Consider the following 51,973-nt stretch of genomic DNA (forward strand, 5'->3'; position numbering starts at 1 on the left):
CAATGAAGCAAAGTATCCTGTTTTTGATTGCTTTTTTTCAGCTTTTATAATTTGTATAATCCAATTTCCCTTTCGTTGACTTGGAAGTTTTGCCAACTGATATTTTTATACTTAAGTTGAATTTCACAGTCAATAATCTGTATATGCTATCAATAGGTCCATTCTTATACATTACCTGTTGCAAAATTTGTTTTTCTTCTGCAAATTCACTACTAGCGTGGAATATCTGCAAATCCTGCCATTCTTAAATCCTTATACTCTATACAAGATTCTCATCATTTGTTATTTTCTGCCAATCCAAGAAATACAATGTACATTCAATTTTTTTTTACCTCCACCCAAACTATTTTCTACTCAACTCTAAGGTTGATTTTAATTTTCAAATTGTCACATCGGAAACAAAGCCGCTGCAGAGCTATTTAAATGAGACTAGACCAAGTGAACCCAAACCTCTCCTGCATTGGTGCAGCACCCTCTCCTTCCCCCCCCCCTCCCTCCCCTCTCCCCTCCCCTCTCCCCCCTCCCCTCCCTCCCCCCCCTCCCCCCCCCTCCCCTCCCCTCTCCCCCCCCTCCCCTCCCCTCTCCCCCCCTCCCCCTCCCCCCCTCCCCTCCCCCCCCCTCCCCTCCCCTCTCCCCCCCCTCCCTCCCCTCTCCCCCCCTCCCCTCCCCTCTCCCCCCCTCCCTCCCCTCCCCCCTCCCCTCCCTCCTCCCCCTCCCCCTCCCCTCCCCCTCCCCTCCCCCCTCCCCCCCCTCCCCCCCCCTCCCTCCCCTCCCTCCCCTCCCCTCCCCTCCCCAACCCTCCCCTCCCCATCCCTCCCTCCCCTCCCCTCCCCATCCCACCCTCCCCTCCCCATCCTCTCCCCCCACCCTCACCCTCCCCTCCCCACCCTCACCCTCCCCTCCCCACCCCATCCCACCCTCCCCTCCCCATCCCCCCCCTCCCCCTCCCCCTTCCCCTCCCCCACTCCATCCCCCTCAACCCCCCTTTATCCCTCCTCCCTCCACCCCTCCCTCCACCCTTTCCTTCCCTCCCTCCCTAGGAGACAGATTTAAACGTTAAAATATGAATAACTTTAAAAATATAACACCGATTTCAATGAAACTTCTTCCATTAGCACCAAAGGAACGATGGTGAGTAGGGTGGGCCTAAAATTGTCACACTATCGTGTACCGCTTTGGCTGTAGTTCAGGAACAAACAAACAAACAAACGAGAGTTTTAGTATATAGATAACAACCAGGTAATTTGTTTTCATTCAATGATGTTTATGCAATAGTAAGTTTTGTCCAGGATATCAAGGCAACTTCCCTACTCTTCTTATCATATTATCTGGTGATCTTTTAAAAACACCAAAGAGAGTGGATGCTTGTGGGAGCACTATCAACAGCGTAGCATCCCCTGGGTACTGCACTAAAGTGTTGTCCTGGATTATGTGCTCAAGTCTCTGGAGAAGAACTGGAGTCCACAATTCTCCAATTTCAAGTCATATCCTGAAGATAGACACAGAAAGCTGGGGTAACTCAATGGGTCAGACAGCATCTCTGGAGAAAAGGAATAGGTGATGTTTTGGGTTGAGACCCTTCTTCAGTCTTTTGTGGCTATCTTCGGTTTAAACCAGTACCTACAGTTCCTTCCTACACATCAAGTTTATATCCTCCTACCCTCCTCTGTTTTCTTGCCCCCACCCACCCCCACCCCCACCCCCATCCCCACCGCACAACTATTTCTCTGACTATCTCTCATATAATCTCATATAAAGAAGGTGACAATGAAGGATGTTCTCACTGAGCCAGAACATGATTGTTTACTTTCTAAGTTCTTCCTTTATTCTTAAAATTAGATTCTATTGATTTCCCACTACAGGTGTTAAACTGACTAAACAGTAATTAACTGACTCATCACTTCTTCACTTTTAGACTTTCTCTCTTCCAGCCCTCCATTAATGTCCTCAGATCCAGTGAGTTTTTATAGATTATAATTAATCTTTCACTGGTTTTCTGACTTATTTCTTTTAATACCCTCACATTTAAAACCGTCTGAAACCTTGCAATCAGTCACTATAGTTTATTCACTGCAACTTTCCTAATTATACTAATCCCTGAAAATGCCACTACCTCACTAATCTTCAGTCTTCCCTCAACCTTTAATGTCTTACTGTGAAGATGAAAGGAAAGTGTTTACGCAGCAGCTCTGTCATAGTCTCCTCTGCCATTATCATATCAAAATAAGTTTATAATAGATTTGCCTTTCTCATTTTCTTTCCAAGATCACAGCCCACTCCTGAAAACACAATTTTGTGTAGGTTGATTCCTGTGGAGATCTCATGGTTGAGTTTCAAAGCCTGTGAATGAGCCCTTTGACGATACCCTTCAGTAATTCGCTGGAGCACCACAGCAAAATCACAAATTATCATCATTTAGAAGTTTAAAAAATAATAATATGGAACTTGAACGATAAAGAAAATATTGTTTATCAAATAAATAAAAGAAAGAAGAAAATGTGTATTTTTATGGAGATTTTTCACAACCTCAAGAGATCCCAGATGGCTTTACAGCCAAGAACTACTTTTGAAGATGAGTTACTGTTGTAATATTAGAAATGAAATGGCCAATTAGTGCAGAGTAACCTTATAGAACAATAGGCTAATGACCTGATAATCTGTTTTAGGTCATAAGGTCAAAAGGGATAGGAACAGAATTAGGCCATTTGGCCCATCAAGTCTACTCCACCATTCAATCATTGCCGATCTATCTCCCTCCTAACCCCATTCTCCCGCCTTCTCCCCATAAACCCTGACACCCGTACGAATCAATAATCAATCTATCTCTGCCTTTAAAATATCCACTGACTTGCCTCCACAGCCTTCTATGGCAAATAATTCCACGACGAGACCCACTACAGGAAGGAGGTGGACCAGCTGGCCGCGTGGTGCACAGACAACAATCTCTTCCTGAATGTGGAGAAAACAAAGGAGATTGTTGTCGACTTCAGGAGAACGCACACCCAACACCCCCACCCACTGACCATCAATGGTGCTGCTGTGGAGCAGGTGAGCAGCACCAAATTTCTGGGGGTGAACATCACCGAGGATCTCTCCTGGAGCAACAACATCATGTCCATCGCCAAGAAAGCCCAGCAGCGCCTCTACTTCCTCCGCAAACTGAAGAGAGCGGGAGCCCCCACACCCATCATGTACACTTTTTACCGAGGTGCCATCGAGAGCATCCTCAGCAGCTGCATCACTGTGTGGTTCGGAAGCTGCACAGCCTCCAGCCGTAAGACCCTGCAGCGCATAGTGAACACTGCTGAGAGGATCACTGGCGCCTCACTCCCAACACTCCTGGTCCTTTACACCACCCGCCTCACCCGCAAAGCATTGAGCATTGTGGGTGACCCCTCCCACCCCTCCAACAGCCTCTTCACCCTCCTGCCTTCAGGGAGAAGGTTTCGCAGCCTGAGGTCAAGCACCACCCGACTAAAGAACAGTTTTTTCCACCAGGCTGTCAGGATGCTGAACTCTCTCCCCTCCCTTCCTCCTCTCTCCCCTGCCCCTATGGGACCTGGACTTTAACACCCCACACACACGCACATCCAGCACCAGACACTTTTTTAAAAAAAATTTGAAGTGACTATATTTTATATTTTATGTTTTATGTTGATTGTTGTTTGCTGTGCCTTTTGTTTTATGCACTTTGTTCCTCGGGATTGTGGGAAACGGTATTTCGATTTTCTGTCTGTGTGAACTGGCTGAGGATTGACAATAAAATTGACTTTGATTGATTGATTGATTGATTGAGCTTCATCACCCTCTGAATAAAGAAATTCCTCCTCATCTCCTTCCTAAAGGAACGTCCTTTAATTCTGAGGCTATGACCTCTAGTCCTAGACTCACCCACTAGGGGAAGCATCCTCTGCACATCCACTCTATCCACTATTTCACTATTCGTTACGTTTCAATGAGGCCTCATCTAAATTCCAGCGTATACAGGCCCAGTGTCGTCAAATGCTCATCATATGTTAACCCAGTCATTCTGGGGTAAAATTCTTGTAAAATAATTCATTCATTCTTGTTTTAATAATGTTCATAGGAATAAATATTACCCAGGATATCATGGAGAAATAGTAACATGGAATCTTTAAACAGCGCCTTTGGTTTAAGGATGATACCTCCGATAATGCAGGAACTCCTTACTATTACAATTGCATGCTCAATTCTTAGGAGTAGAGGTTTCTTCTGACAAACTTGTAACTCAAAGGTGAGGGTGTTACTAACTGGACCATAGTAGAAACTGTGAGCTCTCAATGCAGGGAATACCAAGACATAACATGTATCTTCCACCAAAAAGGGACTCCTACCGTCTACCAAAGTTTCTAGCTTACCAGACACTACAGAAAAAAAAGAATCGTGGTAATCACCCATTGAACCTGTGAGGATACCTTCACAAACAGTTCAACTTTGAAGAAACTCTCATGGAAAATAATCAGGATTGATGTTCAGGAAATTGCCAACGAATGTCTGTGCTTTCCTGTTTCAATTTTCTTAAAGATGTCTTGGAGATGCATAAGAAGAGTTCAGTACTGGGTTTTCTCCTCTGCAAGTCATGTTCTGTTGCCTTGTTTGGCTTATTGGTTCAAATGTCAATCAGAAGATTTACACATTCATTATTAGCCATGCTATCTGCTTGCAGACACGCATGTCCAATTTTGCTATATGTGCTCTGCCTATGTCATAGTTTACGTCCAAACACTAAAGACATGAATCTGAAGTGATAGCCAACTTTTTCTTTGTGATTATTGCACAAAGGTAACTCCAGACACCCAGGCCATTACTTGAGATGATATTCCTCTTGTCATGGTATTTATTCACAAAATGCTGGAGTAACTCAGGTCAGGCAGCATCTCAGGAGAGAAGGAATGGGTAACGTTTCGGGTCGAGACCCTTCTTCAGACTGATGTCAGGGGGGCGGGACAAAGGAAGGATATTGGTGGAGACAGGAAGATAGAGGGAGATCTGGGAAGGGGGAAGTCGATGTTCATACCACTGGGCTGCAAGCTGCCCAGGTGAAATATGAGGTGCTGTTCCTCCAATTTCCGGAGGGCCTCACTATGGCACTGGAGGAGGCCCATGACAGAAAGGTCAGACTGGGAGTGGGAGGGGGAGTTGAAGTGCTCGGCCACCGGGAGAACAGATTGGTTAATGCGGACCGAGCGCAGGTGTTGAGCGAAGCGATCGCCAAGCCATTCGTTTGGTTTCGCCGATGTAAGTAAGTTGACATCTGGAGCAGCGGATGCAATAAATGAGGTTGGAGGAGGTGCAGGTGAACCTCTGTCTCACCTGGAAAGACTGTTTGGGTCCTTGGATGGAGTTGAGGGGGGAGGTAAAGGGACAGGTGTTGCATCTCGTGCGGTTGCAGGGGAAAGTGCCCGGGGATGGGGTGGTTTGGGTAGGAAGGGACGAGTGGACCAGGGAGTTACGGAGGGAACGGTCTCTCTTCACTGCGATTCCTCTTGTCATGAGGAGATATGGTGCTTAGTTGAAAACAGATCAAATAACTGCTGAGACATTGATATACCCAGAGTAATGCTCACTTCAATCACCATGAAATGTAAATCTGGTCCTATAACAGGTGAAAAATCTGTCTTAACACCCCAGGCAAAGTTATCGGTCAGATTTTCAAAATGCCTTTGAAATAATGCCACACAAAAGGATGGTTTGGAAGTTTAATTTATTTTTAGTTTAGAGGTACAGGGCAGAACCAAGCCCTTCAGGCCACCGAATCTGCACATTAACACTATTCTACACTAGGAACAATTTTTACATATATACCAAGCCAATTAACCTCCAAATCTGTACGCATTTGGAATGTGGGAGGAAACCATAATTCTCGGAGAAAACCCACGCAGTCACGGGGAGAATGTACAAATTCCGTTCAGACAGCATCCGTAGCCAGGATCGAACCTGGGTCTCTGGCGCTGTAAAGCATCAACTCTACCGCTATGACACCATGCTGAGGAACTCATTATAATTCTGCAGGCAAATAGTAGTTAGTAACATTGGCATCTTCTCTTCTGTTAGAAGTAAAGCAAAGGACCAATGTCACCATCTCCTGTCAGTGAACAAAACAAGAAAAATGCTGTGCAAAATGTAGAAACAAGGAACTGCAGATGCTGGCTTACACAAAGGGACATTAAATGCTGGAGTAACTCAGTGGGTCAGGCAGCATTTCCGGAAATCATGTGTAGGAAGGAACTCTCAACGAGACACCGGCGAAGGGAGGTGCCCACTTGATAATATAGAAACATAGAAAATATGTGCAGGAGGAGGCCATTTGACCCTTTGAGCCAGCACCACCATTCATTTTGATCGTGGTTGATCATCCACAATCAGTAACCCGTGCCTGCCTTCTCCCCATATCCCTCGATTCCACTCGCCCCTAAAGCTCTATCCAACTCTCAAATGATATATTTGCATCTACATGATCGTTTTTTATGTGCTTGTTAACATGTAGGTACCTTATTATTGCATACGGAGTTAGTTATTGTCCTTAGTATTAGTTGGTATAATCCGTTTAGATAGTACTTTGGTTTTGGGCTTGGTATTCTTGGTTGAGTGCTTATCCTGGTGTTACAGCACAAGTACTTTTGTGCTTTAATAATAATTTAGTCATCAATTTTCCCTTTCCAATGTGTTAGTGATTCAGTGCAAATATAACACTTAGATTCTTTTAAATCTATATATTAATCTCTAGGTTGAATGACTGTAATAGTGTTGTTTCATTGTCCTTCATCTATATACTAAAACTCTCGTTTGTTATCTTTGTTTGTGACTGAACTTCAGCCAAAACGGTACACGATAGCGCGACAATTTTAGGCCCACCTTACTCACGATTGTCACTTTAGTGTTAATGCAAGTAGTTTTATTGAAATCGGTGTTATATTTTTTAAGTTATTCACATTTTAAAGTTTAGAAGGAGGGGAGGGGGAGGGGAGGAGGGAGGAGGGGGAGGACAGGGTGCTGTGCCAATGCAGGAGAGGTTTGGGCCCAACAAGTCCACTTTGTCTAGTATATTATAATACTCAGTAAGCCCCCGCACTAACGGACCTCTATATAGCGGAGTTCAGTTACAGTGGACTGAGGCTCGTGTTGCACCACGAGCCAGCTGCCTACCCCTTTTCCGGGGTTACATCCGCGCCCGGGTGGTGTTGGAGAGGGACTGCGCGCTGTCCAAGGGCACTCTGGAGGATTTCTGGGCACTGCGGGGGATTGGATGTATCCTGGATGGGGATTGTAATATAATTGTATAATAGTTTCAATTGGTATATTTGTTTGTATAGTATTCTGGTGGTGGGTTCTGTTTTGGTTTTATTGTATTGTATATATTATTTTAATATTTGAATAAATATTTTTGATTTTTTTAAAAACACCGCGTTTCTTCCCTCCAAGCCTTGGGTTGATCTTTACTTCCCTCACTCAGTTATAGCGGATAACCGGGGTGGGAGTTGCCTTATGTCCTCGTCGTCCACCCTGGGTAATTCTACGGAACTGGCAACATTTGCAGCAAAGCGTCAACGACGGTACTCTGAAGCACCGATTGCCACTTTTGATTGTTGTAGTTGACATACGAAAGAAGAAGAAGCGGATAATCGACTATAACCAGTGTTGCAGTGCTAATGTTTTAGGTGCCAGAGCTGTCACTGGTGCCGGAGTGCTAGTTAAAATTCCCCGCTGTTTATTTTGGATTTTATTTTTACAGAGGTGCCGGAGCGGCACTCCGGTGAGATCCGGCTGCACTGCACTCCTGACTATAACGGACACCACCCTCCCACCACTGTGGTCACTTATTCCAAGGTTTACTGTAATACTCAGTTTTACAGTTGCCAGGATATTATGGTGCGTTATCATAGTCCAGTAATTTGTTAGATTCTGCAGTGTGACATCAACATTAAGTACATGAATTGGCAGAGGCAGTAACTTACCAAAGTACTTACCTTAGTAATGGTGTCTGGCTGTATGTTTTCCAACAGGCCTTTGCAGTAAGTGAGAAGTTAGTTCTTGGGGTTTGATTGCCACATTCACACAGGCTGACCAAGTTACAATCTATCCCAATAACATTGAAGGTTAAGTTTCAATTTACCTCTGGAGTGTAAAACTGGGATTGTGGACCAAGCACTTGCTACGGAAAAATAGACTACAGTTTCCCTTCCTTTGTGTGGTAGTTGCCATAGTGGTTACTTGATTCTCTCCAACATGAACAGTGTATTACTGCCTGAATGATGCGTTGTAATATCTTATCAATTTGTACATCTCATTCACATGAAATAGTTAGCCGAGGGCATGATGGTGTGTTAAACCTCAGTCTGGTCTTGGTGTGACTCACCAATCAGTTTTGAAGCAAAAAAGATTTTCCTCTCGGTGATCTGTGGAAAATATTCGATTATTTCTGTCCTTAAACCAAGCAAATTACCTTTAATTGTAGATAGCGGCAAAAAAGCCAAATACTAACGTTTTACAAAGCCAAAACATCACAAATGTTGCCGCAATGTTATTTGGAGTAAACGTAGAATCTGATAACTTTCTGCGACGCAAGTTGTACTCAGGCTAAAACTGAAGAAGGGTCTCGACCCGACACGTCACCCTCCCTTTTCTCCAGGGATGCCGCCTGTCCCGCTGAGTTACTCCAGCATTTTGTGTCGATCTTCAGAGGTTGAGACTGTTTCCTTTCAAGATGAGAAGGATGATGGAAGATTTGTTGGAGACATAAAGTAAAAAGGTGTCTGAACAGAGTAGATAGTGAGAGACTGTGACAATGAGAAGAGGACAGTGAGAAGAGTGACTTTGGGAAAGAAACATTTAATGTAGCACCTGGATTGAATCTGAAATGAATAAACAGCAGATGTGTTGAAGATAGGTTTCCATGTTGCCTTAAAGAGAGAATTGGATACAATTATGGTTCAGAATAACATCATCATCATCATCATCATATATATACAGCAGGAAACAGGTCTTTTCGGCCCTCCAAGTCCGTGCCGCCCAGCGATCCCCGTACATTAACACTATCCTATACACACTAGGGACAATTTTTTTATATTTACCCAGCCAATTAACCTACATACCTGTACGTCTTTGGAGTGTGGGAGGAAACCGAAGTTCTCGGAGAAAACCCACGCAGGTCACGGGGAGAACGTACAAACTCCTTACAGTGCAGCACCCGTAGTCAGGATCGAACCTGAGTCTCCGGCGCTGCATTCGCTGTAAAGCAGCAACTCTACCGCTGCGCTACCGTGCATGGAGAAAGGGCCAGAATGTGGAAATAGTGAATTGCTCTGGCAGAGAGTTAATGCTGTACCTATTAAGAAGGGTCTCGACTCAAAACGTCACCCATTCCTTCTCTCCAGAGATGCTGCCTGACCCGCTGAATTACTCCAGCATTTTGTGTCTACCCATTCTATGATAAGTAGTTGTTGAAGATGAATGGTTTCTCCTCAATACCAGCTTTAACATGCATCTTTAAAGTCTCTGTCCGATGTTACCCATTAAATAATTAGCAGCGAGCATGCCATTTCCATATCAGAAAGCATAGGCCTGAGCATGTGACAAATTCTCAAATATTCTCAAATCCACATCTTCCCATGGTTTAACTATACCGCATGCAGGATTGTGAAATCAATGTCCTAGAAACTTGATTGTGATATTCTGATTTTTGCAAGCAATGATCATTTCCAGGTTATTTTACGTCATTGTTGATAAGGCGCTTCTCGCAGTAATTTATGCTTCCACTGACATCATTAGGTGTACATTTCTGGAGTTAAATACACAGCTGTCAGTGTCACCAGGTAAAGTTCAGTGATATTCTTCAAAAGCTCTCTCCTGTCATTGGTAATTCTTAAACTGACAAAGTTTATCAATGAAATATTCACTCGGTAGATGCACAATGTAAAGAAAAATGCTCACTAACACTCTGCTCCCCGTTCCTCAACACAATAGCAAATGGCTGCAGGACTCAGCAGGACAGGCAGTATCTCTGGAGAGAAGGAATGGGTGACGTTTCTGGTCAAGACCCTTCTTCAGACTGATGTCAGGGGAGAGGGAGATACATAGATAAGGAAGTGAAAGGCGTGAAACCAGGACAAGGGGGATAGAGATCAAGGGAAATGTAGAATAGATCATTGTTAGCTGGGAGAAGGTAACAACAAAGCAAACAGAGATAAAATGTAGTCGGGGACAGTCACATGCCAAGCTTACATGCATGCCTGGACTGCATTGCCCTTCAGGATCAGAATCACAGCCATACTCAACTTCTGAGCCTCAGGTTCATAATCAGACCCCCATTCCAGAAAATAGACACAAAAAGCTGGAGTAACTCAGCAGGTCAGGCAGCATCTCTGGAGAGAAGGAGTGGGAGACGTTTTGGGTCGAGACCCGAATCCAGAAAGGCTGCAATGCTATAATGATTTTAAAAATCAACATTAGCACTAAACACAGCTCTGTTTGATGCCCTGACTTCAGAGCAGAAGAATTTCTAGCTTGCTTTTGACAAAATCTTCATGGGAACAAAGGTAGTGCATTTCGCTCATTTGAGCTTGTTGCAATAAGATATGGCTGATCAAAACCTCAACCACACTTACATGCCTTTGGTATCAGGTTTCAGTCTATAATATTACCTGTAATTAAGAAAGGATACTTGGCTTTATTAACAAGGGCGTGGAATTTAAGAACAGGGAAGTTATGGTAAAACTTTACAAAACTTTGCTTAGGCCAGACCTCGTGTACTGTGTACGGTTCTGGTCAGGGCCGTTTTTACAGCATTATGGGCCCCCGGGCAAAGCAGTGTACTGGGGCCCCTACCGTTACTCTCCTCCATCCCCCTTTCCCTACCAGCCCCCCCTGTCGTGCCGCGAAAAGCACTTACCGAAAAGCACTTAGCGATGGACTTAGGGTGCTACATTGTTGCGAAAAGCACTTACAGATCGCTGTGAGAAGCACTTAGGGATGGAACATGTGAAAAAAACACTGGGACCGAAAATGTTGCGAAAAAAGCACTTATTAAACCTACATTTTTAAAGTAGTATTTATTTATTGCAAGTCACTTAACATACACAGATCAGCATGGGGCCCCTATGCTCATGGGGCCCCGGGCAAGTGCCCATCAGGCCCATGTGTTAAGACGGCCCTGGTTCTGGTGATCACACCATAGCAAGGGCACTATTGCACTGAAGAGGGTTCAGAGAAGTTTCATTAGGATGTGTCTGAGGGGAGAGATTTGATAGGCTAGGTTTGTATTACTTGAAGCTGGTGAGGCTGAGGGTAGACAAAATTATACTGCCAGGTATTGAAATATAAATAATTATGAAGGGCATAGCTAGGGGAAATAGAAGGAAACTTCTCGCCATAACACATGCTGTTATATTGGCCTTTACACCAGGTTTTGGTTTGTTGAGTACCTTCTATTTGACATCTTGTTAAATGTCTTTTGGAATTCTCGAAACACTACATCCATTAATCTGCCTTGCTAGTAATATTCCCAGAGAAGTCTATTTTAAAATTGATCTCCCTTTCATAAACCCATGGTAATTCTCCTCACTGTATTATGTTTTCTACTTTATTATTCCCTTAATAATGTACTCTACACTTTTCCTGATGATGTAAATATCTCACCCCAGGAAGAAGAATTGCTCCTTTACAGCAATATAAGGGCATCCACCTTATCTACAGTCAGACAATATGCTTCACATTAACACTAATGAATTTTTCTTAACGATTCTTACCACAGAGTAACAAAATAAAAAACACATCGTCAAAGATAAAATGGGTTGAATGGCCTTCTTTAACTTGCCTACATTAACAAGGGTATCGAATTTAAGAACAGGGAGGTTATGGCACAACTTTACAAAACATTGTTGAGGCCAGAGCCTAAACATGTTATTTTATAACTAAATCGAGAGAAATAAGTAGAGTAAAAAAAAAAAATTGGTTCATGAGAACTGAACCAAATTTCTCTCTTTATCTGATTATCAATTAGATTTTTGCAGAATTCCTTATATTTTATCTCTGGCCACATGAGACAATTCAATTGCCATCTTAAATAGGATTAAAGACCAAACAAACAGAACACCAAACATCCACATTAAATCCAGCTCAATGTTTCCAATCAAGGGTGCAACACATGAAAGAGTTACTTCTCAATGAGCCCAATTAATTTAGTTTAGTTTAGTTTCGAGATACAGGCCCTTCAGCCCACTGAGTCCACACCGAGCAGCGATCCCCACACATTAGCACTACACTACACACACTAGAGACAATTTGCACTTGTCGCAAGCCAATTAACCTGCAAACCTGTATGTCTTTGGAGCGTGTGAGGAAACTGAAGATCTCGGAGAAAACCCACGTGGTCGCGGGTAGAACATACAGACAAACTCTGACTACAGACAGCATCTGTAGTCAGGATCGAACCCGAGTCTCTGGCGCTGCAAGGCAGCAACTCTACCGTTGCACCACCATGCCGCCCTTTTTTATAACTCTTCATTTTATGTTTGAGTAACGCCCTTTGGTTCTCTGCTACCATTTATCCTCATAATTAACCGAAACGTTAAAAAAGGAGAACCTTGGAATCTCTGATTCCAAGTTCCTTGTGCACAATTCAAAAACAGAAGTGAATTAATTAATTTGCAAACATTGGCCAATTAATTAGCACAATAACATAACTATGATAAACCCACAAGACGCTGACTGCCTTTTACAATTTTATGAATATCAATAATTATAATTATAGAACCACATTGATATTCATTATTCATTTTATGTGAAATGAAAATAGTTTGTTAATTACAGAAGCTCATTTTAGTAATGTTAGGAACCAGAAAAACTGGAATAGACAATAATAATGCTGTGAAGTACTTTGATCAGTTTTTCCTCATTAAAGGTGCTAGTTAAATGTAAATTATTGTTGTTCTTTCACTTCAAATATAAAATTATTCTGCTATTTGACGTATGAGGACACGATACTCGATGAAAGTGAAAGGCAAAGAAGACAATTGGTGACATGTTTTGGGCATTTAAAATTTTAAAGGGAAATGACGAGGGATCTAAAAGTGTTGATCACTACTGTACTTGTCTAACTTCAGGCTGGGCTGAAGAATTAAATGGTATCTACACAAAGTAATCATTTTTGCCCATATGATAAATTGCTATCATATTTTAATATTAGCTCCTCCAACATTTAATTTAGTTATCTCAAGCTTTAACATAATGAAGACTTACGGAATACAGCAAAACACCTATAATCTATGACTTTTAAGGTGCCAGATTAGCAATTTTCCCAAACTACTGGATAATATTTGCATGAATCTGCTGACACACTTTAATTCATCTTTTTAGATGTTTCCTGTGTTATAATGGATTTCCCGATGAACCAGAAGCAGAACCCTGATCAGTTGAAAGAGAATGCAGGAATCTGAATACTGGTGAGTTGAATGACTGCAAAAATTAGAAAGCAGCGCAAAATGTATCATCTGATGAACCAGATGCCAAACCATTTGATTTTCAAATGGTCAGAGTGCAGATCATTCAACTTTTCCTGTCACCATCTGCACACATTATCCAATTTAACATATAGTATAAGAAAATAACTGCAGATGCTGGTACAAATCGAAGGTATTTATTCACAAAATGCTGGAGTAACTCAGCAGGTCAGGCAGCATCTCGGGAGAGAAGGAATGGGTGACGTTTCGGGTCGAGACCCTTCTTCAGACTGATGTCAGAGGGGCGGGACAAAGGAAGGATATAGGTGGAGACAGGAAGATAGAGGGAGATCTGGGAAGGAGGAGGGGAAGGGAAGGACAGAGGAACTATCTAAAGTTGGAGAAGTCGATCCAATTTAACATCCTCTTTGGGGTGGGGTGATTGATAAATACCTTCTTGTCGCCCAATCTGGGATGGTGACGGACAATTTGCACAGGTCAATCCAGGGGCATTATAGTCAAGAGTGTCTAATCGTCATATGTACTGACCACAGAACAATTAAATTCTTACGCGCAGTTTAGTTCATAAATTTATAAGTTCTAGGAGCAGTGCAAGGCCATTCGGCCTATCAAGTCTACTCCGCCATTCAATCAGGGCTGATCTATCTTTTCCTCTCAAGCCCATTCTCCTGCCTTCTCCTCATAACCCCTGACAGCCTTACAAATGAAGAATCTGTCAATCTCCGACTTTAAAATATCCACCGATTTGGCCTCCACAACTGTCTATGGCAGGGGTGGCCAAACCGCGGCTCGCGAGCTACATGCGGCTCTTTGACCTTTAATATGTGGCTCGCTGAGCTCCTTTTTTCATCACAGTTAATATAAAAGGTAAATTTAAAAAAATGTCAAGCTTTATAATTATTTACTGGGTATGAATTGAGACCCCATTGGAATAAAACGTAAGTTTAATGTTCATGGTTAGTAAAAATATTTAAGTTCATGTCTTGCGGCTCTTTTGTTCATGTCTTGCGGCTCTCAAACATCTGAACTTTATCGTATGTGGCTTTTACATTAAGCAAGTTTAGCCACCCCTGGTCTATGGCAATGAATTCAACAGATTCACCACACTCTGACTAAATAAATTCCTTCTTATCTCTTTCTAAAGGTACTTCCTTTTATTCTGAGGTTGTGCCCTCTGGTCCTAGACTCTCCCACTAGTGGAAACATCCTCTCCATTTCCACTCTACCCAGGCCCATAACTATTCGGTAGGTTTTACAATGTGGTCACCCTTCGTTCAACAACTTCACTTAACCTGGGCCTCCTCCATTGGGCGGCTCAGTGCCACAGTGGTAGAGTGGCTGCCAAACAAAGGCAGAGACGTGAGTTTGATCCTGACTACGGGTGCTGCCTGTGCGGAATTTGCACGTTCTGCCTGTGACTGTGAGGGTTTACCTCCTACATTCCATGCAGGTTTGTAGGTAATTTGCTTCTGTAAAATGTCCCTAGAGTGTAGGATGGAACTAGTGGAACGGTCGTTGGTCGGCGCCGAATCGGAGGGCCAAAGGGCCTCTTTCCACGATGTATCTCTAAACTAAACAAAACATTGCCAAAGTAAGGCCACATGCAAACTGGAGGAACGGCACCTCATATTCCTCTTGGGTAGCTTACAACCCAACCGTAAGAACATTGAATTCTCCAATTTTAGGTGATAAACCTACATACATCCCACCCCCCCCCTTCACAATCTCTTCCCTGTGCCCACCTAGACGCACAACACCTTTCCCTGTCTCCTTCGCTCTTTCCACCGGCTTCACATTTCATGTCTCTTTTCTCCTTTTCTGCTTATATGCTTTTTGGTCTTTTTTATCTCTGACTTTTGTCCATCTGCCAATCAAACCCCCTCACCTGTATCCACCTATCACTTGCCAGGCTTTTTCCTGCCACCAACTCACTTCCAGAAAATTCTCCCCCACCCCACTACAATCAGTCTGAAGTAGGGTCTCTACCCAAATCGGCGCCTATCCCTGTCCTCCAGAGACGCCAAGTTACTCCAGCACTTTGTGGCTTTTTTTTTGTAAATCATCATCCACAGTCCCTTTGTATCTACTTACATTCTTCATTTAACAGGTGCTGCACAGGACAATAGTCATAGGACATGCTGACCAGCAAGTCAGCCCAGCACAAACTAATGTTATAAACTGCAGGATAAAGAAAGTTTGTTTTTTGAACTTTCAGTGCAGGACTCTGCGGGGCACTGATGTACACAGGGACCTTGGGGTGCATGTCCACAATTTCCTGAAAGTGGCAACTCAAGTGGAGTCATTGCTTTGCTGTTTAGGATGTTTTGGCAAGTTACTGTTCTCAGATGATGCTCATCTGCTCACTATTGTTTAATGTTGTTTATTTTTCAACATGCAAACTGAGTTGTACAGTAGACTGCTCAATGCATTATTAACATTAATTATACAACTGGGAGGCATTTGGAGGTTTTAAGGAGCCACTTGAACAAGGTTTTGTTTTTGTATTTTCTTTCAGTGTCGGACTCTGAGGAGCACTGATGTACAGAGGGATCTAGGCGTGCAAATCCATAACTCCCTGAAAGAGGCATCCCAAGTGGACAGGGTGATAACAGCAGAGTACAGCGTACTTTCCTTCATCAGTTGGGCCATTGAGTATAAAAGGCCAGTCGTGTTGCAACTGCATAAAACACTGATTAGGCCACATTTGAAGCTTTGTGCACAGTTCTGGTCGCTGCAAAACAGGAAGGATGTGGAGACTTCAGAGAGGGAACAGAAAAGGTCTACCTGAATTGGAGAGTATTTGCTGCAGACAAAAATTGGATGAACTTGAATTATTTCCATTGAGCATAGGAGGGTGAGGGACACGACCAGAGTCGTTTTCCCATAATGGAAATGTGAAATCGTAGTTTTAAGAAGAGAAGAGGAAATTTATGAAGTGTTTTTTTTAATGCACAGAGTGCAGAAAGTGGCTGGAACTTGATCAGAGGAAGTAATGGAAGCAGATATGATAGCAACTTCTAAGAAGCACTTACACAGAAACATGAACAGGCAGGGAATAGAAGGCGAATGGACCACATGCAGTCTGTTGAGATCAATTTAGAAAATTAAATCATAGTTCAGAAAATGTACAAGTAGTAGCACTACCAAGGAATCAGTAACATGAGCAAGAAACAATGGATTTCAGGAAAAGAGAGAGGTCCAATTTGTAACAGACCTCCTGAAGAGCCAACTATGCTATATGCAAGACAGCAAATTGTAGACAATGTCTGAAGAAGGGTCTCGACCTGAAACGTCACCCATTCCTTCTCTCCTGAGATGCTGCCTGACCTGCTGAGTTACTCCAGCATTTTGTGAATAAATACCTTCGATTTGTACCAGCATCTGCAGTTATTTTTTTACAAATTGTAGACAATATTAATGTTGGGCATGTGACCCAAAAAGATGGCTTAAAGAAAGCAAAAACTGAAAACAAAGTATCCCAAGTACCTGACCAAATATGCATGCAACAAAATTCTTCCTTATTAACTTTAACTCATTTAATTAATGTAGGGTTAATATAAATTTAGCTTGAAAGCTGATTGGGCTTTGATACAAAATGGTTATAACAAATATTGTTGCAACTTAATAAATTGTACGAACAGGCCATTCGACCCAGGTGCCTGCTGCACCATTGCACAAGATTATGCCTAAAATCATTCCCAGCTACAATCATCAAGACATAAATTCTGGCTAACTCTTGTTAGAGCCCCACAATCAGCTACCTTTCCCTGGGTAGAGTTGGGAAACAAGCTCTTTGGCCCATCTCATCTATGCCAATCGTTATGTTGGTTGTCGACAGCCGGAGAGTAAGAGGTGCTGTTTGGAAAGGAACTGCAGATGTTAATTTACACCAAAGATAAGACACAAAATGCTGGAGTAACTCAGCAGGACTGGCAGCATCTCTGGAGAGAAGGAATGGGTGACGTTTCGGGTCGAGACCCTTCTTCAGTCTGAATGCACTCCTCGTAGTAACTGAGGACTTGGGAATGCTCTCTCGGTAGGCTTGGAACAAAGACTGTCCATGTAGCAAATGAAGAAGGCCCATGGCTACACCTTTACCACTGAGTGCAAGAGTGAAGATGTCATGCTCCAGCTGCATAAAACTTTTGTTAGCCCATGTTGGAGTATTGTGCAGGTCTGGTTGCCCCATTAAAGGAAGGATGTGGAGGCTATGGAGATGGTATTAGCTGTGAGAGGTTGGACAAACTTGGATCGTTTTTCTGAAGCATCAGAGGTTGAAGGATATACTAAAAGTTCATAAAATGAGAGGTAGGCAGGGTAGACAGTCAGAACCTTTTCCCCAGGGTATGTCAAAATACGAGAAGGCATAGTTTTACGGTCAGTGGGCAAAATTATAAAGGAGATGTGCAAGCCTTGGTATTTTTTCCCCCATCGCAACATAGTTGCCTGGAATATGCTGCTAGGGGTGGTGCTGGAACCGGAGACAATTTTAAGTGGCTTATGGATAGGCATGCAAATATACAGGGAATGAAGGGATATATGGACAACATACAGGCAGAAGAGATTAGTTTACTTTGGCATCATGTTCAACGCATACATTATTGACCAACGGGTCTATTCCTGTGCAAAAAAAGCAAAGTGCTGGGGGGTCAGGCAGCATCTGAGGGTAATGGACAGATGATGTTTCTGGTCAGGACCATTCTTCAGAATGATCGAGTTTGGGGGGCGGGGGGAAGGTAGAGAAAGCTGAAGGGATGAGTGAACCAAGGAGTTGCAGAGAGAATGGTCTCAGCAGTAAGTGTGGTGGGGATAGTGCCTGTTCCAGTGCTGTACGAGATTGTTCTATATTCTTCAATTTGTAAGAAGTGGGAGGAATCAAGGGAAAATTGTTAAGAGCAATTAAGGGAAATTGTTAAATATGTTACGAGAACAAATGCCGCCAGGCTGAGTAGATTTGTCATTGCCGAACAATCTAGCAATATTGATTCACAATATGTCTATTCCCTAGAAATATCTACATTAATTTAGATAATCTGGGATGACTTTGCCAGAGGAAAAATGCTTGAATATTGTGTGATAAATCATGGAGAGCAGCAGGTAGTAGAGTAGTATCTCTTCTCCCTAGAGCTGGGAGAGCGATAGCAACCAAAGACAAATACTTCACTAAAATGTAATGGCACATCATTTTATTTCAGGGAAGGTTAGGTTTATTGTCAAAACCACTTACAACTTATTTTATTGCAGCCCAGCAATTTAAAACAAAGTTATTTTGGTTTTAGAGATAGTACAGAAACAGGCCCTTCTGCCCACCGAGTCCACGCCGACCAACGACCACTCATACACTAGCTCTATCCTACACATTAACGACAATTACAGAAGCCAATTAACCGATAAACCTGCACATCTTTAGGATGTGGGAGGAAACCAGAGCACCCGGAGAAAACCCATGCAGTCACAGGAAGTAAATGCAAACTCTGAACAGTCAGCAACTGTAGTCAGGATCGGAGTCTGGTCTCTAGCAATGTAAGGCAGCAATTCTACTGCTGTGCCACAGTGTGAACACTATCACAGGTAGCTTATACCCATATGAAAAAGCTAGTTGTTTGCACCTTTCTTCCCCCAAGGGTAGGTTGGTGAATAGCTATCCATCTGTAACCACTGCCTCCATAACACTCCTCCAATTATGCTTCTACCAAATGATATCATATCAACATATCATATCATATATATACAGCGCGGAAACAGGCCTTTTCGGCCCACCAAGTCCGCGCCGCCCAGCGATCCCCGCACATTAACACTATCCTACACCCACTAGGGACATTTTTTTTTTTTACATCTACCCAGTCAATTAACCTACATACCTGTACGTCTTTGGAGTGTGGGAGGAAACCGAAGATCTCGGAGAAAACCCACGCAGGTCACGGGGAGAACGTACAAACTCCTTACAGTGCAGCACCCGTAGTCAGGATCGAACCTGAGTCTCCGGTGCTGCATTCGCTGTAAAGCAGCAACTCTACCGCTGCGCTACCGTGCCGCTCACTCCCTTTCGGGAGTTGGGGATCCCAGGAACTCGTGACCAGCCGACATTTGGGGCAGCTGGTATGGCCAGAAATGGACCTCAGACAGGTGCTCAAAGGCCAGACAGACCCATCCCATGGACGGAATCAGGCAGAGGTTAACATGGTAAAACAGCAAACCAAAAATGTGCAGTCTGATTTGCAAGGTGAATGATAGGTTGAAATGTCTCATATCACTTAAAAATACATTGCTATGTTGTTGCATATGTTGATCACCATCTTAGTGACTCCATCATGGCAATAATCCAAATATACCCATCTTTTTGCTGATCTACCCAAAAATCACACACTTACTAACCTAACATCCAGGATAGCCCAAATGTGTTGACTTGAGGCCAACATCTTTCCATTAAATTTATGGTGAATTTTATGGATCCTCTGGGTTGTTAAAATACTTTTGTCCTGACCACCAAAATATACTCCAAAAAATACACAGTGCTAAAGTAACTCAGCGAGTCAGGCAGCATCTCCAAAGAACATGAAAAGATGATGTTTTGGGTCAGGGAAGGGGTGGTGGAGAAAGTTAGCAGAAAACTGGGGACAGGACAAAGCCTGGCAAGTAATAGATGGATACAGGCAGGGGTCGGGGGTTGATTGGCAGACGGTTGGACGGTCAGAGATGAAAAAATACAGAGACATGGATGGAGGGGTGTGAATTGTGAAGCCTGGGGAAGAAACATTGGGGCAAGACAGGGTGAGGGGGAAGGGGAGAAATGGGCACGAATCCCAGTGGGGCACAGGGAAGACTCCAAACATGTCTTTTTTCCAGCTGCATTGCTTTCCTCTCAAGTCCTCTACATCAAAGACCCATATTACACAAAGCATTCGTCACCTTTCCTTTCAACTCAACCCATTTCAAACAGAAACAAAATTTCAACAACCATCTTCCCTGTTTGACTATTGTATTGTTTTCCCAACAGAGAATACACCAAGGATAAAAAGGGTATTTGTTTTTGGCAGGGAGGAGCTTTAAAAGTTCAGAAAAGTAAGTCTGCATTTAAGAAGAAAACATCTGAATAATGTTTTCTAATTCACATTGAAAAGCAAACCTTCCCATCCCTCTAGCCAACATTTTGGTACATTTCTTATTTCCTATTAGTTTGGTGAATTGTGTGGGTACAGAAGCTTGGAAAAGTCTTAATAACATGACCTCACTGGTCACATACTGCAGATCAGCAAACCAAAATCAGATGGCATTAATATTACTGTAATGATGGAAGCATAGAGTGACATTCTGTTCACAATTTTGCAGCTAATACCTCTGGAGGTTATGATCACAGAAATTCTCAGCTCAACTGGTATTAGTAATGCAGGGAAACTGGTTAGTATATTAATGTTGTTCCCACAGTATCAAACACTACAGAGATTTGTGGTATAATACTGGAAGATCAATGTTAAGTACCAGCAAGTCCCTGAAAAAAAGGTATTTGTAAAGAAAGGTAAAACATCCATGTAAAACAAACATTGTACATACAAGATCAACTTTATTGGGATTAATCCAAAATACAAAGAAAACAAAAACTGTTTCCAGAAAGTAAAAACAATGCAAAAAAAAAAAGCAAATGTATTGCAAAGATGGCACACAGCTCCTTAAACAACCCCTCCCGCGAACACCTTAACATCCCAAATATTGCAGATTGTTCAGAATAGAGTAAAATACAGCGTGTTGAAAGAACATGTACATTGTGTGGAACATTATTTACATTAAATTACTGAGGTTAGCAGATTCCTCCCGTCTGCTGTTGGAATACGTCAATGGTGTCTTCATCTTCCATTTCCAACTGCCAAGAAAAAAAAAATTATTCTGCCATCCATTTAGAAAAATAAAGAACAATATTTCACATCAACGTCCACCAATCTCACCCCGCCAACACTTAACTCCTATCAAAACATTCATGAGTGACAATCATGTATGCTGGATGCTCCCAGACCCAATTTAAAGAGTTTCCTTCATATTTACAACAAATAGGTGAATTACCCAAATAGGCTAAGGCAACACCATTGCTCCTTTGAGAGTCCCAATATTGATTCTTCCTTATACAGGTCCACCACTGATTTAACCGGCAACTGGTGGTCTGGCACCTCCTTTAACCCGGACAAAATTATGAGAGTGCACTTGAAATCCTCCCTGGAAGTCCCCCAGAAAATGTGGCACCTAAGCCAGGTGAGGCGGCCAATCTCAACCTCATCAGGACTTTCGCACCAATCAGCAGTCAAATTTGCCCCCTGCAAATTTACCCCCTCTAGAACTCCTGCCCAGCTGGAGCCGGCAGATCCGTTCCCTTAGCTGATTTTGCGAGCTGAAATCTCGGTTTCTCGGCTGATCGTTCCGGCATCGTTGGATTCCTCTCGGAGGCCATGATCTCTGCTGGTCCAGCAAAGTGGATAACCCGGAAAGGCTCCGGAACCAAGGGTGCCAAAAAATCAATGGTGGAACTGTATCTAGTTAAACATTCACACTTATTTCTTCTATGCTAAGATTTCTTCAATAGACCACAAAGATGCTCAGCCGTTAAAAAATTAAGGCAGACTCCAGCTTCAGGAACTATCTGAAGTGCAGCTGTTCATACCAAGATAAAACATTCACCTTAACACAAAAGTCTCAATCACAACATTCAGTGTCCTTATATTTCCCACTAAGTACAACACTATTCAGTCTGAAGAAGGGTCTCGACCCGAAACGTCACCCATTCCTTCTCTCCCGAGATGCTGCCTGCCCTGCTGAGTTACTCCAGCATTTTGTGAATAAATACCTTCGATTTGTACCAGCATCTGCAGTTATTTTCTTACACTATTCCTGCAATCAGTGTCCCCAAAAACCTGCAGTAAATCCCACCAGTCAATGTAGACTTTGCTAATAATTTTGTTGCAAATTTATTAGCAACAAAATTATTGACTAAACTTGAAAACAACTCTAAAAAGCTGCAAAACTCAGAAACCAGATGAACAAAAAATTAACCCTTTTGGAGTTGATCTTTCCTCACCTCTCCTTAACCCATTTTTGGTGTTTTCAAAGTAACATAGTAACAAGAGTAAAAATGATAAGAGACGTGTTTTTCCATTTCTTTCATTTATCATAACTCAGAACATGTCAATGAAGGGAACCCTGGAGATGTACATAGCAAGTTCCAACAAATCACTAAGACAAGGCTCCAAAGAAAATCATTAATTGAAATGGTGCCTTATCAACTTCCAAATACAGATTAGCCAAACAGCTATTATTTGGATTTCCAGGACAGCAATTCTCATTTCCAATTTGCCCGATAATCATAACATTGATTTTTATAACTCAGCCAATTACAGTTTTATCCTTTCTTTGGAATAATGTTCCTGATCTGGGACAGACGTACTAGACTTTACAGTAATAATTATTGCAGCAATTATTGGAGTGGATTTACCCACATTTAGAAGCAATAAGCTAATTAGGGACAGTCAGTATAGCTTTTTCTGGGCATGGGGCATTTCATGACCTGCAAACTTGATCAAGTTTTGTAAGTTTGCAGATGACAAAAAATGGTGGAATTGCAGACATGAAGAAAGTTGTCAAAAGATACAGCAGGATATAGACCAGTTTCAGATATGGAGTTTAATCCAAGTAGGGGTGAGTTGTTGCACTTTGGGAGGTCAAATGTAAAGTGAAAGTTTAGAGTTTCCTTAACATGATCCTTAACAACATTGGTGACCAAAAGGATCTTGGGGTCCGAAGGTAGCAACATAAGTAGATAGAATGGTAAAGGAGGCAGATGGTATGCTTGCCTTCATCAGTCAGAGCATTGAGTAAGCTTCATAAAAAATTTGATTAGTTCACATTTGGAGTATTGTGTACTGTACTGGTTACTCCATTACAAGGAGGATGGAGACTTTGGACAATGTGCAGAAGATCTTTACCAAGATGCTGCCTGGATTAAAGGGTATTGGCTCCAAGAGATTGGATAAACAGATTGTCTCTGGAGAGTCTGAGGCTGAGAAGAAACCTGATAGAAGTTTATGAAATTATGCGAGGCACAGATTGGGTAGACAGCCAGAATCTGTTTACCCCCACCCCATTGCTCAGGGTGGAAATATCAAATACTACTGCAAAGCTGTACGGGTTGGGGGGAGGGGGGGGGGGGAGAGAGAAGGGGAGTTTAATGAAGATTTTGTTTTTCACCAAGTAGTAGTTGTTTAGAACATGCTGCCAGTGGCAGTAATGGAAGAAGATACTATGGAGGTTTTTAGACAGGCATATGGATATGCAGATAAAGATTTGAAGCATGTGCAGGCATAAAGGATTAGTTTAACTTGGCATTATGTTTGGCACAGACAATATGGTCTTAGGGCCTTTTTCTCGGCTGCACAGTTCTGTGTTCTAATTAGATTGCAGGAAAGTAGTAAGCAACCTAGAAGACAAGCATTTTCTGGACCAGGACCAATACTGAGTCTGAAGAAGAGTCTCGACCCGAAACATCACCCATTCCTTCTCTCCAGAGATGCTGCCTGTCCCGCTGAGTCACTCCAGCATTTTGTGTCTACCTTCGATTTAAACCAGCATCTGCAGTTCTTTCCTACACACTGCAACTAGAAAATGGAATTCCGCATTGGCAAATGCAGCCGGTGTATCAAATGGATACAAGGAACTGCAGATGCTCGTTTACAAAAAAGACAAAGTGACAGAGTAATTCAGCGACTCAGGCAGCATCTCTGGAGAGTATGGATAAATGACATTTCAGGTCCGGACCCTTCTACAGAAGGATTGCAGGCAGAAGGGATGGGGACGAGAAGAAGGGAAATAAAGCTGGAAGCAAGGAAATACAGGGCAAGGCCTGATAGGTAATAGGATGATACAGGTGAGGTGGGGGAAGGAGTTGGGGTTTGATAGGCAGAGGGTGGAAAAGGCCAGAGATGAAAAGACAGAAGGCGTGAGACAAAAGTGTTGAAGATTTGTGAATTGTGAAGCTAGAGGAAGGAATGTAGATGGAAGGGGAGGAGGAGGGGGGGGGGTTTGGGTGCAGATCCAGGTGGGGCACAGTGGAGAGGGATTTAGGAGGAAGGGAGGGTTTTGTAGTCAGCAAAAGAGAATTCAATGTTCATACCATTGTATTGTAAGCTACCCAAGCAGAATAGGAGGTATTGTTCCTTCAGTTTGCACATGGCCGCACTCTGGCACTGGAGGCGGCCCAGGACAGAAAGGTCAGTATGGGAATGGGAAGAGGAGTTAAAGTAGTTAGCAACTGGGAGATCCCGTAGGTCTTGACTGGTAATGGGATCACATTTGGGGTGACGGAAATGTTAGAGGATGATGTGTTCGGTGCAGAGGTTAGTGTGCTGAAAGATGTGGATCTCGCCTAGCTCCATCAGGGAGGGAGGGGAGTGGGAGCAGAATTACGAGACACAGAGTAGACATGGGTTAGGAATCCATCTAGGAAGGCAGTGGGGAAAATCACGTATACTAAAGAATGAGAACATATTGGAAAGCCCCATCTTGGAAGCAGATGCAGCGAAGAAAGACAAATTGAGAGTAGGGGAAAGAGTCTTTGCAAGAGATAGGGTGTGAGAAGGTGTAGTCCAGATAATTATGGGAGTCGGTAGATTTGTAGTAGTCATCAGTCAATAGCCTGTGATGGAGACAAGAGCAATCAAGAGAGGCGTCAGAGATAATCCAAGTGAAGAGGGCAGGGTGGAAGTTAGTGGTAAAGTTAATGAAATCAACAAGTTCTACAAACGCAGTCACGGATGTAGCAGAGAATCAGGCAATGGTGTCAGTGTTTGGAGCAAGGAAAAGTAAGACGAGTCAAAGGAGAAGTTATTGAGGCAGAGGACTAATTCCACCAGGCAGAGGAGTACGTTCATCGAGGGAAGTTAATTGGGTCTTTAGGAAAGAAAACTGCAGATGCTGGTTTATATCAAAGGTAGACACTAAATGCTGGAGTAACTCAGTGGGTCAGGCAGCATCTCTGGAGAGAAGGAATGGGTGACGTTTCTGGTTGAGACCCTTCTTCAGTCTGAAGGAGGATCTCGACCTGAAACGTCGCCCATTCCTTCGCTCCAGCGATGCTGCCTGACCCGCTGAGTTACTCCAGCATTTAGTGTCTACCTTTATTTGGGTCTTTGTTCTAGGAAGAACCTGCATGGCCTTGAGACCTTCTGTGTAGGGGGTGGAGGTGTAAAAGGACCGTATGTACATGGTAGAGATGATAGAGATGACAAGGGGAGTGGGGGTTGGGTGGAATCAAGGTATTTGGAGACACGTTCTGTGGGGCAGGAGCTGGCAGAAACAATGGGCCGGCCAGGAAAGTCCTGCTTGCGGAATTTGGGAAGAAGAAGGGGGCTGTGCAGGGCAGGGTAACGATAAGGTTGGAGGATGTAGAAGGGAGATGGCCAGAGGTGATCAAATCTGAAACAGTCTGGGAGATAAAGGCCTGATGATCATCTGTGGGGTCTTAGTCAAAGGGTAGGTGTAAGGAGGTGTCTGAGAGCTGGCGCCTGGCCTCAGCACGGTAGAGGTCGGCCTGTCACACTACAATGGCACCTCCCTTATTGGTGAGTTTAATAACGATGTTGGGATTGTTGCTGAGTGAGCAGAGGGCTGTGGGTTTAGAGAAGGTGAGATTGGAGTGGGAAGTGGAGAAGTTAAGATGGTTGATATTGTGCCAGCAGTTGTTGTAACTGAAAAGGTCCAGACTGGGTAGCAGGCCAGCAGGGATAGTCCATGAGAAGGAGGAATGTTGGAGACAGAAGGGGTTGTCACTGGGAGGCGAGGACTCCTTTCCAGAGAAAAGGCCTGGAAGTGGAGGTGACGAGAGAAGAGTTCAACATCATGGCTTGGAGGGGCGGGGAATGTGAGGGGTAGGAGAAATGGTATGGTTGGAATGGGGGGGGGGGGGGGGAGGGCCTGCAGGACCCAGTGGTGCTTTTACTGTTTCATGTTCCTTTTGATAACATGGTAGAAATCTTTAAAAGGCAAGCATTAAGTTTAGTATAATTGTTTCATAGATGTTCAACCCAGCACACTGCTACTTTCAATCTAAGATAGATTACTCACCATCGCCGGCGTATCAGTTTCATTTATCGGCTGCCCGTCAAATCGAAACCTGATCTGTCTGATCTGCAAGCCCTGCAAACAGAACATAGTCAGCATAAAAATGAGAACTTGCAGAAGATCGACACTTGCCATTCCATTTTTTTAATGGGGCTCTAAATTTTGCACGCTACCTTTTCGTTTGTACAGCCCATGTCTCAATACACATCGGCTGACGGCTTTCAAGATCTTGGCCAGTAAAGTTTATATATTTGCTCTGGTGGTCTTGGCTCTCAACATGATCGACTATTTGACTTTACAAAGTAAACATGGTTTTCCACACAGCCTCTCATATCATTTTGTATTTTTTCCAAAGTCCATCTGTCACTGAAGACTATTTTAAGAACAAGTTTCTAATTTTTGTTTTAACTTTATCCTTTCAACGTACCATCCTAATATTAAATATATATATACAATTTCAACACCATTACCTATTTCAACATTTCAAACATGCTTTGTTATATAGAGATTTCAGCTGCTTTTCTTAAAGTAATTTCTTTGATGTTTTTGTATTGAGTGTGTGCACAAAAAAGAAAGCAAATTCCACTGTGACCAGACATTCTATGAAATGTGTGCAAAGATTAATACAGAACACCAGTGGGGCGAGGAGATACTCAATTCCATTTTTCCCCTCATGTCAGCAACTTTAGTAAGACTAGCACCAATTACATTAAATCTAAATAAGTCCGAACTGAAATCGCATGCATTACTTATTTATTCAAGACAAAACAAGTGCAGTCTTGGTTTCAAAAGCCGATCTGTGAAAAACTTTATTCAGGGACACTCATCCCCATCAAATTCACAGTAAATAGCATTTTCACATGATTTGACAGTCACTGTTATATCAATAAATTGTTATTACCTGCCGACTTACAATCTCTAGCAAATAAATACTGCTACTACATTGTTCTGGTACTTTGTTCTAAGCTCTCCCAAATGTTAAATATTTCTACCTAGCAATGAGTATCATATCATATCATATCATATATATACAGCCGGAAACAGGCCTTTTCGGCCCACCAAGTCCGTGCCGCCCAGCGATCCCCGTACATTAACACTATCCTAGACCCACTAGGGACAATTTTTACATTTACCCAGCCAATTAACCTACATACCTGTACGTCTTTGGAGTGTGGGAGGAAACCGAAGATCTCGGAGAAAACCCACGCAGGTCACGGGGAGAACGTACAAACTCCTTACAGTGCAGCACCCGTAGTCAGGATCGAACCTGAGTCTCCGGCGCTGCATTCGCTGTAAAGCAGCAACTCTACCGCTGCGCGACCTTTGTATTTCATTTTTCTCACAAGCCCATCTGTTTACCAATCTAATACTCACCCCATTTGTTCCTTTCTGTCACACTTAACTTTTGATTCCAGCATTTTCATATTCTGAACTTTCTTCTCTATTCAAACCCACAGCCTCACCCACCTACTTGCCATCTATTTCCAATCGTCTTTTTACATGGGCAGCACAGTGGCACAGTAATAGAGTTGCTACCTTACAGCGGATCGAGACCCCGGTTCGATCCTGACTATGAGTGCTGTCTGTACGGAGTTTGTACATTCTCCCCATGACCCTGTGGGTTTTTTCCGGGTGCTCCGGTTTCTTCCCACACTCCAAAGATGTAGTTTGTAGCTTAATTGGCTCAGAAAAAAATGTAAATTGTCCCTAGTGTGTAGGATAGTGCTAGTGTACTGGGATTGTTAGTTGGCGCGGACTCTGTGCCTGCTTCCGTGCTGTATCTCTGAACTTAACACTTGTTTCTTTGGCTCTTTTGTTTCATAGAATGGATTTTATTCTGCTTGTTTAATAATTAGTTTTAAAAAGCATTTAATTTATTTGAGCTTTTGTAAATTTCATTGTGATTTAACAATCACTTTTATCAGTAGACCACAACTCGCCAATTTTCCATTTATACTAGGATATTGCTCAGGATGCTGGGCTTTAGTTACAAGGAGAGATTGGATAGGCTGGGATTTTTCTTATTGGAGTGCAAGTGGCTGAGGAGGGGTGACATTACAGAGGCTTGTAAAATTATGAGTGGCTTAGTGGGCAGGGGAGTCTAAAACCTAAGGAGTGGTTGAAGATAAGGGGAAACTTTCAAGAGAGAGTTAGATTTAGCTCTTGGGGCTAAAGGAATCAAGGGATATGAGGAAAAAGCAGGAACGGGGTACTGATTTTAGATGATCAGCCGTGATCATATTGAATGGCGGTGCTGGCTCGAAGGGCCAAATGGCCTACTATTTTTCCATGAAACATTTTAAAAGCAAAATGAGCTATGTTTTATGATTAATAAGGATTTTTTAAAAAAAATCTATCTCAATTTTAGGTCCCATTACTTTGAATCCATGTCCCCTTGTTTGAGACTATCCCACCATTGAAAACATCCCTACATCTACCTATTCACCCCTTAAGATCTTATATATTATTCTTAACACCAAGGAACACAGTGCCAAACTACTCAGTCTCTCTTGGTAGCACAACACTCTCACGTCAGGAATAAGCCTGGTGAATTTCCTTTTCCTGCCGCCAATGTTATTATATTCTTATTAGATAACAGGGCCAAAGCTGTACATAATATTCGAGGTGGGGCCCTCCCAAACACCATCCAATTGCAACAAAAACCCTCTAACCCTTTGCAATGAAGGCCAGAATGCACATTGGCCTTGTATGCTAGCTTTGAGATTTGTGGTCTAGAACATCTAGATTCCCCAAATCACTTGAATGCAGTCTCACTCTATTTCAATAATAATCTTTTTTGATTTCTCTTTCTGAAGTACATAATCTCATACTTCCTTTTCCCACATTAAACTTAATTTGCCAGTCTTTTGCCCACTCACTCAATGAATTAATACCTCTTTACAGAATCACAGTATCCTTACTGCAACATGCCCATCCACCTATTTTCACATAATTGGCAAATGTAGAATCCTTTCATACTGTTTCTTCCTCCATGCATTAATGCAAATAATGACCAATTCTGGTCTGATCAAGAACTGATTCCTGTGGTACTCTATTACTTTCTTCTAGTCTGAAAATTACTCATTTATTCCAACTCCTTTCGACACGATAGTTTTCTATACATTCTAACACACTTCCTGACACCACAGGCTTTTAATTTATGCATCAGCCCCCTATCTGGTACCATTGTCACTTTCCTTTTTAGAAATCTAAATGCACTACATGTGCAAGTTCCCTCGATCAACTCTACTTGTTGCATCTTCAAAGAATTCAAGCAAATCTGTAAAATATATTTACCTTTCATATTTGTTATGTTACATCTAATGTGCCTTTAACACTGTTGCAAGAAAGAATTTCATTGTTTCAGTTCAGATCCGGTGCATATGACAATCAAACGCTTTGACTCTTAAAACGATGGTGACTAGGTTTAATTATACTCTGCTTTCCTAAATGATTAGCTATTTCCTCTGATTATTGACTCAAATATTTTGACAATGCTGTTAAACTGGCTTGCCTCTGGCTTTTTTTTTTAGCAATTGAGTCACATTGGCTAGTTTACATTCTTCTGGTCTCTTCTCAGAGTTTAGCAAATTATCAATAACATCATTGAATGGGGTCCATAATCTGTGCAGCCATTTCCTTTAAAATCCTAGTGTGTAGTCCATTGGGTCCTGGGGACCTGTCCACCTTTAGCCCTCTCAGAGTTTCTTTGGTCTTTGAAATTGCTTTTGTAAGTTCGACCCTGTTATTTGAAATTAGCCCCAAGTGAGCCATGCTATAAATGTTACTGCATTTATTTATACATGCTACTGTTATTTACGTTTAGCAGTTAAAGCCTTAACATTCAGAATAGCAATGCTACTTTTGGAATTGTTCAAATTTTCAGCATCTGCAGGTTTTCCTGCTAGAATTAACAGCATGCTTGTTCAGTGGGCATCGTTGATCCCATCATTTATGAGATCTTTATGGGATTTTGAGCATTAAAATGCTATGATCGTCACATACAAATTACGGACATTTCTGCTAAGTGCATAAAAGGTATTGCTTCAATTAACTTATTCAGTTTAAACATTTGCACATGGTTTAAATTTTGTTTTCTCAGGACAAGCATCCATAATTTATTAGAATGCATTCCTTAAATAAGATCAGGACTCATTTATGTTGGCGGGCAAAATAAAGACATTTTTATATCTTATTTAGTTTAAGAGAGCCCACAATGATCTTTGAACTGCAAAAATGACTCAGTTGGTGTAAATATTGGTAAAGCCAGAGTCAAAGCCATAATGATCACTTTCTGGGAGAAGTCTTGCGTTCAAGCACTCAACATTAAGTGTAATAATTTAACCACAGACAATCTGTAGGACCATTCAGTTTACAGACCAACAAGGTAAACTAGTCATTTCATTGCTAACCAGTACTGACCATCATGGAAGATCTTTATCAGACTGACAAAAAGAAGAGCCTCTCAAAAAAAAAAACCAAACTAAAGAGGACATTTGGTGAAACACCTCATTATCTCACTGGGAAAATCCGTCACATGCTGCCTCAACAGCAGAGTGAGGCTCCAGTTAGAAGCAGGGCTTTTCTCTATTCATCACAGCAGTAACAATCTTTGGAGTGCTGAGAGGTAGCCAAGTTGCGTAACTAGTGTATAAATTATACGGCATTTACATTTTCTACCATTTAGGTTTGGCAATTAAAGCCCAAGTCACAGATTAGCAGTGTTATTTTGTCAAGATGTAACTGTATTTAAATGTTTAGACAAGTGAAAATATTCTGGAGGGATTAGATGAATCAAACAATCTCCAGAATAATGACACAGAAAAAAAGTAAAGTTCTTTCTGTTGCAATCAAAATAAGCTTTACAACTAAACTTTAACACAGCTATGTCTGTGTTTTAAAGCTACATCATTCCATATTATAAATGGAAAAATAATTCACCCTCGTCCAAAAAGGAAACAAACTGAGATGTTCCCCTCCCTTCCAAATAATTATTCCTCTAATTATGCCTATGTTGCCAACAGTCAGCTAGTCACTGGGAAATTTAACATGTAACGGGAGTATGTTAATTATTACGCCTTTTGGTATAAATATGTTTTGTAATGCCCTCTCTGCTAGCTCTGAAGCAGAAAAACTGAAAACCAAGGGTGCAGTCCCAGGTGGATTTAAGAAAAAAAAGGAGAAACACATTGGCCCGAGTCCATTTTACAACAGCTAATATGAAATTCAAAGAATAAGCAAATAATTCATAACATTCCAACATATTAAGACTAACCTGTCGTTCACAGTATGCTTTCATCAGTTTACTCAATGGAGTTTGCTTCTTTATCTTGAACTGTACAACTGACCCATCTTGTCCAGCCACTTTCAGGTTAATATGATCATTCCTGTGGTCATTTCCTTCACTTTTCACATTTTCCTAAAGCCAGGATTAAAAATGTCGAATTTAATATCTGTCACGGAAAAATAAATACAATGTCCAAATATAAACACTGTATTAGGTCATGGGGAGACTAAATAAAATGAATTACTGGACTATTAACTATCAATGCACTGGATTGGATATATTCCAATGCTTGAGTAACTCAGCGGGTCAAGCAGCATCTCTGGAGAAAATGGATAGAGAGGGCAGGTAGGGGATGTATTACTTGAAATTGGAGAAACCAATCCAGAAAAGTTGATATGGGAATGGGAGTTAAAATGGTTAGAAACAAGAAGGTCCAGCAAGCTTTGGTGGACAGAGCAGTGTTCAATGAAATGGTTGCCTAATCTACACTTGATCTTGCTGATGTAAGGAGGCACATTGGAGCACTAAATGCAATAGACGAGGGCAAAGGGGGTGCGTTCTGTCTGACCTGGATGGAAGTTAGAGAAACGTAGGGACAGGTTCTACGCCACCTTCGGTTGCAAGGGGAAAGCACCTGGAGAAGGGTTGGGTTGTACCAGATTAGCAAACCAAGCAGTTGTCCAGACAGTGGTTTCTCCAGAAAGCAGAAAGGCATGGGAACAGGAAGATGCTCACGTTGAAGGTGAAGGAAATATTAGAGAATGTGTTGGCTATGGAGGCTGGTGAAGGGAAAGGCGAGGGCCAAGGAAACTCAATTCTTATTCCGTCTGGGAGGGAGAGGGGTTGCGAGAGCCAAACTGTGGAACACAAATGAGACACTTAGTGAGCAGAATGTGGTGGATACAGAGAAATTGAGAGTAAGGGATTCAGAAATTTTAAGAGGCATGGGTGAATAGGACAATACACCAGGATACAAACAACAGGTTTTTGGTCGAGGACAGTGCAGGGGTAGAGATGCTGCCTCACAGCGCCAGAGACCCGGCTTCAATCCTATCACTGGGTGCTGTCTGTGCAGTGTTTGTACATTATCCTTGTGACCATGTGGGTTTTCATTGGGTGTTCCAGTTTCTTCACGCATTCCAGACATGCAGGTTTGTAGGTTCATTGGCTTCTGTAAATTTCCCCTAATGTGTAGGATAACATAGAACTAGTGTATGTTCAGAGGGTCGAAGGGCCTGTTTCCACAAAGTATCCCCAAATTAAAATTAAATGTCGAAGTTGGAAGATGGGAGGCTAATCTGCTGCTGAAAAAAGTTTATTCCAGTAATAAATATCATCATAAATCAGGATTTTCGCTGCAGAAAACCAAGGCTAGGAGGAAGTCAGGCAATACTAGCGGCATAAACGTGCATGAGTGCAACTCATCTTAATAAAATTAAAAAGATGTGAATCGTTTGCCTTAGCCTCATTCTGCAAGAATGATAAGGAGTCAGTGCCTTGAGCAGAGTTTGAGGTAGGGACGAAAGACAAAGCTACTTTGTAGACATTTAGTTGAAGGAAATGTCTGTTATATCCAGTCTGGATATCATGCAAATTGTATTAACAATTACGAGGAAATGGATAATGGTGAGTTTGGTTAGGATAGGTGGTGCCAAGAAAGGTTGATAACATGGTGGACCAAGCTGTTATTTACATACATGCAGTAAAATGCATGGTATTTTAGATGAGATTATGAAAGGGCAGCATATGTATGAACAAAATAACCCAAAACCCGTTAATCACATTTCAGATTTCTTGCATGTCCTCAGACTTGCGTCACACCATATTCTTTACAGCTGCAATCTAAATGAACAAACGATTACACCATTCAAGACCCTTCTACAGATATCTCAGTGTTACTTTATTGCCGTCTATATCTCTTGTTTCCCTTTCCCCTGACTCTCAGTCTGAAGAACGGTCTCGGCCCGAAGTATCACGGGTTATGGGGAGAAGGCAGGAGAATGGGGTTAGGAAGGAGAGATGGATCAGCCATGATTGAATGGTGGAGTAGATGATGGGTCGAATTCTGCTCATAGCACTTATGAAAAGTCACCCATTCCTTCTCTCCAGAGAGTCTGCTTGTCCCGCTGAATTACTCCAGCATTTTGTGTCTATCTACTTTTTGAAAGTTTATTCCCAAACCTCTGATACAGTTGAATGCAATCTTTGTTCAAATTTTTGCTTCAGAAGAGTACAATTTTGCAGTGGCTTATGCTGGTTATATAACCTAGACACACACATAACACAGTTCTAGTGTCCGCTCAATTGCACCAGCGTTCAGTAATTTTGTCGTGCAGCGTTGCACATTCACATTAACTTGGTCACTGGAGGATAAACCAATGAGTTCTGTCCTTTAGTAATGACTTATGGAGTATGCGTTGTTTAGAGATTAGACCCAAGAATTAATTTTGTTTTTCTGATCCTTCATAAAACTGCTTTTTCCTGCAAACCTATATTCTGGTTGTTGAACTGATCAGTTGAAAGGCTGTCCAGATCACATTCAAAGCAATGTTCAATTAAAAAAACCATTGTAACTCAAATTTGCGTGCACCAGAGTGTGAGATATCTTTCCCTGCCAGTAACACAAATCGATTTTTTTTTTGGCTTTTGTTGCTTTAATGAAGCTTATTTAATAATAATAGTAATAATAATAATAATAATATTCATTTATTGTCATTGCAACGAGTACAACGAAATTAAAAAATAGCCAATCCTGACGGTGCGTACAAACATATATGCAATAAATGCAAAAACAAATAAATACATAAATACGATTATATTAAGTACAAGATTTTTTAACGGTGTTGCCTAGTGCAAAGGTAGTGTTCAGTTCTCGTATGGCCCTGGGGTAAAAACTGTTCTTAAGTCTGTTTGTTCGGGATTTGATCGACCTGAAACGTCGACCAGAGGGCAGATGAACAAACAGACGGTGGCCGGGGTGGGATGGATCTTTTATTATTTTGCCTGCTCTACTGAGGCAGCGTAGGCTGAACAGGTGCTCCAGGGAGGGCAGTGAGCAGCCGATGATCTTCTGGGCCGTCGTGATGACCCTCTGAAGGGCCTTCCTGTCCTTTTCTGAGCAGCTGGCATACCATGTGGTTATACAGTATGCCAGCACACTCTCGATGGAGCAGCGATAGAAGGACAACATGAGCTTCTCCTGCAGGTTGGTTTTCCTGAGGATCCTCAGGAAGTGGAGTCTCTGCTGTGCCTTCTTTACTGTGGTGATGGTGTTGGTAGACCAGGTAAGATCCTCTGCGATGTGCGTACCCAGGAACCTGAAAGCGGGTACCCTTTCCACACAGACCCCATTGATGTAGAGTGGGTCGTATTCTACACTGGTTTTTCTAAAGTCAATTATAAGTTCCTTTGTTTTGGAGGAGTTCAGGACCAGATTGTTCACTGAACACCATGCTGCCAGCCTTTGGATTTCATCCCTATAGGCTGTCTCATCTCCTCCTGAGATGAGTCCAACCACAGTCGTGTCATCCGCGAACTTGATGATGGTGTTGGTGGGATGGGTGGGGGCGCAGTCGTGAGTGTAGAGGGAGTAAAGGATGGGGCTCAACACACAGCCCTGTGGTGAGCCGGTGCTCAGTGTAATGGTGGAGGAGAGGTGAGGGCCTATTTTGACGGTCTGGGGGCGGTTGGTCAGGAAGTCCTTGATCCATTGGCAGATGGTTTGGGAAAATCCAAGGTCGGAAAGTTTGGTGACCAGTCTGCTCGGGATGACCGTGTTAAAGGCAGAGCTGAAGTCGAGGAAGAGCATCCTCACATAGCTCCCCTGGTGTTCAAGGTGGGTCAGTGCAGTGTGAAGAGCAGTGTCGATGGCATCCCCTGTAGACCTATTTGCTCTGTAGGCAAACTGGTGTGGGTCGAAGGTGGGTGGGAGGCTGGCTTTGATGTGCTGCAGGACCAGTCTCTCGAAGCACTTTGTGATGACCGGTGTGAGTGCTACCGGACGGTAGTCGTTAAGGCCGCTGATGACAGACTTTTTCGGCAGTGGGATGATTGTGGCGGACTTCAGGCAGGGAGGGATGGTGGATTTTAAAAGGGACAGGTTGAAGATTTTTGTGAAGACCTCAGATAATTGGTCTGCACATTCCCTCAGCACTCTGCCCGTCACACCATCGGGGCCTGCAGCTTTCCTGGGATTCACTGCTCTGAGCACGCGCTTAACATCATACTCCTGCACAGTGAAGGTGTTGCTGTCAGGTGCTGGAGAGGGTGTTATGTCTGCCACTGTAGCTTTCACCTCGAAACGAGCAAAGAAACAGTTAAGTTCCTTTGCCAGCGAGGCGTCGCCGTCGGCAGTCGTGCGGTTGCTGGTCTTGTAGTTGGTGATGTGCTGGATGCCTTGCCATACCCGCCGTGGGTCATTGTTGGTAAAGTGGTCCTCAATCTTCCTCTTGTAGGACGCTTTGGCATCCTTGATGCCTCTCTTCAGGTTGGTTCTAGCAGCACTGTATAGAGCTCTATCACTAGACCTGAAGGCGGTGTTACGGTCCTTGAGGAGAGACCTGACATTTGTCGTTTGTACGTTGTATTAATATTACCCCTAAAAGGGGCAAGTACTAATTTCATGATGAGCGGGACCTCAAATCAGAATAGGCCATGTGCTATTTTTCAAATGTATGTTATTATGATTAGAAAATGTTTTCACTTGCTTGAGTAATGGCGTCAGAGTCTAATATTATTCAGGCAACTGGGGGAAAAGGCACTCATTTTTGTCTTGATTCCCAATTTAGGTGATGGCAGTTTAAAGTTATGATTTAACTTTTGTCTGCATTTGACATAATTGCTACCAAAGAGAATCATTTTTTGAAACCAATATTCCAAATCGTGTCAAACAACGTATAATTAATATAATGCCTGCAAAGTGGAATAATCCAAACCATCAAAAATATTTGTTTTAAAAGCAGATCCTTTATGGGTATAATTATGATTATACCACTAGAGATACCATTAATAAAGCACATATGAGACCGCACCTGGAGTATTGTGTACAGTTTTGGTCTCCTAATCTGAGGAAAGACATTCTAGCCTTAGAGGGAGTACAGAGAAGGTTCACCAGATTGATCCCTGGGATGGCAGGACTTTCATATGAAGAAAGACTGGATAGACTAGGCTCATACTCGCTGGAATTTAGAAGACTGAGGGGGGATCTTATTGAAACATATAAAATTCTTAAGGGGTTGGAGAGGCTAGATGCGGGAAGATTGTTCCCGATGTTGGGGAAGTCCAGAACCAGGGGTCACAGCTTAAGGATAAGGGGGAAGTCTTTTAGGACCAAGATGAGAAAACATTTCTTCACACAGAGAGTGGTGAGTCTGTGGAATTCTCTGCCACAGAAGGTAGTTGAGGCCAGTTCATTGGCTATATTTAAGAGGGAGTTAGGTGTGGCCCTTGTGGCTAAAGGGATCAGGGGGTATGGAGAGAAGGCAGGTACAGGTTACTGAGCTGGATGATCAGCCATGATATTGAATGGCGGTGCAGGCTCGAAGGGCCGAATGGCCTACTCCTGCACCTATTTTCTTTGTTTCTATATGGCTATTATGCCACGTTCTTCAAGGATGCTGCCTGGCCAGCTGAGTTTCTCCATCACCGAGTCCTTTCTTGGCCATCTCACATGCTGGACAATATTAGTGAAGTATAAGAGCAACCACTTTTGAGACTGCAAGATGCACAGTGCTGCTGAAACTACAGGCTCTGCAAAAAGAAACCTTGATTGCCACATACATAATTTCCTCTCAGAATGACATTACTTGTTGATACAATCAACTTTCCACAAAATGCTGGAGTAACTCAGCAGGTCAGGCAGCATCTCAGGAGAGAATGGGTGACGTTTCGGGTCGAGACCCTTCTTCAGACTTCTTTGAAGATGTTCTCCTCCATTTCTCCTCAAGGTATGTCCACTTTGAAGATGTTCTCCTCCCTACCTGTTGCTCCACTGCGATTTCTCCTCAAGGTATGTCCACTTTGAAGAAGTTCCCCTCCCCCATTCCTTCTCTCCTGAGATGCTGCCTGACCCGCTGAGTTACTCCAGCATTTTGTGAATAATAAATCGATTTGTACCAGCATCTGCAGTTATTTTCTTAATCAACTTTCCTGATCACATTTCTGAAAGCAACTTTAAAAACACAGGATAGACACAAATTGCTGGAGTAAATCGGTGGGTCAGGCAGCATCTCTGGAGAAAAGGAATAGGTGATGTTTCGGGTCGAGACCCTTCTCTAGAACGCTTATTTTCCCCAATGAGTACATTTTAATTGTGCATTGAAGCTGGGAAATTCTGCTGATAGGAGATACATGGAACTGTAGATGCTGGTTTATATTTTTTTAAAGTCAAAGTGCTGGAGTAACTCAGTGGCTCAGGCAACATCTCTAGAGAATATGGACAGGTGATGTTTTGGGTTGGGACCCTTCTGTTGATTTCTTAAAATAAATACAAAATACAGTAGATGCTGTCAATCTTAGTAACATAGAAAATAAGTGCAGGAGTAGGCCATTCGGCCCTTCGAGCCAGCACCGCCATTCAATGTGATCATGGCTGATCATCCAAAATCAGTACCCCGTTCCTGCTTTCTCCCCATATACCTTGATTCCATTAGCCCCAAGAGCTTTATCTAACTCTCTCTTGAAAACATCCAGTGAACTGGCCTCCACTGCCTTCTGTGGCAGAGAATTCCACAGATCCACAACTCTCTGGGTGAAAGTTTTTCCTCATCTCAGGCCTAAATGGCCTATCCCTTATTTTAAAACTGTGACCCCTGGTTCTGGACTCCCCCAACATCATGAACATTTATCCTGCATCTAGCCCGTCCAATCCCTTAAGAATTTTATATGTTTCTATAAGATCCCCTCTCATCCTTCTAAATTCCAGTGAATATAAGCCCAATCGACCCAGTCTTTCATCACATGTCAGTCCCGCCATCCCAGGAATTAACCCAGGAATTAACCTATGCTGCACTCCTTCCATTGCAAGAATGTCCTTCCTCAAATTAGGAGACCAGAACTGCTCACAATACTCCAGGTGTGGTCTCACCAGGGCCCCTGTACAACTACAGTAGGACCTCCTTGCAAATGTATACTCAAATCCTCTCACTATGAAGGCCAACATGCTATTTGCTTTCTTGACTGTCTGCTGTACCTGCATGCTTACTTTCAGTGACTGATATACAAGGACTCCCAAGTGTTGTTGCACCTCCACTTTTCCTAATCTGACACCATTCAGATAATAATCTGCCTTCTTGTTCTTCTTAACTTAGTGTTGGAAATATGAAAATCAAACAGAAGTAATAAAGATCAAATCAAATGATAACTTTGCTTCACATTTGATCTCCAGCATTATTTTAAATTAAAGTAACTGGTATACATTTGTGAAATGTACACTCGTTTTCAATATTTGTTTTGGAAAATATAAAGATTTTGAACATCTATCAAGTTCTATGAAGGTCATTTTGTCCAAGAGGAAGAGTTCTAATTGAAAATACGTGATGTCTTCCTCGACACATTATCCGCCAAAAAATAAAAACAATTAACTGACACGGCAAAATCCCATGTACAGGTATTTCAAAATGTAATGGACAAACACAAAATTATTCCAATTGAGATCGAATCTAGAAAGTAACTTAACAAAAGATTTTCATCAATTGTGAACGCTTACGAGTGGGAAGAAATAAGTTGTCAGTTACTAAAGTTAAGTTGTCGGCTGTTGGATACTGAAAGACCAGAGATTACACACGTTGCCTGCAGTCATGATTGATCCGAAAACCTAGGTAACATTATGGGCGAGGCGGACCTTTCAAGCAAACTACTTTCGTTTCATGACTTGATGTATTGAAATTAATTCTGTCAACTTGGGGGAAACAGAAATGCGACCGCAGGAACACTCCGCCCGGAGATGCCATGCAACAGCGGATACCTTCCTCATGTGGCCTCAGTCTGCACCAAATCTAATGGATTCGGGAAAACTGGAGGCTGAGTAAGTGTGTCTGCAGCAGCGACTGTGGCTGCCGGAAGCGAGTGCGGGCCCAGGGCAGGCCGCGGAGACAACCACACAGCCTTGGTTTTCGCGCAGTTACATTTCAACTAAACGAAGCAACACGGGTTAACCCAACACAGCTGCGGATGGGCTCCCGTCCCCTCACTAAACACGCTCGCCGCTGCGCTGCCGACCCTGGCTTGATGCCAGAGACAGGCCTGGGTCAATGGAAAGCCATCCCCCTCCCCGGCCAGTCCCAGCCCTGCCGCCCACAGCGGTGGACGAGGCGAGGGCCATCAACACATAGACATTACACAACACCTGGGCCTAGGGCACCCGGGACCCGTCGGTCGGTCGGTCACTCCCTCCTCCCCGCATCTCCCTTCACCCATCGTCACCGACTCACTCCACCGCAACAGGCCTCACCCCCTTGGCTTTATCCTCCGCCATCTCACGGCTGCTGATGGCGCCCTGCAGACCGCACGGTGGCCTCTCTCACGTCGCTGCCGCTCGGCTCCTCCCGCCGTCGCCCCCGCCTCCTCGTGTCCGCTCGCTCGCTCCCGGCTGCGCGTACCCGCGTTCTCACACCGTGCGCGTACCCGCGTCCTCACACCCTGCGCGTGCGCGTACCCGCGTCCTCACAACCTGCGCGTGCGCGTACCCGCGTCCTCACAACCTGCGCGTGCGCGTACCCGCGTCCTCACAACCTGCGCGTGCGCGTACCCGCGTCCTCACAACCTGCGCGTGCGCGTACCCGCGTCCTCACACCGTGCGCGTACCCTCGTCCTCACACCCTGCGCGTGCGCTTACCCGCGTCCTCACACCTTGCGCGTGCGCGTACCCGCGCCCTCACACTCTGTGCGTGCGCGCTCCCGCCCTGGCCGCCAGCCCGCGCACGGACGGGCGCCGCTGCCGAGGTCACGTGTCCAGCCCTCAGCCCCGCCCCTTTTCCCTGGGTCACGTGTCCGGCGTGACTGTAGACCTACAGGGGGCGAGAGCGAGCAGTTACGTTTTCATGATAAAAAATGAAAACAACAAGAAGAACAGGAGAGATAGATTGGAGATGGACGCTGGAGTGATTCAGCGGGGCAGGCAGCATCTCTGGAGAGAAGGAATGGGTGACGTTTCGAGTCGAGACCCTTCTTCGGGCTGGACATACCAGGCAGTGGCTCCAAATCTGGCGACTTTTTTTTAAATTAATTTTATTTAAATTTTAACAAAACACATACATTATGGCGAGTCTGGAGGCTCGTTCTTTGTTGAAGAAGTTTATTGCGTCAGCAACATTCGATTACAAAGTACAATGAACGAGATTACAGACAACCATTAATTCTAACTGTTCACTTCGAAGAACTCTCCTAACTGACTGGTTTTGGGCAGCGAAACCACACGTGACGTCGCTGTCCAATCAGCGGGCTCAACTCCCTGTACCAATCCCTACGGTCGCACTCACACGTGACCTTGCTGGCCAATCTGAGGGTTCGACTCCTAGGACTAATCTCTATGGTCGCTACATGACCCCCCCCCCCCCCCCCCCCAGAACCCGAGGTACGGAACCTAGCAGGGAGCCGGATTTCACGTCCAGAACGAGTAAGGAGAGGGGCTGCCGGAACCACAGGAGCAGGGGGTCCCGGATCGGTTGGAACCGCAGGAGGGAGGCCCCGCCGAGGCGGTTGGCCGACTAGGACAGGGCTGTCCGGATCCAAGTGCGCAGGTTTGAGCCTGGACACCGAGACGAGCTCACTCCTGCCGCCCACATCCAAGGTGAAGGTGACCGTCCCTTTACGCAGCACGCGGAACGGACCTTCATAGACCCTCTGCAACGGGGAACGATGGGCATCCCTATGCAGAAACACAAATTGACAGTCCTTCAAGGCAGGCGGTTCATGTACTGTGAAATACCCATGACGCGAAGTAGGAATCGGAGCCAGGGAACCCACTCGTGTCCGGAGTGATGCCAAAACCGACGGAACCGAGGGCTGCTGACCAGAGGACTCCAGCAGGAAATCCCCGGGCACTCGAAGTGGCAAGCCATATACCAGTTCCGCGGACGAAGCACCGAGATCTTGCTTAGGAGCAGTCCGGATGCCCAAAAGACCCAGGGAAGTTGGTCTACCCAGTCCGGGCCTTCCAGCCGTGCACTGAGGGACGCCTTAAGTTGCCGGTGAAACATCTCCATGAGCCCATCAGCCTGTGGGTGGTAGGCCGTGGTGTGCTGGGAGCCGTACAGCTCCGCCAGCGTGGCCCAAAGGGCAGAGGTGAACTGGGATCCCCTGTCTGTGGTAATGACGGACGGAACACCGAAACGGGCCACCCAATGGAGGGCCAGGGCCCGGGGCGCAAGAAGCTGCGGAGGTATCAGACAACGGGAAAGCCTCCGGCCACCGGGTGAATCGGTCAACCACTGTGAGCAGATGAGTGTAGCCCCGGGAGGAAGGTAAAGGCCCAACTAAATCAACATGGATATGGAAAAAACGGACCGCTGGAACCACGAACTCCTGCACCGGGGGTTAAACATGGCGGTGAACTTTAGCGGTCTGGCAGGGAACGCAGGAACGTGCCTAAGCGGCTACCTGCTTTCGCAGGCCATGCCACACAAACCGAGCGGCCACTAAGGCAGAGGTGGAGCGTATGGACGGGTGCGCCAGCCCGTGAATGGCATCAAACACCCGGCGCTGGAGGGAGGCCGGCACCACCGGCCTGGGGCGGGGAAGGGAAACATCACAACAGACTTTTGTACCCGCAGGCCCGCAGGCCACCTGGGCCAACTTCAACCCCGAAGTGGCGGACTGGTATGCCGAGGCGGTGCCTGCCAGGAGCTGTGCCTCCGCAAGCTCCTGGAGATCCACCTCGCAGTCCACCGCTGAAATGGGGGAAACGGCTGGCCGGGACAGGGCGTCAGCAATGGCATTAAGCTTACCCGCGACATGACGGACATTGGTGGTAAACTCAGAGATGGCAGTCAGGTGCCGCTGCTGGCGGGCCGACCATGGGTCGGACAATTTGGAAAAAGCAAAAGTCATGGCTTGTGGTCCGTAAAGGCCACAAACGGGCGGCCTTCTAGGAAATACCTAAAGTGACGGACAGCTAAATAGAGAGCCAGAAGCTCTCGGTCAAAGGCGCTATACTTCAGCTCAGCCGAACTCAGCTGTCGGCTGAAAAACGCCAAGGGCTGCCAAAGGCCACCCACCTGCTGTTCCAAAACCCCTCCCACCGCCACGTCCGACGCATCGACCGTCAGGGCCGTGGGGGCGGAGGCGCTCGGGTGGACGAGCATGGTGGCATCTGCCAGAGCCGCTTTAGCTGCCTCAAAGGCCGTCTCAGCGGCCGCGGACCATTCTAACTACACAGGTTTGCCCGCGAGACACTGGAAGAGCGGACGCATGACCCGTGCCGCTGCCGGGACGAACCTATGGTAGAGGTTCACCATGCCCATGAACTCCTGCAACCCTTTCACTGTGGTGGGCCGCGGGAATGCCCGGACAGCCTCCACCTTCTCGAGCAAAAGGGTGGCGCCGGTGGGGGTGATGCGTTGTCCTAAGAAATCAAGAGAATGGAGGATAAATTGACACTTGGAGGGTTGGATGATGAGCCCGTGGTCTTGGAGCCGCCGGAACACGGTCCGCAAATGGGTCAGGTGTTCCTGCTCCGAGCGGCTGGCGACCAGGATATCATCTAAATAAATGAAAACAAAAGACAAATCTCAACCAACACGGTCCATTAACCGCTGAAAAGCCTGTGCCGCGTTCTTTAAATCGAAAGGCATACGCAACCATTCGAACAACCTGAACGGAGTGATCGTGGCAGTCTTTGGTATGTCCTCCGGGCGCACAGGGATCTGGTGGTAGCCCCGCACCAAATCGAGTTTGGAGAAAACCACGGCGCCTTCCAGCCCAGACGAGAAGTCTTGGAGGTGCGGTATGGGGTAGCGGTCGGCCGTGGTGAGGGCATTGAGGCGCCGGTAATCTCCGCATGGTCTCCACCCCCCAGATGCTTTGGAGACCATATGCAACGGAGAGGCCCACGGGCTGTCGGACTGACGGACAATGCCCATTTCTTCCATCGTCCGGAATTCTGCCAGCGCCACTACCAGTTTGTCAGGCGGTAACCTCCTGGCCCTAGCGAAAATGGGGGGTCCCTCGGTGCGGATGTGGTGGACTACGCCGTGCCGGGCAGAAGGGGCGTCGAACCGCTGAACGAGCAGCTCCGGAAACTCCGGCAGGACCGCAGCATACGGGTCGGGGGCCGCGACGACGGCCTGGACAGTCGGGCTGGGCAGGGTGGCGGCCGGTGGAGCGGCGAGCTCATCGCTGCTGGCGGAGGGTCGTAGACCGTTACCACGGACATCGGGGACTAGTGAAAAGGCCGAGAGGAAATCTGCGCCCAGGATCGCCTGACCGACTTCCGCGATGATGAATGGCCATTCGTACGTGCGGGTGCCGAAAGCTAGGGACATTGTCCGTGTACCGTACTTGCGGATGTGGCTGCCGTTAACCGCGATGCAGGTAGACCCTTTCTTACCCGATCGGGTTTCGAGGTTGGTCGGCGGCACGATGCTAACTATGGCTCCCGTGTCAACCAAAAATTCCGTGTCCGAGTATCGATCTCGGACGTAGAGGCGTCGGTTCTGGCCAATCGCAACCGCCTCTATGTACGATCGGCCGAAGCATTTCCCTAGAAGGTGCAGGGTGAGCGGCAGTTGCGGGCTTCTCCACCCCATCGTAGATGGTAATGACACCAGCCGCGCTTTTGCGGATCCTTTTGGCGGGCTTTTGGAGAAATGGCGGGAGACGCAGCACCATCTTGATGCCGCTTCGGGCTGCCCGCTGATGCCGAGACCTTGTTGATCGAACTGTTTCTTTTTGATTTGGATGCCATGAGCGCATCACCTTTCTCCGCATATGCCCCGGGGTCCTTAAAAGAACAATCCGTGAGCATGAGCTTGACATCTTCGGGAAGCTGCTCTCGGAATGCCTGCTCGAACATGAGGCAATCCGTGTGTTCACCTGCTAGCGCCAACATTTCGGCCATGAGGACGGACGGCAGCCGATCTCCGAGATCCGGTAGGTGCATAAGCCTCTTAGCTCGGTCATGCCTACTGAACCCGAAGGTTCGTAACAAGAGTACCTTCAGTGCCTCGTACTTGTCGTCTGCAGGAGGGGCGATGATGAACCGCATCACCCGCGCGGACGTCTCCGGCGATAGAGCACTGACGAGGTAATGGTACTTTGTCTCGTCCGTCGAGATGTTTCTTAGGTGAAACTGAGCTTCGGCATGGACAAACCAAGATTGCGGTTGATGTGCCCAAAACGACGGAAGGTGAACGCTGACCGCGTTTAGCTGCGGTGTGCCGGGCGTAGGAGCCGAAGACGAGGCGTCTTGTTCACTCATGGTAGGTGATCGGCTGGATCACGTCGGGGTCACCAATATGGCGAGTCTGGATGGCTCGTTCTTTGTTGAAGAAGCTTATTGCATCAGCAACATTCGATTCCAAAGTATAATGAACGAGATTACAGACAACCATTCATTCTAACTGTTCACTTCGAAGAACTCTCCTAACTGACTGGTTTTGGGCGCCAAAACCACACGTGACGTCGCTGTCCAATCAGCGGGCTCAACTCCCTGGACCAATCCCTACGGTCGCACCCACACGTGACCTTGCTGGCCAATCTGAGGGTTCGACTCCTAGGACTAATCTCTATGGTCGCTACAACATGTTACCACTCATAGTACCCAATGATACCTACATTATAAATTTGATTATACATTCTAAATTCGATTATACATGTATTGTTCTGTATTATCTCCCCACCCACAACCCCCCTCCCCCCCACCCCCCAGTTAGAAAAAAGAGGGAAAAGGAGAAGAAAGAAAGAAAGAGAAGAAAAAAAAAGAAAGAAAGAAAGAAAGAAAGAAAGAATGAAGGAAACCTGGAAACAGAAAGGAAACACTTCCGGCTAATTTCTTATTAAATTCTTTTTAAGGGTATCAAAACAATCCTGAAATTAAATATTTCCAATTCTTAATCCTAGTTTTAAAGTGAATGGGTTCCAAAGTTTCAAAAAGAAATCATACCTATTTCTCAGATTATAAGTAGCTTTTTCTAATGGGATACAACTACGCATTTCTGCATACCATCTTTCAATTCTTAATTAATTGTGATCTTTCCAAGTGACCGCTACACATTTTTTTGCTATTGCTATTGCTATTTTAAGAAATCTTTCCTGATATCTAAAATTAATCTTGGTAATATTCCTTTAGTATCTCCCAATAAAAACTACCTTGAATCCAATGGTATGTTCTTATTCATCAATTGTTCCAAAAAGTTTTTTAGGTCTTTCCAAAAAGGAGTTACCTTCGGACATGCCCATGTGGAGTGTAAAAAAGTACCCACATCCTGGTTGCATCTAAAACAAATTTCAGGTAAATTTGGATTTAAATTGTTTAATTTTTTCGGAGTTAAATATAATTGATGTAAATAATTATATTGTACTAAACTATATCTCACATTAAAATTACACTGTGTTGGGTAACGGGCGGCGCGGCGCGGACACGATGGGCTGAAGGGCCTCTTTCTGTGCTGTAGGACTCTATGATCTATGACTCTATTAATAGTATTTTTCATACTTTCTAAACACAATCTTTCCCAACATAAATTTTTTAGTTCCCTTGCCCTGAATCAGGAATTCAATTCCTTTAATTTGAAATAAAAATATTGAATTACCTAACTTTTCCCTTAAAAAAGATTGTAGTTGATAATAGAAAAAAAACCTATTCCCTGGAATTTGATATTTGTTTCTCAATTGAGAAAATGTCAAAAAATGATTTCCTTCATAGCAATCTCCTATATGTTTAATACCCTTCTGTTCCCAGACTTGTAATATTTGATTATTCCAAGCAAACGGCAGTAATCTATTCTTTACTAATGGAGTTTTAGCTGTTAGAAAAAATCTTTTATCATTAGCTTTAACTGTTTTCAACAATATATTAATTAAATGTTTTAGCAAAGGTGACCTTGATCCTTAACTAATAGCTTCGCTTCCCATTTATAGATAAATTCTTCTGGGCATAGTTCTTTTATTTTATCCATTTCAATTTTAACCCATGCTGTTTTTCCACCCTCTTGATAAAAGGATGAAATAAAACTCATTTGTGCTGCCAGTTAGTAATTTTTAAAATTTGGTAATTGCAGTCCACCTAATTCAAATTTCCATGTTAATTTTTCCATAGACACTCTTGGCATTTTACCTTTCCAAAGAAAATTTCTCACAATTTTATTCAATTCTTGAAAAAAATTATTTGGTAAAGGTATAGGCAGTGTTTGGAATAAATACTGTATCCTCGGAAAAATATTCATCTTAATACAGTTCACTCTCCCTAGCAATGTAATTGGAAGATTCATCCATTTCTTCAAGTCCTCATCTATTTTTTTAATTAATGGTTTATAATTTAGTTTATACAGATTATTTAACTTATTATTTACTTTAACCCCTAGGTACTTCATACCTTCTTTTTGCCATTTAAACTGACTTTCTCTTTTACATTGATCATAATTACCTTCAAAAAGAGGCATTATTTCAGTTTTATCTTTATTAATTTTGTATCCTGATACTTTCCCATATTCTTCCAGTCTGAAATATAATTTTCTTAAGGATTCCAATGGTCTAGTAAGACAAATTAAAACATCATCTGCAAATAAAGTAATTTTGTGATTTTCCTGATTAACTTTAAATCCTTCAATGTCTAAATCTGATCTTATTAGCTCTGCCAGAGGTTCAATGGCCAATACAAATAAAGCCGGTGACAAGGGACATCCCTGTCTACTAGATCTTTCCAAATTAAATGATTGAGAAGATTGGCCATTTGTCACCACTTTGGCTTTAGGTTGTTTATGAAACCATTTCCCAATCCGTACTTCTCTAATACTTTAAATAAAAAATCCCATTCTAACCTGTCAAACGCCTTTTCAGCATCTAAAGCAACTGCTACGCTCAATTCCTTTCTTTTCTGTGCTAAATGTAAAATACTTATAAATCTTGCTACATTATCAGATATCTTCCTTTTTTTGACAAATCCAGTTTGGTCCTCTTTAACCAGCTTCGGTAAATATTCTGCCAATCTCCTTGCCAAAAGCTTAGCAACTATTTTATAATCTGCATTCAACAATGATATTGGTCTATAAGAACCAATATATAAGAAGATGCATTTAAAGGGTCTTTCCCTTTTTTTTGAATTACGGTTATAATTGCTGGTAATGTAGAAGTTTTTTCCGCTTGATGTATCACTTCCATAAATACTGGTAACAACAAATCTTTAAATTTTTTATAGAACTCAGGCGGGAAACCATCTTCCCCTGGAGATTTATTACTTGGTAAAGAATCTAATACTTCCTCCACTTCTCTCAAAGTAAAGGAGGCATTTAGTCCCATCTGCTCCTCATTAGAGATTGTTGGTAATTGTATCTTGGATAAAAACAAAAAAAATCTTAATTTCATCCTTTTCAGATTCAGAATGGTACAGATTAGTGTAGAATTGCTTAAATACCTCATTGATTTCTCTAGGTTTATAAGTAATAATGTTTTGATCTGTTCTAATTGAATTTATTGTTCTTAATATTTGTTCTTCTTTCAGTTGCCATGCCAATACCTTGTGCGCTCTTTCTCCTAATTCATAATATCTTTGGTTAGTTCGTAATATTAGTTTTTCTGTTCTGTAAGTATTGAAATTTTTTATTTGCAAGTTGTATTTTTTTCGTATCTGAAGAAGCTTTCTGTAAGTCTTTTTCTAATACGGTGATTTCTTTTTCTAATCTTTCAGATTCCTTCCTATAGTCTTTCTTTATCTTAGATGAGTAGCTTATAATTTGGCCTCTCAAATAAGCCTTCATTGCATCCCATACAATAAATTTATCATCAACTGAATTTAAATTTGTTTAAAAAAATAATCCAATTTGTCCTCGAATAAAATCACAAAAGTCTTGCCTTTTCAATAGTAAAGAGTTGAGTCTCCATCTATACACTGACTGTTCTTTATCTGGCATCGTAATTTTCATTAATAATGGTGAGTGATCCGATAACAATCTAGCCTTGTAATCTATTTGTATTATTCTACCCCTTAATTGAGCTGAAATCAAAAATAGATCTATTCTAGAATATGTATCATGTCTATTGGAATAAAAGGAGTAGTCTCTTTCCCTGGGATGGCTTTTCCTCCAAACATCTATTAAATTTAAATTTTCCATTAAATTCAAGGTTGTCTTCGCTGCTCTTGTCCTTGTCATTGTCCTTGATGATCTATCCATTACTGGATCTAAACAAAAATTGAAATCTCCCCCTATCAATATATTTTCATGTGCTTCCGCCAGATTTAAAAAGGTACCCTGCACAAACTTCTCATCATCTATATTTGGTGCATATATATTCATTAAGGTCCACAATTCTGAGAAAATTTGACATTGTACCATTACAAATCTACCTACTGGGTCACTTACAATATTTTGTATCTTAATTGGTAGCGTTTTCTTAAATAGGATAGCAACCCCTCTTGCTTTTGAGTTAAAAGAAGATGCGACCATACTTCCTACCCAATCTCTCTTTAACTTTTGATGTTCTTTTTCCGTTAGATGTGTTTCTTGCAAGAAAGCTATATCTACTTCCAATTTTTCCATCTGTGTTAAAATTCTCTTCCTTTTTATCGGTCCATTTAACCCATTCACATTATAGCTTAAAAAATTTAATTTGTTATCCATTCATTCCTTTTTTTTTTTCCTTTTTCCTTACCTTGATACCTCTTCCGGTATTTACATTGTGCCGTATTTCAGTGTGCTCCCCTCCATAGTCCAGGTATAAAAACAGAAAAGAAAAAAGAAAGATAGAAAAATAAACCCTCCCTCTAATGTTGCTAATAAATAGATTGGCAACATTACCCCCCTCTATTATACGAGGTGTGGTCCGCACCACACTTGTGCCCATGATTATGGTGGAGCATCCACATTCTCCAACCCCCCCCCCCCCCCCCCGATATATCAAGTACTTCTAAAAATTAACAATCCTTAATACAATTAATCCCCTCTATAGTATACAGATCTTATTAATAATCATTCATTCATGAGTCTTCTTAAGCATTTCTCGATGGCAATTCTTCCGCATACTCTTCTGCTTTGACAAAGTCTTTAAAAAAATTATTTTCTCCAGTGTTGATCATAATCTTCAAAGTAGCCGGATGCAGTAAAATAAACTTATAGCCTTTCTTCCATAGAATATTTTTTGCCTTATTAAATTCTTTTTTTCTGCTCAACAAGACATTACTGATGTCTGGGTAAAAGATTATTTTAGTACCTTCATGTTCTATTGGTTTTCCCTCTCTTATATTATTCCCGACTGTTTTGAAAACCAATTCTCGATCTTGGTATCTTAAAAATTTAATCAACACAGATCTTGGCTTTTAATTAGCCGAGGGTTTCGGTCTTAGAGCCCTATGTGCTCTTTCTATTTCCATCCGACCTTGTTTATCTATTCCCAGAGTAGTCACTATCCAATCCTGAAAAAAGTTAATTGGGTCTTCCCCCTCCACTCCCTCTGGCAAACCAACAATTTTAACATTATTTCTCCTGCTATAGTTTTCCAAGGCATCCAACTTCTCCGCCGTCTTTTTGCTTCCCCCTCTGTGCTGTCATTTTCACACCTTCCCCTTCTATATCTCTATTCCTCTCCCCAGACTCAATCTGAAGAAGGGTTTCGACCTGAAAAGTCACCCATTCCTTCTCTCCAGAGATGCTGTCTGCCCCACTGTGTTATTCCAGCATTTTGTGCCCATCTTCGGTGTATTTTTAAACCAGCACCTGCAGATCCTTCTTACATATCACATGCATTGTCTTCAGCTGCTTCTTGTATAAAGCCAGTTTTTCTGGAAGAAATCTGTGGGGTAACCCTCATACAACCAACCACTAACCCATCCTTGCTTAACTCCCATTCTGCAACGCTCTAATTTACACAGTTCCTCCTCCTCCACCTGTGCCTTAATAACACAGGGCACTGATCAAAGTCACCAATTACACCTTAGCATTCTGAAAGATGTGGATGAAAGATTTATGGCCAACAATGTTGCCACATGAATGTCTGAATAGGTCAGTTTCCTGTCATAAGAACCCGTCCACTCATGAATATACTGATGAACTTTCGTTCAAGTACAGTTTCCTTCACATGTCCCTCTTTAACAAAACTAAACGGCGCATATAATTAGTCATTATCACAGCTGCTGCTGAAATTTGCACATTATTTCACCAATGGTCCTCAGAGTACACACAATACTAACATTTTTGCACATCTCCGTTTGGTCTTCCTAAACATCACACTGTGTTCTCTTCCATAGGCAGGAGGAGAGGGAATTATTGTGGAGGACCACTGTGCAGCTCTGACAATGAGCAGGACTTCCTGAGCCTCAGCAACACATGGATTTCCTGCCAGCACTGGTATTCGCACTTCAGGTACACTTCTACTGGACACTGTAGGGATCAAAAATCATTTTACCACACATTGCCATCGCCACAAAGTTAGCAGCATCCATCCCTGGTATATTAAAATGATTCTTCTGAATCTGTTGAGACTACCGATGAAGTAATCCTCCTATACATAACACAGTATTGAGCGGATAGGCTTTATAGAGTGATAATACATTGCCCCTGAAGAAGGGTCTCGACCCGAAACGTCACCCATTCCTTCTCTCCCGAGATGCTGCCTGACCTGCTGAGTTACTCCAGCATTTTGTGAATAAATCGATTTGTACCAGCATCTGCAGTTATTTTCTTATACACTGCCCCTGGACTGTTGTGTGTGTGTACAGCAAAGATCAGGCTTTGGAAGACTGGCAAAGGTATCTGCCAAAAGTTATTTAGTAAAAACTCTACAGTGACGTTAATGATATTAACGATAATATGAATATGAATATGAATAAGTTTATTGGCCAAGTATGCATATACAAGGAATATGCCTTGGTGCTCCGCTCACAAATGACAACACAAACATACAGTTAACAATTAAGAATAAAGCATAACACATCAAAACAATAAGGATACACCATTAAGGTCTAAAC

At 43.4% G+C, this 51,973-nt stretch overlaps 1 protein-coding gene across 1 annotated transcript; it reads right to left on the minus strand.

The window, feature by feature from the left end:
• Positions 1–18,649: 18,649 nt before the first annotated feature.
• On the minus strand, positions 18,650–40,465 carry LOC144604115 (small ubiquitin-related modifier 3-like). The gene is made up of 4 exons (XM_078418265.1): positions 40,310–40,465; positions 31,849–31,992; positions 26,577–26,648; positions 18,650–21,336 (listed from the first exon to the last, which is right to left on the minus strand). The coding sequence occupies exons 1-4, from the start codon at positions 40,331–40,333 to the stop codon at positions 21,274–21,276; spliced, it is 303 nt and encodes a 100-aa protein (XP_078274391.1). The 5' UTR covers positions 40,334–40,465; the 3' UTR covers positions 18,650–21,273.
• Between the last annotated feature and the right edge of the window lie 11,508 nt (positions 40,466–51,973).

The sequence above is a fragment of the Rhinoraja longicauda genome, chromosome 21 (assembly GCF_053455715.1).
Source record: "Rhinoraja longicauda isolate Sanriku21f chromosome 21, sRhiLon1.1, whole genome shotgun sequence".
Classification (NCBI taxonomy): Eukaryota; Metazoa; Chordata; class Chondrichthyes; order Rajiformes; family Arhynchobatidae; genus Rhinoraja; species Rhinoraja longicauda.

Bases quoted from the DNA above. Each gene is read 5' to 3' on its own strand.
- LOC144604115 (XM_078418265.1), bottom strand. From the start codon at position 40,333: ATGGCGGAGGATAAAGCCAAGGGG. The intron at 31,993-40,309 runs GTGAGGCCTGTT...TCCTGGCTTTAG, and splicing joins CGGAGGATAAAGCCAAGGGG to GAAAATGTGAAAAGTGAAGG. The intron at 26,649-31,848 runs GTTAGTCTTAAT...TTCTGTTTGCAG, and splicing joins AAGCATACTGTGAACGACAG to GGCTTGCAGATCAGACAGAT.